Source organism: Coregonus clupeaformis, unplaced genomic scaffold, assembly GCF_020615455.1.
Source record: "Coregonus clupeaformis isolate EN_2021a unplaced genomic scaffold, ASM2061545v1 scaf0057, whole genome shotgun sequence".
Lineage (NCBI taxonomy): Eukaryota > Metazoa > Chordata > Actinopteri > Salmoniformes > Salmonidae > Coregonus > Coregonus clupeaformis.
This window is the reverse complement of record NW_025533512.1, coordinates 364964-437052: the sequence shown is the minus strand read 5'-3', so window position 1 is coordinate 437052 and position 72089 is coordinate 364964. Positions and strand designations below refer to the sequence as shown.

The following is a 72089-nucleotide window of genomic DNA, read 5'->3' as shown; positions in this document are numbered from 1 at the left end:
CAATTCCAGTGGGTCAGAAGTTTACTGTGCCTTTAAACAGCTTGGAAAATTCCAGAAAATGATGTCATGGCTTTAGAAGCTTCTGATAGGCTAATTGACATAATTTGAGTCAATTGGAGGTGTACCTGTGGATGTATTTCAAGGCCTACCTTCAAACTCAGTGCCTCTTTGCTTGATATCATGGGAAAATCAAAAGAAATCAGCCAAGACCTCAGAAAAAAAATGGTAGACCTCCACAAGTAATTTCCAAACGCCTGAAGGTACCACATTCATCTATACAAACAATAGTAGTCAAGTAGTCAAGTATAAACACCATGGGACCACGCAGCCGCCATACCGCTCAGGAAGGAGACGCGTTCTGTCTCCTAGAGATGAACGTACTTTGATGCGAAAAGTGCAAATCAATCCCAGAACAACAGCAAAGGACCTTGTGAAGTTGCTGGAGGAAACAGGTACAAAAGTATCTTTATCCACTTTAAAACGAGTCCTATATCGACATAACCTGAAAGGCCGCTCAGCAAGGAAGAAGCCACTGCTCTAAAACCACCATAAAAAAGCCAGACTACGGTTTGCAACTCCACATGGGGACAAAGATTGTACTTTTTGGAGAAATGTCCTCTGGTCTGATGAAACAAAAATAGAACTGTTTGGCCATAATGACCATCGTTATATTTGGAGGAAAAAGGGTGGTGCTTGCAAGCCGAAGAACACCATCCCAACCGTGAAGCACAGGGGTGGCAGCATCATGCTGTGGGGGTGCTTTGCTGCAGGAGGGACTGGTGCACTTCACAAAATAGATGGCATCATGAGGAAGGAAAATTATGTGGATATATTGAAGCAACATCTCAAGACATCAGTCAGGAAGTTAAAGCTTGGTCATAAATGGGTTTTCCAAATGGACAATGACCCCAAGCATACTTCCAAAGTTGTGGCAAAATGGCTTAAGGACAACAAAGTCAAGGTATTGGAGTGGCCATCACAAATCCCTGACCTCAATCCTATAGAACATTTGTGGGCAGAACTGAAAAAGCGTGTGCGAGCAAGGAGGCCTACAAATCTGACTCAGTTACACCAGCTCTGTCAGGAGGAATGGGCCAAAATTCACCCAACTTATTGTGGGAAGCTTGTGGAAGGCTACCCGAAACGTTTGACCTAAGTTAAACAATTTAAAGGCAATGCTACCAAATTGAGTGTATGTAGACTTCTGACCCACTGGGAATGTGATGAAAGAAATAAAAGCTGAAATAAATAATTCTCTCTACTATTATTCTGACATTTCACATTCTTAAAGTGAAGTGGTGATCCTAACTGACCTAAGACAGTGAATTTTTACTAGGATTAAATGTCAGGAATTGTGAAAAACTGAGTTTAAATGTATTTGGCTAAGGTGTATGTAAACTTCCGACTTCAACTGTACATACATATTATACGTGCATGCATATAACGCACATACTGTCAATACGTTACTCAAACACACACAGGGGAAAGAATGGCTCACTAGTGCAATGCCCTCCACAGGTGCAGAGAGTTCAAACTTTTTGGCTTACTCAGAATAAACCAATCAATATCGGTCCTGAGAATATATGACTAAATACAATGACGTGCAGTTTTACAAAAGAAATGGCCTTTTCATTATAAATGTTCTCTACTTCCTGTGTCAAAGGCGTCAGTGAATTGCGGTGGGCGAAGTCAAACGCAGGACACAGAGCTATTCCGAAACGTACTTTACTTGAAAGTAAACTGAGCATATACAATCTCCACACAGGGAGGAAATAACCTGCACACTAACGACAGCCGATAACGAAAACAATCACACACAACACACAGTGTACGACAGAGGGTTAAATAGGGAAGACAATACAACATAATGGGAAACAGGTGTACATAATCAAGACATAACAAGTCTAACACAGAAACATGGATCGGTAGCAGCTAGTACTCCGGTGACGACGAACGCCGAAGCCTGCTGAGCAAGGAGGAGGAGCAGCCTCGGCTGAATCCGTGACATCCTGTTGCGTAACATTGCTCCGGCATCTCTCTCTAGCAGAATATCCTTAAGCTTTAAGTTGAAGCGATGTGGATTGCGCAGGCTCCTTCCTGACCCCAGTGCTCTGAGTTTCTCAACACAACACGTGCATGAGAAAAGACCAGGAGATCCAGGGGGTCTCTCCACCCTGCTCTCCCATGGAAGTGCTGTTTCAACAGCTTGTTCCAATTCCTCCCTCTCCCCTTAGCCCTTCTCCCGTTGGACAAACACAGGAGGAAGTCTTGGAAGCCCAACAAGTCCACAATAAGAGCAGCCTCTGGCCTGGGGGCGCCAGCAGGAAGAGGGTCAATGCAATCACAGTGGGGCTCTGGGCAAGGGAGGGGAGGGAGGGGATCACAAATATGGGAACAGGATAGGGGGGTAGCCCACTACCCTATGCCCTCATATTGGGGAATTTCTCTTATTTCCAAGGGGTCCTTTGGTTTTTAGTGGTTTTACAAAGGCTGGTATAGTGTAGCCTAACACCGGCTGGCTCAGACTGTTTGAAGTCCCCCTCTGAAACCTGAGTCTGTGTTAAGGATTCTATCCCTCCTCACTACGTTTCTCCCTTAAACTTGAAAGGCCTCTCTCTGAAGGGAGAGGTGATCGCGCCACCACAGTATTCTAAGAGTGGTTGGTGGACTGGCTGGCCGAGGCAGTAAGAGTTACAGTGTAAACCCAGCTGGAGGGAAGGAGCGGGCCGCAGTGGAAACGGTGATCTGAGCTCCGGATCCTCTGGGATGAAACTTTGTAACAGAAAACACATCTCACACACCACAAGTATGTACAGGCGCTCGGACGGTCAGTGAAATCAAGGCTTAATAAATGGATGTGGGGTTCTGTGTAAATAATTATTGGTTCTGACACCGTGGAGGGAGAGAGAGAGGGAGGGGAGAGGAGAGGGAAAGAACAGTATTATAGTCTCCACCAGTTCTTTATTCACTTCACGTCATAAAGTGACTTTTTCAGACTGCTCTGGTTCAGGAAATATTAATGTAATGACAGAATTTCCCTCTCAGCACCGTTTCCTCAGACAGCACATTTCAATCAGCTCTTTTCTTGGAGAGGAGTGCGGAGTGGAAGGGTGAATGAGGGGGTGATTCTGAGTATATATATGGGGTGACTGACATCAGTCCGTCAGGCCCTCAGATCTCTCAGAATTTGTCCCTCCAGATTTCTCTGTTCTGAAAAGCTATTACAATTGAGTGTAGCCTTATGCATGACTGAAGAGAAGATGGTAGAACTGCCATTGCCATAAAGTGAGGTAAAGTTTGTCTGTGCTCTATTCAAGTCAAGGGCAGGTCTCTTTTGAAAAGATGAAAGCTGAGTAGTAGGATGTTGGAGTGGCTTTAGGTTGAGTGAAGCTTTAGAGCAGGTGAACTTTCGCTATGTCCCAAAACGTGACACGATATTTAGATATTTGTGGTGTTTTGTCTGTGTGTACCAGTCATTGGTCTGGAAACTCCCTTGGGACATGTGGTGGACATATTAACTCTTTCCTTTTAACTTGACTCATCAACCATCCTCACCCTTTTCTACAACCCTATTGCCTGATGGGTCCTTCAGTTTGCACACTCTGCCTCCTTCCAGAGGCATCAGCTAGCTCTTAAACTGGCCAGTGGCCACTCCAACCCAGAGAGGGAGCCTCTGCCAGGGCATCTGATCCTCCTGATGACAGAAACATATGGTCTGTTGTGAACACGGCTGGGCCGGCTGGCTTTACTACCCTGGCTAAACCCTAAACCCAGCCTGGCAACTAGTAGACCACACCACGCTGCTCTGCCCTGGCTGAAACAATCCTGCCCCTGTCTCCCTAGCTCAATAATATCCAGCTCCTCCATTCCAAATCCTCCCTGCTCTTCTCTTCTCAGGCGGCTGCATGGCCACTGATACCAGCCAGATGCCAGCACTCTGCTCCTTGTCTCATCTGCTTCCCCTACCACTCCTTCTGCCTCACCTCCATCACCGGACACCAAAGCCTTTTTCACACTATTGTTTCTAACTTGAATCATACTGTGCTTATTTTTTACATGGGCCTTTTCCAGCATGGCTCCAGCAACTATGGTGGATGCAGGATATACTGCTCCTGCTGCCAGCCTCCTGAAGTGCCCTGCCACCCTGCCACCCACCCTCCTGCCACCCAGTAGAGCTGCTCCTGGTGCTGAACACAGGGCAGTGAGCACCGAGCAGTATGTCTGTCCCAGACAGGGTCTCTCCCAGGCCAGACCTTCGGTCAGTGGAGTGTGAGCCGCAGTCGTCTGTTTGTTTACACTGCCGGCTGAAAGGGAGTGTGTGTGGGAACCGTGTGCTCCACAGTGGGGATCGATGTGGGAGAGATAAGGGCCGGTGGAGTGGCCTTGGTCAGGCATGGACTAGAACCGTTTTGCTGTGAGAACTTCCTCCTCCCCATGCTGTCATTTCAACATAACATGGAACAGCGGCAAGGTCGCCCTGAGAAATCTCTCTCTCACACGTTTTCTCTTTTTCCCTCTCTTTTTCATTTTTTTCTCTCTCTGTGTGACAGGGCAGGGGTAGTTTTTGTACACACCGCAAGCATTCTGGGACCTAATAGTGTGTGTGTCCCTCTATTCTGGAATGTTCCCATCAGACCTGTTGCTTTAGCTTTAGCGTGGGAATCAAGGGCAGAGATAGGATGTGGGAGAATAAGAACTGTCAGTCAGTCATGTGCACAGAGCATCCAGGGGACAGGGGCTCCGTGCGTTACGATGAGAAAAACGAAATATCGCTGGGGATCTATAACATTAGCCCCTGTAGGCATAACTATAGTCATAACTCTCCCATCCTCAGCCTGCTGTACTCTACATGTGTCTGCTAGGAGAGTGCTGCCAACAGGCCTGCCTGATGATGGGAACCAACCTGGAGATGGGAGGATAACAGAGACCTGTCTCTACCTGATCTCCTCCCATCTACGTTCTCCCATCAACATTATCAGTGCCATCATCATAATCTCCCCACATTTCACTCTCACTCTCTCCCAAACACAGATCAGAGTACGCACACTCTGACTCTCACTCCACACACACACACACACACACACACACTTGCTCAGAACTCATTGACTGCTGCTATCATGTTGTAGTAATATTTACCATCATTGGGTGCAGGATCAGCTACATGCGTCTCAGATCTCTCCTCTGTTTGCTGTGTGTGCCCCAGAGCCCAGTGTAAAGGCTGTTGAGTAAAGATAGAATGCCTTTGGGACTTCTTACTGAACTCTGTTTTCCCTGTATCTGTATCAGCCTGTAATGAAGTTCTCTCTGCCTGACGATGCATATATCACCTTTAACAAGAACACATTCCTATAGCGGCACCATGGGAAAAAGACACAGGGGCAACAGAGGCTGCAGGGCATTACTGCAGCAGTAAGAGTAAGTGATGTGGAGAGAGAGTGTGTGTCTGTGAGAGAGAGAGAGAGAGAGAGAGAGAGAGAGAGAGAGAGAGAGAGAGAGAGAGAGAGAGAGAGAGCGGAAAGCTATAACCCCTAAGCTAAGAGTGAAGTGGAGAGAGATACTAGAAAGCAATACAGAGAACGTGTGAGACTGACAGAAGAGAGAGTGGGAGAAAGAGAGGGCAAAGGGAGAATGGGAACACATGTACTGTGTGCCTATAAGCTGAGTGACAGTCCCCCTTTGTGGTGGTGTTGAACACCCTGTGTGGTCTCTCTGGTCCCAGTCTCCCCGAGTGTGTGTGTGAGTTTGTGCTCGCAGTGTGTGTGTGTGTGTGTGTGTGTGTGTGTGTGTGTGTGTGTGTGTGAGTTTGTGCTCGCAGTGTGTGGGTGTGTGCGTGAGAGAGAGAGAGAGTGGAGCTCTCAGACACTTCAGACTGCAGTCTGATACACAGCTCCTAGATGAGAGGGGAGAAAGGAAGGAGACGTCCAATAACCAGAGCCTGTTTGATCCAGCCGCAGCCCCAGCAGCCTGCCAAATTCCCCCTTTGTCTTTGTCTCAGCCATAGCCACAGTCACAGCCGTCACGCAGCCACTCAGCTGCTGTGAGGGGCATCATTCAGTCTGGGGTGGTCAATGGCTAAGGAGGGGGAGAGGGAGAGAGAGGGGGCAGGGAACGAGAGAGAGAACCAGGGGCGCAGGGCACAGCAAAGAGAACATGGCAATGAGCAATCATGTCAATCATAGATGGATCATTAAATCTAGAACATGACCTCACTCTGTCCTCATGTCTAAAATTAGCTTCTCTCTTTTCTTTCCCTGTTTGTTTACCCAATCATCTCCCCCCAAAACCACATCCCTTAACATTGCCACAACATTCCCTAATGAAGCTTTGAGGCCTTCACTCTGCAGGTGATTATAAGTGATGCCTCCAGAGAGCCCACATGCTACTCATCATTCCCTGGCTGACTGGTTGGGAAAGATTGGAAGATTGAGTTCACAATCCCTAAAAAATATCCAACGGGAACATGAAGCCAAACCCAGTAAAAGTGATATAGTAGATAAGTAGGAACAGATTAAAGGTTGTTATTACGTTCACAGGCAATGATTTGCTCCCAACTGTTGAGTTGCTTGAGTATGTCTTTACAACATACACAGTTAAAGAGAATTGTATCTAAACTGCTTAAGGAGGAATGGTGTATTGGAAAGGCTGTTTTTACAAGTGCTGCTCCACTTGTCGAAAGCTTATGGGAAAAGGAAGACAGGCATATTTTAGGAGCATTGGCTTGGCTGTAAGTGTGTGGTGTGCTCCAAAAGTAAAGATATGATTCCACATTAAAGTATACAACTTTCATGTTGATGTATAGTATAAATTATGTTCGAGCAGCGTATGAACTATAAAGTTATACAACTGTGTCCCAAGTACACAACCTGGCTCTTCTTTCCCCTTAAACGCAATTTAGAGACCCTATATGAACCTCTAATACATACTACCAGGTCTCCTCCAGTCTCTTCCACAGGCCGGGCTAGAGAATGTCCTATTGGTAGAGAATGGCCTGTTGGTAATAGGATTTGGCCGGTTGAGAGTGGAGGAGATCTGATCTGGGGAATGTTTTGTTCTTGGCCTCCTGGCACACAGAAGAGGGTTGGCCAAGCTCCAGCTGTCAGGGGAACTGTGATTATCCAAATCAGATGCCCTTTTAGTTTAGTTGTTATTCTACGTCAGGTTTAAGTCTCACTGTTCTTCCTCATGTGACGGGCCAGTTGAGGAGAAACTCTAAACTGAGCTCTGGATCAGGTGCAACCAGCACCGCCTATTTCCCACAGTCAGGCCCAGATATCTGACACTAATCAGTCATTAAAAGTGTACCCCTACCACTCCAGTATCCCTGCACATTGTAAATATGGTATTGGCACTGACCCAGGAACTGACCCTGTATATAGCAACTGACCCAGGAACTGACCCTGTATATAGCTACTGACCCAGGAACTGACCCTGTATATAGCTACTGACCCAGGAACTGACCCTGTATATAGCTATTGACCCAGGAACGGACCCTGTATATAGTTACTGACCCAGGAACTGACCCTATATATAGCTACTGACCCAGGAACTGACCCTGTATATAGCTACTGACCCAGGAACTGACCCTGTATATAGCAACTGACCCAGGAACTGACCCTGTATATAGCTACTGACCCAGGAACTGACCCTGTATATAGCTACTGACCCAGGAACTGACCCTGTATATAGCTACTGACCCAGGAACTGACCCTGTATATAGCTACTGACCCAGGAACGGACCCTGTATATAGCTACTGACCCAGAAAATGAATAGGTAAGTTAGAGACATTTTGGAGGGGTCAGATGTGAAGATGGTGGGTGATTTGAGTGAGGTAAATCATGTAGAGCCTGAGTAGGTCATTCAGAGAGGAGAGAGGAGAGACAGGGGAAAGGTGATTGACAGTGAAATCAAAGCTATTCACTAGGCTATTTGGTATTTTATTAGGATCCTCATTAGCTGTTGCAAAAGCAGCAGCTACTCTTCCTGGGGTCCACACAAAACATGAAACATGACATAATACAGAACATTAATAGAGAACGGCTCAAGAACAGAACTACATAACTTTTTTGGGTTGAAAAAACATATCAATACATACACACAAACTATCTAGGTCAAATAGGGGAGAGGCGTTGTGCCATGAGGTGTTGCTTTATCTGTTTTTTGAAACCAGGTTTGCTGTTCACTTGAGCTATAACCTAAATAAATACCTGCGCATTCTCTCTCTCTCTCTCTCTCTCTCTCTCTCTCTCTCTCTCTCTCTCTCTCTCTCTCTCTGTCTCTCTCCCTCTTTCTTCCTCCATCCTCTTCCTTGTCTTCCTCCTGACCTCTACTATTTCCCGCCCTTTCCCGTCTCTCTCTCTCTTTCTCTCTGTCCTCTCCCCCTCTTCCCCCTCTACAGTAATCCCCTCCAGAGGTCCAGCAGTGTTGTGATGTTCCAGGCTTTAGTCTTCATTGGTCTTTGGCCTGTGGTAGAACAGCGTGCATCATACCCAGGGTAAGAAAAGTACCGTTACCCTGGCGTCTGCATGTGGAGATCAGCTTTAATCCAGGGAGAGGGATTCGGAGGGGCGTCTTAAGCAGCACCTGTCATGGCTCAGCTCAGAGCCTCAGGCCCAGGACCCAGGGGTCTGGATCCAGTGTGGATGTATGCAGCTGTGCTGTGGTGGCTGAACGACCTGAAACACAGCCGTCAGCAGCACACTCAGGGCAGTTGGCCTCTGATCTGACACACCATTATAACAACGAGCCTTCACTGTGAGGGCCAGAATATAGGGAGGCTTGTAATCTTATGATCCAGAATTATGCTGGTGATCTAGTGGCTCCAGGAATGCAGTTTGCGTAGCGATGGTTAATTTCAACACTGAAGCGTGGAACGTTGAGACAATCAACAGCAGACAATCAACAGAGTCAGTTTACGGTGTCCAAAGCGTGCACAAACACACACACATACACACACATTCACACACACACACACACACACATACACACACACACACACACACAGACACACATACAGAGACACGCACACACACACACAGAGACACGCGCACACCCGCGCGCACACACACACACACAGAGACACGCGCGCACACACACACACACTCTCACACACAGTCCCCAGGACTTAATATTTCAGACGAACTTTCTCTCAGTCTAAACTGCTATTGTAAACATCAGGGGTTAAATGTCGACTCGAAACATGCCAGTGTTTTTTCTGTCTGTCTTGAATGGAAAAATGCGTGGCCCCCAGCACCTCTCCCTCAGAGCTCTGGCCTCTTGAGACAGCCAGGGATATAAAAGAGGCGGATCTGACTGGCTGACTGGCCCTGTGCTCTGGGGCCTGCAGGCCTCCAAGGGCTGTGAAAGTCCATTTATAAACCGACTGGTCCAAATAAGCAGAGGAAGCGGGAGGCCGGGAGCTGCACTTTCCCACAGTTCTCCAGGAGGCCGGCGTGACCGCACCTCCTGCTCCTCGGAGCTCTGCTCCATGACTGCATGGAAACTTTCAGCATTCCCACCATTACAGGCAGCAGGACCACTGGACCATGTCAACCCCAGGCAGGGCAGGCATGCAGACCAACCTGACCACTCCTGTTTACCTTGCACCAAATCACCACACACTCACTCATATAGTACAATGGGATGGCTATGGGGCATGGCTATGGAGAGGCTCTCACGGTGTTACATAGATCAGGATCTTATCATATGTACACATAAACATTGTAAGAATCCCTTACTGTCACAGTTCTGATTAGCTGTGGTTAAGGAAGCTATGGTCCTCTCCAGGGATAAAGAAGTAATATTACATTATTTTAGGTTAGGTTGGCGATGGTGGCTCTGCAAACACAATATCATATGGTAATTTATCCCTGCTCATTGTGTGGCAGCAAGAGTGACATTTTCAACCCCACTGGACTTTGGAATCATAAGCTCTCTTTATCTCTGTCAGGTAACTCCAGCCACCTGCTGCTGCCCAGTCCTACAGGTCAGATCCTAGCAGGTCCACTCTGAACAACAAAGCCTGCTTGACCAACATCAGTCCATTAGTCCAACCCAAAGCCCCTAGTCAACATGAAACCTCTGAAAATTCTCCACTACGTGCCTCTTTCCTCGAAAATGCACCCGCCATTTTTTTTATTCTGTTCCAGTCCATTGAGTGGATATCCAATTTCCCTGTGTAGCATCTTGAGGCTTCGGTGTGACATTCTGTGTTCTGGCTCTTTTAACTGGTTTCTCTGAGGCCTCTGGAGGTCGTTGACCCTGGACGTGTGAGTGACATGAAGGAACAGACTCCCTCTAAGAGGATTTACTGTGAATTAACACACTGATTTGATACTCTGTTTCATCTGCCATGTTCTGGCCTGGGCCAGCAGCACAAGCTGGACTGGATGGACCCAGAGCATGGTCCTGTCCTGTACAGATGGTGGATTGTAGATTGGATTTCAGTTGGCTTTCAAAGGCTGTGTGCTTGCAGGATATATTTCAGCGATGTCATTGGTCAACTGTCACATCTGCCAATGATGGGCTTTTGAAGTCTAAGCTTTTCAAGAATGTAGCTGAATCGGCCCCAACGTCATCTCACTGCATCACTTTGGTTTTTATACTTGACCTCTGTTCGGTTTATTAACCCATGGTTGTCATCCAACCTTCCAGGCAGCATTTACTCAACACTGTCTGGTAGATAGAAAATAAGATAGTTCTTTGAGTAAAAAATATCTTAAGATGAATGCCCTAACTGTAAGTTGCTCTGGATAAGAGCGTCTGCTAAATGACTCAACTGTAAATGTAAATAGAAAATAGCACAAAATGTCTTGATGTTCAGACTGAGTACTAGAACATGATGGTGACCAGTGCAGAGTGCCAGCTAGCTCTAATCAGTTAGGAGGGCAGCTGTGCTGCTAGGAGGCCTTATCCAGCTGGCCTGGGCTCTGGGAACCAGAGACGGAGCAAGACTCAACTTATGCAACAACACACTCACACAGGCACATGCACACACAGGCGTGCATGAGTACACACACATACGGTCGCATGCACTACCTCAAGCACACACACACTTGCACGTTTATACACACACACACACAAACACACACTGAATCTCTCAAACTCCCAACTAACTCTTACCCCCTGGTTAAACTGTAATCTGTAGTTCTGTACCAGGCCTTGCTCCAGTTTTACAGCGTCATGCGGTTCTGGATTCCCACATTACAGAGCTGCTGCATGTGGTGTGGCTTGCCTGTTCCGTTTCCTGGCGATTAACTCTGTGTGGCTCATTCTTTACTCTGACAGAATTAATCAATCTAATGTAAATAAGTGTTCCCTCCCAACTTTCAACAAACCTATGGCCTCCCCAAAACCATAGAGATCTAAACTTCCCCCTCTCTCTCTGAGTCTGTTCCACTGTCTCTCTTCCAACAGATGCCCCCGGCTCAAGGACTTTGACTTCCCACATAAGAGTGACTAAAAAAAGCATCTTCAAATTGCAACCATACGTGTTTCTGTTCTCCTCTCCTCCCCCTTCCCTCCCACACACACACACACACTTATAAGTCTAATGGGGGCCGTAAACTCTGAGAACTGGTACAAACCCTCCACAACCCCCTCTTTTCCCCTGGAACTCAGAGCCCTCTTGTGAAAGAGTAATTCCTACTCATTTCAGAGTTCACCTATCATTTACCTCTTATAACCATACAGTATCACTAGGAGAGTGAGCAGACATTTCTCTGTTTGAGAACGGGGAGGGGGTATGGGAGCCTGCACAGAGTTGGAGTTCTCAGTAAGAGAGAAAACAAACATTCTGGGCAGAGAGGAGAGGGGGGGAGAGAGAGGAAGAGAGTTGAGAGAGAGAGCAGAACTGGTCTGATGCAGTCACACTGAGGGAGAGCAGGACAGGCAGGTAGAGAGGAGACAGAGTCCTGGCTGGCAGTCCTGGCGGAGTCCACTACAGAGTTCAAGGGCCTCGTCCCTTAGGGCGTGTGAGCTTCACTTCAACCCCAGAATCAAATAGATCTGCTTAGTGAGATCACTTCCTGTGGAAGCTCTGAGTGGTGAGAACTCCAGGAACGATGTGGCGCAACACAGTTCAGGCAGCAGAGAATGGAGGGAAGTGGAATCAGTGTACTGTATAAAGAGGGGTTTTGTGTGTTGAGTAAAACTGGATGCTGCATTTAGTGGTAGCTGGGGGATAGACTGGCGAAATATGGGCTATTACTCTAAGTTGTGTAAGTCGTATTTGATTTGGGAGTGTGGCTGTGGTTAGGTTTTGTAATGTAATATATCACATGTAGTTTTACTATGTGCCGTTACTTGATGGATCAACAGTGCGCGTCCCATCTTGCCCCTAAGAGTTTTTTGGGGCCTCTAAGAGCTTTTTCTCATGTCTCCCTCCTTTCCCTCATCTAATAGTGCTCTGGGGGAACTTGATCTCTGTGAGACACACTAACAGATTCTCCCTCATACTCATCCCAGGCCCAGAGAGGGGAACGAGACGTGAGTTGTGTTATTGTTTCACTCCCACAGAAGCCATGCAGGCAGGCCCATTCACAGAGTCCTGTGAGATAAAAGCTTTAGACCAGGGAGAGGATGCTGCTCCAGTCTAACGACTCTTATCTCTACTAGCGTGTTCAGGACCCACATCAGGGGCCTGGAAGGCGTGTGGGCAGCTCCCTGCCTCCTGCTCTGGACTTTCATGTACAGAGGGAAAGCAGACGACACAGCTGCATGCCAAAAGGTTAGTTTCAGTTACACTACAGATCCACTGAAAGAGTAGGGCTCCATGGTCTTTTGACAACAACAAAGAGCAGTATGCAGCTGTTCAGTGTGTCTGTAAAGCTATGTACCTCTACAAACTTAGCCTAGTCAACAACGTAGCTCAATAGTACCCCAAATGACTAATGACTTAGGAAAGGAGTTTTTCCTGACAACGAAACCTACGTGATTATAGGGCCAGTGTGTGCCTACGACTCTGCAGGCCCAGTGTGTGCCTACCACTCAGTGTGTGTCTAGCAACATTGTTGTGTGGACTGACTAGAGTATTGGTAGTACTGCTAGACCTCAGAGTGAACCACAGAGAGAGGCCATCTAGTCACCAGCATCGGCCATGATGTCTGTCACACCCCAGCGCTGCTGAAAGCCCCTGTCCCGTTCGGCTGGACCTTAAAAGAACACACACTAGTTGAGCGTCGTGCTGAAACAGAAATATTTAATCATGTCTGTCATGGTCCATAACTCTAATTTTCGTCGTGCCCTCAGTGACCCATTCATCTGTCTGAGCCCAAGTTGTCCACGCACACTACAATAACACACGCTACATCATTGTGACATCTGAGTCCATAAGAGGAGAGAAATGATGGTGTATTCAAATATAAAAAAGGAGGTGAGCAGGGCTGTGGTGTTTTAGACGTCAAGTCCAGTCAGATAAGAATCAGAAGTATTTCCTTTAAAGAGCTTTCTGGGCATGGTTCTATTTGTTTTGAGAGGCACGGTGAATGTGACTGACATGTAGTATGGAATTGAACCGTACTGTTTTATTGTTGTACAGTTCAGTATCTAAGAGACAAGATTAGCTAATACTCATAAGTACCTTCGGTTTCCCCACTGGATAAGCCGCCTCGTCGGTTGACTTGTGCAATAGTCAGGACAGCCGACTAGGAAAACACTGACAGCACCATAGTGGTATAAAGACCAAACGTCTAGGGACCACAGATAAATACAACATCATACATTGTGAAACGTGGCTTGGAAGAAATAGAAGAACACTGGCTTTCACCAGACCAATGACAGAATGAATCACTGCGTTCATTGTATTTTTCATGGAGAGAAATATCAGCTACAGCATGTCAAGCCATTGAGCTTTTTCTCCAGTCTCCCAGTTCAAGGTTGTCCTCATAGCTGATTCATGTTAACAGACATCATTTACAGTAATACATGAAGTCAGTTCTCTCACCAAACACAAGAGCCAGTGTGATGCTGTGTGTGTGCGTGCGTGGCCGTACTGTTCTATGTGAGGGTGCGTGCCCATCATGTGCACGTATGTGAATGTGAGTGAGTAGAGGAGCCGGATAAAGAGTCAGACCACTTCCCCTCTGTTGGCCCTGCTGTGCTCCAGAGGCTGGGAGAGCGCTGGCTGTCTCTCTCCCAAGGGTCTCTCCCACGCTGCCTGGCCTGGCCTCCCATTCCCCTGCCTGTTATTCCCCTGCTATTCCTCTGCTCTGTCTGAACGCATGAACAGAGACATAAATCACACAGCCAGGGTAGAAGGGTGGGCCAGTCTGAACAGGCAGGGACAGGCCATGCTCCTATCAGACACCCTGCTGTCTCACTGAGAGAGGTAGGGCCGATACTGACACACCTTCCCCAGGAACAGCCGGGCACAGGGACATAGGGACGATTGGGGTGCAGTCATACCCAGGATGGTCACATTAGCAGAGGGCCTTGCAGTGATTGACGTATGCAGTGACTGTTCAGGCTGCAGTCATGCAGCACATACACACAAACACGCGCACACACACACACACACACACACACACACACACACACACACACACACACACACCCCCTCCCTCCCATTCTCCTCTGCCTGGAGGGCCAAGAACAACTCCACACGTCCCTCTGGGGCTTCATTAGACGGAAAAACATCAAAAGATAAATAAATGAACTAACCCCAACATTTTGGTGCCTGCGTGGGAGAGTTCAGAATGCCTCAAAAATAACCTTTAGTAAGGCTGGAGAAATGAGACGTCTTTGTCCTTTCACCATACAAGGCCTGTCCCTGCTACCCCCATCCCCTCCAAACCACACCCACCAAAGCGACCATTTCACTGTGGCTTCCGGACATTTTCTTTCTTGCTTTTGTGTTTCTTCTTAGTGCCGTCCTGTCACACACACACACACATACACACACACACACACACACACACACACACACACACACACACACACACACACACACACACACACACACACACACACACACACACACACACACACACTGAGAGGCAGTGCATTAGGGCTGTAGCATAGCAGAGACTGTGTGGTGATCATGCTTTGTCGGGCTCTTTGTTCTGGGTCTCTGTGGATGAAGTGGCTCCTGGTAGTCTGATCATCAGATGGAGCATGGCCCTGTTTCCACATGTTCACAACGTGTGACTAACACACACTTGCACGCACGCAGGGACACAGGCACACACACACACAGACAAAAATAGACCGACAGGCAGACAATCAGTCAGACAGATAGACAGTCACAGATTATAACAAACAATTATAACCAATTTGTCTTAATAGGAGGTTTATAGAATATTTTTTGCTCCTGGAAAGAAATTTGGAGCCATGACAGCATTATCCTCTTAGTAAAGCAGAATGACATCCATACTAACTAGTTAATGGCCAATGGTAAGGCAACACCTGACATTTCTCACTGACCCCCTTTAAACAAAAGAGAGACACAGACACGAAAACATGTACACAGACAGGGACAAACATCAGACAGCCTTGCTTTCATCAGTCAGTGCATAATGTACTTCACTGTAATCTGGTTAGCACACCCAACAATATTAAGCAATGTTTCAGTGCACACAGACACAACACAGAGACTAACAAGGCTGTCTGCTGCAGACCTAGCCCAGTGTGTGTGTGTGTGTGTGTGTGTGTGTGTGTGTGTGTGTGTGTGTGTGTGTGTGTGTGTGTGTGTGTGTGTGTGTGTGTGTGTGTACGTGTGTGTGTGTACGTGTGTGTGTACGTGTGTGGACAACGCCCACCCCAGTCGCCCGCCCTGCTCTCTGTGATTCATTCAAGACATGGTAGGCTGTGTGTCTGACGTCAGCACTGTCACAATCATTACCAGCCCCGCTTAATTGCTCTGTTTGTTTGTCACTGCCAAAGCCTGCTAGATACAGGAGACAATGTGAAGAAAAAGAAACCCAACGGAGAGAGAGAGAGTGTTGAGCGCCAACTGAATGAGTTCCCTGGCTGTTGTAGAGAGTCAGGAAGGATAATCCTGTGTTCCTGGCTTTGTGGACCACTGGACGTTTGGAAGTGCTGGCACCTAGCACCAGCTGTCAATCTGCAAATCTATGGGAGATCTGTGTTTAATTTGCGTGAGGCGACTCTGCCAGACCAGAAAGAGGGAGAGAAAAAGAGAGGGAAGTGAAGAGAAAGAGAGAAAGGGAGTTGAAGCCAGTACTTTTGTCTGTATGTTTGAGCAGCGCTGAGTGGGGCCTGTATTTCTGGCCTCTGGTGTGAATGAGGAGGTTGTTTTTGATGTCATGAGATCTCGATGATCCAGAGTGTCAAAGATTCTGTGTGAGCCAGCACTGTGACAGTACAGTGTGTATCTGTCTGTCTGTATGTCCCTCTGTCTGTCTGTCTGTCTGTCTGTCTGTCTGTCTGTCTGTGTGTGTGTGTCTGTGTATGTGAACGAGCATATAGTGCATCTAGATCTAATTTTTATTTCACATAGAAGCCTAGTAGACGTTACAGGGTGATGACATACAGTGCATTCGGAAAGTATTCAGAACCCTTGACTTTTTCCACATTTTGTTACATTACATCCTTATTCTAAAATTGATTTAAAAAATCCCTCATCAATCTACACACAATACCCCATATTGACAAAGCGAAACAGGTTTTTAGATATATTTGCAAATGTATTACAAATAAAAACAGAAATACCTTATTCACATAAGTATTCAGACCTTTTGCTATAAGACTCGAAATTGAGCTCAAGTGCATCCTGTTTCCATTGATCATCCTTGAGATGTTTCTACAACTTGATTGGAGTCCACCTGTGGTAAATTCAATTGATTGGACATGATTTGGAAAGGCACACACCTGTCTATATAAAGGTCGCACAGTTGACAGTGCATGTCAGAGCAAAACCAAGCCATGAGCCATTGTCCTTAGAGCTCCGAGAAAGGATTGTGTTGAGGCAAAGATCTGGGGAAGAGTACCAAAAAATAATTATGCAGCATTGAAGGTCCCCAAGAACACAGTGGCTTCCATAATTCTTAAATGGAAGAAGTTTGGAACCACCAAGACTCTTCCTAGAGCTGGCCGCCTGGCCAAACTGAACAATCAGGTGAGAAGGGCCTTGGTCAGGAAGGTGACCAAGAACCCAATGGTCACTCTGACAGAGCTCCAGAGTTTCTCTGTGGAGATAGGAGAACCTTCCAGAAGGACAACCATCTCTCAAGCACTCCACCAATCAGGCCTTTATGGCAGAGTGGGTGTGTTGCACAAAAAAGCATAGCTACATTACGCAAGACAGCCATACGACTACCTTATTAAAACTGAATGAAAGCTTTGTGTACGACTAAGGGTGGCAATTTGAAGAATCTCAAATATATTTTCATTTGTTTAACACTTTTTTTGTTACTACATGATTCCATTTGTGTTATTTTATAGTTTTGATGTCTTCACTATTATTCTGCAATGTAGAAAATAGTGAAAATAAAGAAAAACCCTTGAATGAGTGGGTGTTCTAAAACTTTTGACCGGTAGTGTGTACCTATTTGCATTTACAGCATACAACAGTACATCATAACGGGACAGCGGAGTGTGTGTGGGCTTGTCTTGCATATAGGGCGTGTATTTGTATGTGTGTATGAATGACAGGTAACGAACTGTGTGTGCCACAGGTTTTTCTGGTTCTGCTGTTGTGGGATTGACTGAGTGTGTGTAGAGTCAGGCTAGGGCTTGCCCTCTCTGCCTGCTCTTCCCATCCCAGAGAGAGGGAGCCTGGGAACCAGAACAGGGATGGTCGGTCTCTCTCTCTCTCTGCCTTGCTGCTGCTTCCTGACACTGGGGCTGGGAGCCGTTCCCATACCATCCAACCTCATCTGTTTATTATTTTCCTGTGTGGGCTTGTGTAGCAAGGGGAGAGGGAGAGAGAGGGAGAAGGGGGCTATGGAGGCCAAGATAGATGGATTATACCCTGAGAGACTCAAGATGATGTATTTTTTAACAAAGCCATAAATACTATGGGGGACTGGATTACTGTACATACAGTGTTTAGTCTTTGATTCATGCTGTAGGTTCTCATAAAAGGAAAGTGTTCTTGTCCATGTTGATTTTGAAATGGAATAAAGGCTAACATTATTTGTTTGATCTGCCCTGGTTGGTTCAGTGGGTTTTTGGCTTCATGCGAGGTACAAAATGCTGGAGTAACAGATACTAACCTCAGCCAATGAGAGACAGAACTATAAGAGAAAAGAAAAGGACATGAAAGAGAACATACATAATGTGCATAACAGGACAAGAAACATGATAGCTGCTTACATCACATCCTATGGCCATACATTATCACAGTATAGGCAGCATTGTTTTGTTTACATGTTCCTATAAATAGTGTCAGGTGACAGGAAATTGCCATTAGTCATCAGGTGTCATACTGTCCAGATGAATGAAAACATGTCTGAACAATAAAAGTGTGATGACAGATGTCACATGGACAGACAGAGGAGAGTCCTTGTCACAGCTCAGGATGGAATGCATAGGAACAGTGTTTGGTGGGGAAGGGGTCATGAGAGGCTTGTTTAGTAGTGGCCTACCATCTGTAGCTTCTGTGTCCAGGCCTCTCTTTCTGCTTCCATTAGCTGTGGGTTTTGTTAGACGTAGAGAGAAATAGAGAGTGGGCACTGTTGCAGCTCTGACCCTTGACCTTTGGCAGTCTCAGGATGAGAGCACTTCTGCTGAGAAAGCCAAGGCCCCCGTACCCGCCCCCCAGCCCCCTACGTCCCTGTCAAAGTCACATACCGAGGGAGGCTTTTCCCACTGTAGCAAAACTCCAAACACACAACTCGATCTATTCTCTCCCTGGCAGATGTCCAGGGAAGTGGGCTGGTCACATGAGTGGTGGGGTCCTGCCCAGTACTCAGGGCACTGCTGACTGCTGACCTCCCTCTCAGGGCACAGCCCAGTCTTTCTACTGCAGCCCAGGGAACAGACCAGGCACTGGGGGAAAGGCTCTCTCATAATACAGTACACACAGCAACAAGTGCCTCTGGCTCGCAGATTCCTCAGCACACATACAGTAGGGCTATTCTCACGGGCATTCAAACACAATCTGTGTCTCTTGTTTGCTTTTGTCTTTCTCTGTTTCTCTCTCTCTCTCTCTCTCTCTCTCTCTCTGTCTCTCTCTCTCTCTCTCTCTCTCTCTCTCTCTCTCTCTCTCTCTCTCTCTCCCACTCCCTCTCTCCCTCTCTCTCTCACACACACACACACACACACTCACCCTACTCACGACACACACCCTTCCACCAACATTCATACATGTTCCCTGGGTATTGTGCCCCTTTGTTTGTCAGAGGTGAGGGGATTGATGAGCAGGATGTGAACACCTCTTATTCAGAGAGGACTCAGTGCAACTCTGGTCCCATAGGGATTGGCTTTGCTTATTCCCAGCTATAGCTATTCCCTCCAGCAACTGAAATCAGCCAGCCTGCCTGCCCTGTGTGCACTACAGAGAGAGAGAGAAGCACAGCTAATGTATACCAGCCCTGAAGTTGCTACCCTGGGGAGAGCCAGAGACATTCTAAGACTAGATGAGATAGAGAAGGACAGAGGAAAGAAAGGGAAGCAAAAGAAGAAATGGGGAAAAGAGAAGAAGATAGGAACAGATTCCAAATAGAATGTTATGACATAATAGAGATGAATGGACGACAAGGAATGCTGAGGCAGACAGAGGAGAGAAGAAAGAGATAGAAGAGAGAATAAATGAGAGGAGAGGGGGAAAGGAAAATGTGGTAAAGAGAGGAGAGAAAGCTGTTCCCGTTATGTTTCGCTGTGTGTGTGTGTGTGTGTGTGTGTCAGAGATGGTGAGGGCTGGGAGCCAGATGACAGAGGCGTGTTTGTGTTCTGATTAGGCTGAGCCAAACGGAGGCGGCTCTCCAATGGAGATAATCAACAAAGACATCTCTCTCTCTCTTCACTGGGGACCAAATCTGCTCGCATCTTTTCATGGTCAATAGACGTAGGCATTATTTTTGTTTTGTGGAAAATGTCTGGGTGAATACATGAATACTGCGCATTATCTGGGGGGTGTTGCGTGTTGCAGTGTGTGTGTGTGTATGTTTGTCTTTGCATGTGTCTGTGTGCTTCTATTTATGCCAATGTCATGATTATGTATTTATGAAATAACATTGTGAATGTTATTCCTCGTCATCCGGCAGCCAATATGTGATTGCACCCAAGCTGAATAAACAATGCTGTGAGCTCTGTGGTCTGAGAGTGGCTCTGCTGGCAGCACCAGAGCAGTACCCCCACCCTCTCCATGGGGATAGGATCAGATGCATGGCAGCACTGAGAGAGGGGAAGTCGTGTGTGTGTCCAGTCGAGAGACTCATGGCAGATCCAGTGTATTGGAGGAGCTGGTACATGGCCAGCGTTGCCAGGCAATGACAGAGCTCAATGTTCATACTGATATACAGACTTAGCCATGAGGTCTCTGTCTCTTACACAAGGCCAGTCTCTCTCTTTGTCTCTGTATCTGTCTGTCTTTCTTTCTCTTTCTCCCCCTCCTTCCCTCTCCACTTTCTCTATCACCTCCCTCACCCCTCCTGCCTCTCCTACGCTCTCCCTCTCCTCTCCCTTCCTCCTCCTCCCTCTCTCTCCCTCTTCCTACCTTCCCTCTCTCTCTCCATGGTACTTGAGTCATCCTGTCTGTGTATGTGAGTGGTGACGTCATTGAGACTGGCTCATGCTAAGGTGGTGGTTAAATGGTCTTTAAGGATGACCTCGGACAGACAACAGACACACACAATCTTCTGACTCAATTAAAGACAAACACTGAGTAATCCTGGGAAATTAGCAAAGAGGATAATCATCACTGGGGGAGGGGGGGGGGGATAATTTTGACTAAAATCAAACAAAAAACCAAAGCATCCCATCGAATCTGTAAATTAGAAATATAATCTGTAAATTAGAAATATAAACACTTCCTATTTTGGAATTCTAGAAATGTAATTAAAACTGTATTCAGGACATCCAGGAAGGATAGAGGAAGCCTGTAGATAGCAGTGAAAACAAAGTGATGAGATGGAGAGTATGAGGCTGTGTGGATTACTGTTAGACAGGGAAAGGGTGGGTGTTAGGGTTGAATATTTTCCCGGTATTTTACAAATGTTCCATCCAAAGAATAAATCACTTTTCTCTAAGATAGATTTCAGTTTCCCTGCAATAAAATCACTGGCCACTAGGAGAGCCGGCCCTATACAGCTCGTTGAGTGCGGTCTTAGTGCCAGCATCGGTTTGTGGTGGTAAATAGACAGCAATGAAACTCTCTAGATGAAAACTCTCTTGGTAAATAGTATGGTCTGCAGTTTATCATGAAGTATTCTTGTCACGATCGTCGGATACAGAGGACCAAGGCGCAGCGTGGAAGGTGAACATATTTATTAAATAAAGATTACACGAACAAAAACAACAAATCGATACGGACCAGGCACCGGTGGAACAGGCACGGGCCGTGCCGGACTGACGACGCACACCACTGGCTTGGTGTGGGGAACAGGCACGGGCCGTGCCGGACTGACGACGCACACCACTGGCTTGGTGTGGGGAGCAGGAACGGACCGGACCGGGCTGGGCTGGCGACGCTCACCATTGGCTTGGTGCGGGGAGCAGGAACAGGCCGGGCCGGGCTGGCGACGCACACCATAGGCTTGGTGCGGGGAGCAGGAACAGGCCGGGCCGGGCTGGCGACGCGCACCATAGGCTTGGTGCGGGGAGCAGGAACAGGCCGGGCCGGGCTGACGACGCGCACCACAGGCTCGATGCGAGGAATAGGAACAGGCCGGACCGTACTGGGGACACACACCACTGGCCCTACGCAGGGATCAGGAACGGGCCGGACCGGACTGGTAACACACCCCAGTACCTCTCGCCGTGCCTCTACACTTTCCCTCTCCTCTGTGACCAGTGGCCCCCTTAACCTGGCGGCCTCCTCTGCAAACCCGCTGGACCGCTCTATCGCGGCCTCGTGCTGCCCCTTCGTCCACGGCGTGAGCCCCCCCCTAAAAAATTTCTGGGGGTCTCTCCTCGGTGTGGGCCAGGCCCAGTCGAGGTTGATGTCCTTTAGCGATACCTCTGGCGCTGGCTCCTGGACACGCTGCTTGGTCCAGTGTTGGTGGGATCTTCTGTCACGATCGTCGGATAAAGAGGACCAAGGCGCAGCGTGGAAGGTGAACATATTTAATAAATAAAGATTACACGAACAAAAACAACAAATCGATACGTGACGTCCAAAGGTGCAAAACACAAACCTACACAGGAACAAGATCCCACACCATACTGTGGGAAACAGGCTGACTAAGTATGGTTCCCAATCAGAGACAACAAGCAACAGCTGATTCACGTTGCCTCTGATTGAGAACCACACTGGCCAACATAGAAACACAATACTAGAACGAACACAAATGAAAACTCACACCCTGGCTCAACATACTAGAGTCCCCAGAGCCAGGGCGTGACAATTCTAACTCAGGCGAGCAAAACCTAGAGACTTCCTTAACATTAGAGATTGCGCACCAGCTAACATAGAGACACACACCTTCCCCCTTAACCTTACCCGAAGCTGAAGGGGTGGGAGTTAGGGAGTGGAGGAGAGAACTTCTAAAGAACTTTAGGAGAGTGATTAAGGAGAAGGGTGAAACTTGGCAGGTGAAATGGGTGTGTTTTTGGCTCTCAGTCAGAGAGCGTAAGGCAGGTAGTTTTTTATTTTATTTATTTTATTTCACCTTTATTTAACCAGGTAAGCCAGTTGAGAACAGGTTCTCATTTACAACTGCGACCTGGCCAAGATAAAGCAAAGTAGTGCAATAAAAACAACACAGAGTTACATATGGGGTAAAAAAAAAACATAAAGTCAGAAATACAACAGAAAATATATATACAGTGTGTGCAAATGTAGCAAGTTATGGAGGTAAGGCAATAAATAGGCTATAGTGCAGAATAATTACAATAGTATTAACACTGGAATGCTAGATGTGCAAGAGATTATGTGCAAATAGAGATACTGGGGTGCAAAAGAGCAAAATAAATAACAATATAGGGATGAGGTAGTTGGGTGGGCTAATTTCAGATGGGCTGTGTACAGGTGCAGTGATCGGTAAGGTGCTCTGACAACTGATGCTTAAAGTTATTGAGGGAGATAAGAGTCTCCAGCTTCAGAGATTTTTGCAATTCGTTCCAGTCATTGGCAGCAGAGAACTGGAAGGAATGGCGGCCAAAGGAGGTGTTGGCTTTGGGAATGACCAGAGAGATATACCTGCTGGAGCGCAGACTACGGGTGGGTGCTGCTATGGTGACCAATGAGCTAAGATAAGGCGGGGATTTGCCTAGCAGTGATTTATAGATGGCCTGGAGCCAGTGGGTTTGACGACGAACATGTAGTGAGGACCAGCCAACAAGAGCGTACAGGTCACAGTGGTGGGTAGTGTATGGGGCTTTGGAGACAAAACGGATGGCACTGTGATAGACTACATCCAATTTGCTGAGTAGAGTGTTGGAGGCTATTTTGTAAATGACATCGCCGAAGTCAAGGATCGGTAGGATAGTCAGTTTTACGAGGGCATGTTTGGCAGCATGAGTGAAGGAGGCTTTGTTGCGAAATAGGAAGCCGATTCTAGATTTAACTTTGGATTGGAGATTCTTTATGTGAGTCTGGAAGTTGAGTTTACAGTCTAACCAGACACCTAGATATTTGTAGTTGTCCACATACTCTAGGTCAGACCCGTCGAGAGTGGTGATTCTAGTCGGGTGGGCGGGTGCTAGCAGCGTTCGATTGAAAAGCATGCATTTAGTTTTACTAGTGTTTAAGAGCAGTTGAAGGCTACTGAAGGATTGTTGTATGGCATTGAAGCTCGTTTGGAGGTTTGTTAACACAGTGTCCAATGAAGGGCCAGATGTATACAAAATGGTGTCGTCTGCGTAGAGGTGGATCTGAGAGTCACCAGCAGCAAGAGCGACATCATTGATATACACGGAGAAAAGTGTCGGCCCAAGAATTGAACCCTGTGGCACCCCCATAGAGACTGCCATAGGTCCAGACAACAGGCCCTCCGATTTGACACACTGAACTCTATCTGAGAAGTAGTTGGTGAACCAGGCGAGGCAGTCATTTGAGAAACCAAGGCTATTTAGTCTGCCAATAAGAATGCGGTGGTTGACAGAGTCGAAAGCCTTGGCCAGGTCGATGAAGACGGCTGCACAGTACTGTCTATTATCAATCGCGGTTATAATATCGTTTAGGACCTTGAGCGTGGCTGAAGTGCACCCGTGACCAGCTCGGAAACCGGATTGCATAGCGGAGAAGGTACGGTGGTATTCGAAATGGTCGATGATCTGTTTGTTAACTTGGCTTTCGAATACTTTCGAAAGGCAGGGCAGGATGGATATAGGTCTGTAGCAGTTTGGATCTAGAGTGTCACCCCCTTTGAAGAGGGGGATGACCGCGGCAGCTTTCCAATCTCTGGGGATCTCAGACGTTATGAAAGAGAGGTTGAACAGACTAGTAATAGGGGTTGCGACAATTTCGGCGGCTAGTTTTAGAAAGAAAGGGTCCAGATTGTCTAGTCCAGCTGATTTGTAGGGGTCCAGATTTTGCAGCGCTTTCAAAACATCAGCTGTCTGAATTTGTGTGAAGGAGAAGCGGGGGGGGCATGGGCAAGTTGCAGCAGAGGGTGCAGAGTTGGTGGCCGGGTTAGTGGTAGCCAGATGGAAAGCATGTAGTAGTAGTATGCGTGTGTGTTGATTATCTACACCTGTCTCCGCTTGTTGGCAGTCTGCTTTTCACAGATATCTTAGTTTCGGTGTCTAGCAGCAAAACCCAATAACATGGGGAATGATTCAGTTCAGGGTAGGGGGAGGATCACTACAATTTAGCCCCAGTGTGTCCATAAGACAAACAAGTGGATCATGTGTCACCAATAGGGCGGCGCCAACAGGTCGGGTTACTCCCTCCCAGTCTAGTACAATAAGAAATCTGCCTCTCTCTCTATGAGCGGAGTTGAAGTTGTAGAAGAGAGACTGGGCCCTCTAATCACAATCACATGTTTCACAGTGACTGGTAATGGACATGGGGCTTTGGAGAAAGGGAAGTAGCGGAACAGAGCGATATGGTGGTTGGCTCAGTTTGTCCTCCGTCTGGAAATTCCTGCTAAATTGTTTATGTTCCCCGTGAGGAGAGAGAGGGGCAGAGCGGACAACAACCATGTTGTCATAATGACAATACCCGTTCTGTTTCTGTTAAACAACTTTTGTTTGTCGTCACATGTTGGACAGGCTGACCAGAATGGGCCAGAATTCATTTTGTGTTTCCTGGACCGGAATTGGATGATGATTCTGGCTTTGAACAGACCTCCTGCTCATTCAACGGTTTGGGGAACGAGGGATGACCTGTTCTCCATGTCTCATTGAATGGGTGACCCTCAAGAGTTTGTATGAGATCACAGCACAGTGGAGCGATGTAGATGGACAGAACTGCGTATACGTGCGTGTGTTTGTGTGTGATAGACAGTGGGCCTCAGAGCGACTCTGTGTGTTTGTCCTCATGGCCCAGTGGCCTCTCCTGTCCTACCATGACCAGAGGCAGCCGGGGAGAACTACAGGGCTCTCCAGGGCTTTATGTTGACTGTTAGGATTCATAGTTCCCATCTGACTCCAGAGCAACTCTCCAGGTGGATCTCTCTGTCTGCAGCCAGACTAGTCTGTACCAGTCATGACTTTATCCGTTTTACAATGCTGACCCCGACCTCTGTGCCAAGAATGGATTTTTTCCACATGTGTAATATCTTTATTGTTACAATTTTATAACATATCATGCTTGTGCTGAACTTGTGAGATGGTACTTGTGAATGGAGAAAATGTGGTCCTGTATCTATCAACCTGTTTTAATAATGGAAAATCCATTATGTCATAAAGGAGAGGTGATCATAGCATTAGAACTGATTGATTGTAATTCTATGGAACATGACTTGTTGGCAGTCTTCTGTGACTACCATGACAACTAGTGGAAAAAATCAATACAGTTACATATCGGGATATCATTTTTTACGATATATGGTATCGTATCGTTTTGACAATATCGCAATATTATTTTTGCGCTACTTGGCTGTACCTGCACCAAAACTCCAGTACTTTTCCTTCATAGCTTGTTCTCCATCTTCTTTTTTGAAATAGGGAGCCAATTTGTTTTCAGCACTTTTATTTCCATGACTGATCAAAACTAATTTTCTCATGACTCTGGCCCATGTTGACTCTAATGCTTCCCATGGTTGTGTCAAGTTGGCTGGATGTCCTTTGGGTGGTGGACCATTCTTGATACACACGGGAAACTTTTGAGCATGAAAAAAACGCAGCAGCGTTGCAGTTCTTGACACTAACCGGTGGGCCTGGCACCTACAACCATACCCCGTTCAAAGGCACATAAATATTTTGTCTTGCCCATTCACCCTCTGAATAGCACACATACACAATCCATGTCTCAATTGTCTCAATGCTTCCAAATCCTTCTTTAACCTGTCTCCTCCCCTTCATCTACACTGATTGAAGTGGATTTAATAAGTGACAATATCAATCAATAAGGGATCATAGCTTTCACCTGGATTCACCCGGTCAGTCTATGTCATGGTAAGAGCAGGTGTTCATAATGTTTTGTACACTCAGTGTATTGTGAGCAGTATGTTAGGAACATCAAATCGCAATAAAATCACTGTATCAAATCGCAATACATATAGAATTGGCACCTAAGTATCGTGATAATATTGTATCGTGAGGTCCCTGGCAATTCCCAGCCCTAATTCCAACAGTCACATCAAACATTCTGAACCTCATAACTCATCTTTCTTTCTAGAGAGTGGTTGATTTTGACATTTACTCCTTGTATTTGTGATGGCTTTAAAGTGTTGTACTGTTGTTTTGTTGGTGGCTCTTTACATGGCGGCATTACGTGCTGGACTCCCTGACAGACTCCCAGATGGCGAGGTGCTTCGGGACGCCCTGTTACCCCCCCATGATCCCTAAGGTGTGGTCCGCCACCCCTCGATTCTAGACTGACACTTACACCATTCTAAATATCCTGTACAAACGACACTTTACAACTGAAGTTATCACAACCACCACCAAGATCGGACAGATGTTTTATAGCTGGCGCTGTAGTCACACAAAACAATAATTAACTTTTTTTCAAACTCATTTGAATTGGAAAAGGTAGCTAAGGGTTGAGGCTTTACCATACATGCTAATTTAGACCAATTCATCCACTTATGGAAACACAACATCGCTATCAACAAAGATGATTGGAGATATGGACTATCCTGCTAGCATACAGTCACTGCTCTGCCTGTCTTATCCACCCGCCTTGCTCTGCTTGCTCCGCCCGCCTGCTTCTGGTGAGTTTTTCACTTTAGAGCCATGTTTATTTTTTTCCTCAGGCCATGGTTGCTTTGGAGCTTGATGTTGACCAGGACAAGATGAAGGGAGCTGGTCAGACAGACTCCTGTACTGATGCTGCAACTACTCAAGTGTTGACCTCTAAGAACAGTGGCTCTAGCAAGAAGACAGGTCGACTCTCCAAGAGGGGACACCACTGAATACCCTGCTGCAAATATGGGCCATTATTCTTTTTGCACTTGAAAGATTTTGCTTATTACTATACTTGCTGTTTCCATTTCATTATTTTGCTAAATTGGTTTTCAAATTGACCTCATTCAACAACCTGGGCACAAAAACATGAATGAAACGTTAGAATGAATGATGATGACTGATACAGAGACAGGAGGTTGTTTTACAGTGGAGAGTTAAGGAGAGTGGATCCCCAATATTAGAAACAGTTGGTAGGTGGGTCGTTTTACAGAAGTGGTGTAAATTGGGGTTGGAAAAAATTCACATTTGTATCCTATTTCTCCCAAACTTTCAGCATGTCTTCCAACATATGTCAGGTAGACATACAGTGCCAGTCAAAAGTTTGGACAAACCTACTCATTCAAGGGTTTTTCTTTATTTGTACTATTTTCTACATTGTAGAATAATAGTGAAGACATCAAAACTATGAAATAACACATTTGGAATCATGTTGTAACCAAAAAAGTGTTAAACAAATCAAAATATATTTTAATTTGAGATTCTTCAAAGTAGCCACCCTTTGCCTTGATAACAGCTTTGCACACTCTTGGCATTCTCTCAACCAGCTTCATGAGGAATGCTTTTCCAGCAGTCTTGAAGGAGTTCCCACATATGCTGAGCACTTGTTGGCTGCTTTTCCTCATCTTAAACCATCTCAATTGGGTTGAGGTCGGGTGATTGTGGAGGCCAGGTCATCTGATGCAGCACTCCATCACTCTCCTTCTTGGTCAAATAGCCCTTACACAGCCTGGAGGTGTGTTTTGGGTCATTGTCCTGTTGAAAAACAAATGATAGTCTACATCATGATTCCATGTGTTATTTCATAGTTTTGAAGTCTTCACTATTATTCTACAATTTAGAAAATAGTAAAAATAAAGAAAAACCCTTGAATGAGTAGGTGTGTCCAAACATTTGACTGGTACTGTACAGTGAGGGAAAAAATTATTTTATCCCCTGCTGATTTTGTACATTTGCCCACTGACAAAGAAATGATCAGTCTATACTTTTAATGGTAGGTTTATTTGAACAGTGAGAGACAGAATACCAACAAAAAAAAAACAGAAAAATGCATGTGAAAAATGTTATACATTTATTTGCATTTTAATGAGGGAAATAAGTATTTGACCCCCTCTCAATCAGAAAGATTTCTGGCTCCCAGGTGTCTTTTATACAGGTAACGAGCTGAGATTAGGAGCACACTCTTAAAGGGAGTGCTCCTAATCTCAGTTTGTTACCTGTATAAAAGACACCTGTCCACAGAAGCAATCAATCAATCAGATTCAAAACTCTCCACCATGGCCAAGACCAAAGAGCTCTCCAAGGATATCAGGGACAATATTGTAGACCTACACAAGGCTGGAATGGGCTACAAGACCATCGCCAAGCAGCTTGGTGAGAAGTTGGTGTGATTATTCGCAAATGGAAGAAACACAAAAGTACTGTCATTCTCCCTCGTCCCGGGGCTCCATGCAAGATCTCACCTCGTGGAGTTGCAATGATCATGAGAACGGTGAGGAATCAGCCCAGAACTACACGGGAGGATCTTGTCAATGATCTCAAGGCAGCTGGGACCATAGTCACCAAGAAAACAATTGGTAACACACTACGCCGTGAAGTACTGAAATCCTGCAGCGCCCGCAAGGTCCCCCTGCTCAAGAAAGCACATATACAGGGCTGTCTGAAGTTTGCCAATGAACATCTGAATGATTCAGAGGAGAACTGGGTGAAAGTGTTGTGGTCAGATGAGACCAAAATGGAGCACTTTGGCATCAACTCAACTCGCCGTGTTTGGAGGAGGAGGAATGCTGCCTATGACCCCAAGAACACCATCCCCACCGTCAAACATGGAGGTGGAAACATTATGCTTTGAGGGTGTTTTTCTGCTAAGGGGACAGGACAACTTCACCGCATCAAAGGGACGATGGACGGGGCCATGTACCGTCAAATCTTGGGTGAGAACCTCCTTCCCTCAGCCAGGGCATTGAAAATGGCTCGTGGATGGGTATTCCAGCATGACAATGACCCAAAACACACGGCCAAGGTAACAAAGGAGTGGCTGAAGAAGAAGCACATTAAAGTCCTGGAGTGGCCTAGCCAGTCTCCAGACCTGAACCCAATAGAAAATCTTTGGAGGGAGCTGAAAGTCCGTATTGCCCAGCGACAGCCCCAAAACCTGAAGGATCTGGAGAAGGTCAAATCAAATCAAATCAAATCAAATTTTATTGGTCACATGCGCCGAATACAACAGGTGCAGACATTACAGTGAAATGCTTACTTACAGCCCTTAACCAACAGTGCATTTATTTTAAACAAAAAAAGTAAAAATAAAACAACAACAACAAAAAAAAGTGTTGAGAAAAAAAAGAGCAGAAGTAAAATAAAGTGACAGTAGGGAGGCTATATATACAGGGGGGTACCGTTGCAGAGTCAATGTGCGGGGGCACCGGCTAGTTGAGGTAGTTGAGGTAATATGTACATGTGGGTAGAGTTAAAGTGACTATGCATAAATACTTAACAGAGTAGCAGCAGCGTAAAAGGATGGGGTGGGGGGCAGTGCAAATAGTCCGGGTAGCCATGATTAGCTGTTCAGGAGTCTTATGGCTTGGGGGTAGAAGCTGTTGAGAAGTCTTTTGGACCTAGACTTGGCACTCCGGTACCGCTTGCCGTGCGGTAGCAGAGAGAACAGTCTATGACTAGGGTGGCTGGAGTCTTTGACAATTTTGAGGGCCTTCCTCTGACACCGCCTGGTATAGAGGTCCTGGATGGCAGGAAGCTTTGCCCCAGTGATGTACTGGGCCGTACGCACTACCCTCTGTAGTGCCTTGCGGTCGGAGGCCAAGCAGTTGCCATACCAGGCGGTGATGCAACCAGTCAGGATGCTCTCGATGGTGCAGCTGTAGAATTTTTTTGAGGATCTGAGGACCCATGCCAAATCTTTTTAGTCTCCTGAGGGGGAATAGGCTTTGTCGTGCCCTCTTCACGACTGTCTTGGTGTGTTTGGACCATGATAGTTCGTTGGTGATGTGGACACCAAGGAACTTGAAGCTCTCAACCTGTTCCACTACAGCCCCGTCGATGAGAATGGGGGCGTGCTCAGTCCTCTTTTTTTCCTGTAGTCCACAATCATCTCCTTTGTCTTGGTCACGTTGAGGGAGAGGTTGTTGTCCTGGCACCACACGGCCAGATCTCTGACCTCCTCCCTATAGGCTGTCTCATCGTTGTCGGTGATCAGGCCTACCACTGTTGTGTCGTCGGCAAACTTAATGATGGTGTTGGAGTCGTGCCTGGCCATGCAGTCATGGGTGAACAGAGAGTACAGGAGGGGACTGAGCACGCACCCCTGAGGGGCCCCCCGTGTTGAGGATCAGTGTGGCAGATGTGTTGTTACCTACCCTTACCACCTGGGGCGGCCCGTCAGGAAGTCCAGGATCCAGTTGCAGAGGGAGGTGTTTAGTCCCAGGATCCTTAGCTTAGTGATGAGCTTAGAGGGCACTATGGTGTTGAATGCTGAGCTGTAGTCAATTAATAGCATTCTCACGTAGGTGTTCCTCTTGTCCAGGTGGGAAAGGGCAGTGTGGAGTGCAATAGAGTTGCATCATCTGTGGATCTGTTGGGGCGGTATGCAAATTGGAGTGGGTCTAGGGTTTCTGGGATAATGCTGTTGATGTGAGCCATGACCAGCCTTTCAAAGCACTTCATGGCTACAGACGTCAGTGCTACGGGTCGGTAGTCATTTAGGCAGGTTATCTTAGAGTCCTTGGGCACGGGGACTATGGTGGTCTGCTTGAAACATGTTGGTATTACAGACTCAGTCAGGGACATGTTGAAAATGTCAGTGAAGACACTTGCCAGTTGGTCAGCACATGCTCGGAGTACACGTCCTGGTAATCCGTCTGGCCCTGCGGCCTTGTGAATGTTGACCTGCTTAAAAGTCTTACTCACATCGGCTACGGAGAGCGTGATCACATAGTCATCCGGAACAGCTGGTGCTCTCATGCATGCTTCAGTGTTGCTTGCCTCGGGCGAGCATAGAAGTGGTTTAGCTCATCTGGTAGGCTTGTGTCACTGGGCAGCTCGCGGCTGTGCTTCCCTTTGTAGTCTGTAATAGTTTTCAAGCCCTGCCACATCCGACGAGCGTCAGAGCCAGTGTAGTACGATTCAATCTTAGACCTGTATTGACTCTTTGCCTGTTTGATGGTTCGTCGGAGGTCATAGCGGGATTTCTTATAAGCGTCCGGGTTAGAGTCCCGTTCCTTGAAAGCGGCAGCTCTACCCTTTAGCTCAGTGCGGATGTTTCCTGTAATCCATGGCTTCTGGTTGGGGTATGTACGTACGGTCACTGTGGGGACGACATCATCGGTGCACTTATTGATGAAGCCAGTGACTGATGTGGTGTACTCCTCAATGCTGTCTGAAGAATCCCGGAACATGTTCCAGTCTGTGCTAGCAAAACAGTCCTGTAGCTTAGCATCTGCGTCATCTGACCACTTTTTTATTAACCGAGTCACTGGTGCTTCCTGCTTTAGTTTTTGCTTATAAGCAGGAATCAGGAGGATAGAGTTATGGTCAGATTTGCCAAATGGAGGGCGAGGGAGAGCTTTGTATGCGTCTCTGTGTGTGGAGTAAAGGTGGTCTAGAGTTTTTTTCCCTCTGGTTGCACATTTAACATGCTGGTAGAAATTAGGTAGAACGGATTTAAGTTTCCCTGCATTAAAGTCCCCGGCCACTAGGAGCGCTGCATCTGGATGAGCGTTTTCCTGTTGATTAATGGCCTTGTACAACTCATTCAGTGCAATCTTAATGCCAGCATTGTTTTGTGGTGGTAAATAGACAGCTATGAAAAATATAGATGAAAACTCTCTTGGTAAATAGTGTGGTCTACAGCTTATCATAAGATACTCTACCTCAGGCGAGCAAAACCTCGAGACTTCCTTAGTATTTGATTTTGTGCACCAGCTGTTGTTTACAAATATACACAGACCGCCACCCCTTGTCTTACCGGAGTCAGCCGTTCTGTCCTGCCGATGTAGCGTATAGCCTGCTAGCTGAATGTTATCATTGTCGTTGTTCAGCCACGACTCGGTGAAACATAATATATTACAGTTTTTAATGTCCCGTTGGTAGGATAACCGTAATCTTAAGTCGTCCACTTTATTTTCAAAAGATTGAACGTTGGCTAATAGGATTGATGGAAGAGGCAGTTTACTCGCTCGCCGTCGGATCCTTACAAGGCACCCCGATCTCCGTCCACGATATCTCAGTCTCTTCCTCACGCGAATGACGGGGATTTGGGCCTTGTCGGGTGTCTGTATGATATCCTTCGCGGCCGCCTCGTTGAAGAAAAAATCTTCGTCCAATACGAGGTGAGTAATCGCTGTCCTGATATCCAGAAGCTCTTTTTGGTTATAAGAGACGATGGCAGAAACATTATGTACAAAATAAATTACAAATAACGCGGAAAAACACACATAATAGTACAATTGGTTAGAGGGCTGTAAAACGGCAGCCATCTTCTCCGGCGCTGTTCTGTTCAGAAGTGGGCCAAAATCCCTGCTGCAGTGTGTGCAAACCTGGTCAAGACCTACAGGAAACGTATGATCTCTGTAATTGCATACAAAGGTTTCTGTACCAAATATTAAGTTCTGCTTTTCTGATGTATCAAATACTTATGTCATGCAATAAAATGCAAATTAATTACTTAAAAATCATACAATGTGATTTTCTGGATTTTTGTTTTAGATTCCGTCTCTCACAGTTGAAGTGTACCTATGATAAAGATTACAGACCTCTACATGCTTTGTAAGTAGGAAAACCTGCAAAATCGGCAGTGTATCAAATACTTGTTCTCCCCACTGTATATAAAGTATCTGTCCAAAGAAAAGATAGACAGCAATATGTTAGCTATGGAGATTCTTTAAAATCCAAAATATGTAAAAATTGTCCAAACCAAAACATTCACAACCGAAACAATTGAAACCATAGAGATATATTGAGGTCTCATCTTTGTATCTGTGCCATTATGGAGTCTGTCACAGCACAGGCAGCACCATTGAGGATATCTCCAATTTAAAGTTGCATGCGCCATGCTCCACCAACTGAGCCACAGAGGACCACCATGTGGGTGGTGGACAAGTGCACACGTCAGGAGAAGTGTAGAGTATTGAGATGCATAGCCAGCAGGGGGGCTCCAACCCTCCAAGAGCCCAAACATTGAGATCTATTTGGGCAAATCATAGACGTGCAATCCCATCACCTGGTGATATTTGTAGGGTTGTGGCTTAAGGCACATTCATTCTACATTCTTTTAAAGTGTGTTTCAGTAGTGACATCAAAAGTGGGGACGGGATTTTTCAGAGAAAGATGTTTAAAAATAAACAAAATGAATAATTCGATCAGTATCTTTCAATGTAATAATTGAACAGCTTTGTACTACACTGAACAAAAATATAAACACAACATGTAAAGTGTTGGTCCCATGTTTCATGAGCTGAAATAAAATATCCCAGAAATGTTCCATAGGCACAAAAAGCGTATTTCTCTCAACATTTGTGCACAAATTTGTTTACATCCCTGTTAGTGAGCATTTCTTTTTTGCCAAGATTATCCATCCACGTGACCTGGGGCATATCAAGAAGCTGATTAAACAGCATTATCATTACACAGGTGCACCTTCTGCTGGGGACAATAAAAGGCCACTCCAAAATGTTCAATTTTGTCACACAACACAATGCCACAGATGTCTCAAGTGTTGCGGGAGCATGCAATCGGCATGCTGACTGCAGGAATGTCCACCAGACCTGTTGCCAGATAATTTAATGTTAATTTCTCTGCCATAAGCTGCCTCCAACATGGTTTTAGAGAATTTGGCAGTACGTCCAACCTGCCTCACAACCGCAGACCACGTGTATGGCGTTGTGTGGGCAAGCGGTTTGCTGATGTTTACGTTGTGAACAGAGTGCCCCATGGTGGCGGTGGGGTTATGGTATGGGCAGGCATAAGTTACGGACAACGAACACAATTGCATTTTATCGATGGCAATTTGAATGCACAAAAATATTGTGACGAGTTCCTGAGGCCCATTGTGAGGCCCAATTTATTTAAGGTATCTGTGACCAACAGATGCATATCTGTATTCCCAGTCATGTGAACTGTAACTGTAACTAAAATCAATTAAATTGTTGCATGTTGCGATTATATTTTTTTGTATATATTAATTTAACAGTATGTTTGTTATTGCATTGGATTGAATTAGAACATATCATGATGTAAATAAATGTCCTAAGTTTGGAGACTTAACAGTTTTTTTTAATCGTTTTTTGGGGGGGGGGACAGCAATTTACACAATTTCTGTAGAATCACCCAGGTAACATAAATCTAAACTTTTTTCACAAGTAATAACATATCACAGATGCGTACGTGAATCAAACACGGAAGTAGAAAGGTTGAAAGGAGTCCTGCACACTGTGCATCTCTCTCTTTAGCCAGACAGACTAGTCAATGTTAGCCATGACTTTATCAGTTTTATATTGATGACCTCAACCTCTGTGCCAAGAATAGATGTTTTCCAAATTTCTAATATCTTGATTGTTAAGTTTTTATAATATACAGTGAGGGAAAAAAGTATTTGATCCCCTGCTGATTTTGTACGTTTGCCCACTGACAAAGAAATTATCAGTCTATAATTTTAATGGTAGGTTTATTTGAACAGTGAGAGACAGAATAACAACAGAAAAATCCAGAAAAACGCATGTCAAAAATGTTATAAAATTATTTGCATTTTAATGAGGGAAATAAGTATTTGACCCCTCTGCAAAACATGACTTAGTACTTGGTGGCAAATCCCTTGTTGGCAATCACAGAGGTCAGACGTTTCTTGTAGTTGGCACACATCTCAGGAGGGATTTTGTCCCACTCCTCTTTGCAGATCTTCTCCAAGTCATTAAGGTTTCGAGGCTGACGTTTGGCAACTCGAACCTTCAGCTCCCTCCACAGATTTTCTATGGGATTAAGGTCTGGAGACTGGCTAGGCCACTCCAAGACCTTAATGTGCTTCTTCTTGAGCCACTCCTTTGTTGCCTTGGCCGTGTGTTTTGGGTCATTGTCATGCTGAAATACCCATCCACGACCCATTTTCAATGCCCTGGCTGAGGGAAGGAGGTTCTCACCCAATATTTGACGGTACATGGCCCCGTCCATCGTCCCTTTGATGCGGTGAAGTTGTCCTGTCCCCTTAGCAGAAAAACACCTCCAAAGCATAATGTTTCCACCTCCATGTTTGACGGTGTGGATGGTGTTCTTGGGGTCATAGGCAGCATTCCTCCTCCTCCAAACACGGCGAGTTGAGTTGATGCCAAAGAGCACCATTTTGGTCTCATCTGACCACAACACTTTCACCCAGTTCTCCTCTGAATTATTCAGATGTTCATTGGCAAACTTCAGACGGGCATGTATATGTGCTTTCTTGAGCAGGGGGACCTTGCAGGCGCTGCAGGATTTCAGTCCTTCACGGCGTAGTGTGTTACCAATTGTTTTCTTGGTGACTATGGTCCCAGCTGCCTTGAGATCATTGACAAGATCCTCCTGTGTAGTTCTGGGCTGATTCCTCACCGTTCTCATGATCATTGCAACTCCACGAGGTGAGATCTTGCATGGTGCCCCAGGCCGAGGGAGATTGACAGTTCTTTTGTGTTTCTTCCATTTGCGAATAATCGCACCAACTGTTGTCACCTTCTCACTAAGCTGCTTGGCGATGGTCTTGTAGCCCATTCCAGCCTTGTGTAGGTCTACAATCTTGTCCCTGACATCCTTGGAGAGCTCTTTGGTCTTGGCCATGGTGGAGAGCTTGGAATCTCATTGATTGATTACTTCTGTGGACAGGTGTCTTTTATACAGGTAACAAGCTGAGATTAGGAGCACTCCCTTTAAGAGTGTGCTCCTAATCTCAGCTTGTTACCTGTATAAAAGACACCTGGGAGCCAGAAATCTTTCTGATTGAGAGGGGGTCAAATACTTATTTCCCTCATTAAAATGCAAATCAATTTATAACATTTTTGACATGCGTTTTTCTGGATTTTTTTGTTGTTATTCTGTCTCTCACTGTTCAAATAAACCTTCCATTAAAATTATAGACTGATCATTTCTTTGTCAGTGGGCAAACGTACAAAATCAGCAGGGGATCAAATACTTTTTTCCCTCACTGTATTTAAAAAAATTTTTGCATCAGTTGGCAGCTAATGGATATTGAGTCCTCCTCTTAGCACCATTCTGTCCTGTCATGCTTTCACCTGAACTCACTATATTGAGATGATACTTGTGTACTGTGAATGGAGAAATGATCCCATATAGACATCTAAATCTATCATCAACTTGACCATATTAGTAGTGATGTCATAAAGGAGGGTTGACCATAGAATTATAAATAATTATATTCTATTGATTCTATGGGGCAGGACTTGTTGGCAGCCTTCTGTGACATCATAATCCACTGTATGGCACTACCATGACAACATACTGTAATTCCAACAGTCCAATCAAACATTCTGAACCTCATAACTCATCTTTCTTTCTAGAGAGTGGTTGATTTTGATATTTTCTCTGAGTTTACTCCTTGTACAGTATTTACAATGGCTTTGAAGTGTAGTACTGTTGTTTTGTTGGTGTCTCTTTACATGGTGGCGTTACACGCTGGACTCCCTGACTGGCTTCCAGATGGCGAGGTGCTTCGGGACACCCTGTTACCCCCCATGATCCCTAAGGAGTGGTCTGCCACCCCTCGACTCCAGACCGACACTTACACCGTTCTAAATATCCTGTACAAACGACACTTTACAACTGAAGAGAACATGACCCCCACCAAGACCGGACAGACTTTGACCCAGACAACCCAAGATGATGCTACACCTAGCTTTGAATTCCTGCGGACCCGTGTGGCTGACCTCGAGACTTTGGAGAATGCTGGAGTGAGTGAGATTGTATGGAGGAGGCTGGTTCGATTGATTAATGAGACTGAAGACCAAAAGCTGGAGACAGCAGGTTCTGTGATGTTGGGTCTCTCCTGTGTCTTGGGAGGACTGGGCCTGCTACTGAAGATCAGTTTGAAAGGCTTCCTACAGGTACAGTGATGTGAAGGGACAATGGGGCTAGGAGGGGGTCTGAGAAAGGCTTTGGGAAAACAACACAATGTTATATTTGCATTTGACCTGAATGAAAATATGATTCTGTTTTCCTACTGAGACTAACGGCCTAAACTCATCAAAGGCGAGTGTGCGAGGCGTGTGTGATTTATTTTAGAATGCATTGTTTTGAATTATAATGACCCAACCGAAGCCGGGCGGGTGGGTTGTCCGCTTTGATGCCTCGCTTAATTAGAACTCTATTTTTGCCTTTTATTGCTGCCGCTGTAGTCACACAAAACAAGAATTAACTTTTTTTCAAACTCATTTGAATTGGAAGAGGTAGCTAAGGGTTGAGGCTTTACCATCCACTTATGGAAACACAACATCACTATCAACAAAGATGATTGGAGATATGGACTATCCTGCTAGCATATAGTCACTGCTCTGCCTGTCTTATCCACCCGCCTTGCTCTGCTTGCTCCGCCCGCCTGCTTCTGGTGAGTTTTTCACTTAAGAGCCATGTTTATTTTTTTCCTCAGGCCATGGTTGCTTTGGAGCTTGATGTTGACCAGGACAAGATGAAGGGAGCTGGTCAGACAGACTCCTGTACTGATGCTGCAACTACTCAAGTGTTGACCTCTAAGAACAGTGGCTCTAGCAAGAAGACAGGTCGACTCTCCAAGACGGGACACCACTGAATACCCTGCTGCAAATATGGGCCATTATTCTTTTTGCACTTGAAAGATTTTGATAAAGATTTTGCTTATTACTATACTTGCTGTTTCCATTTCATTATTTCGTTCAATGGGTATTTTTTGTAGAAGTTTCAATCGTTTTCAATCAACTGGGCACAAAAACAAGACAGGAGGTTGCTTTACCTGGAGCGTTAAGGAGAGTGGACCCACATATTAAAAACAGTTGGTAGGTAACAAAAACTGACACTGTGTATCCACCCAAAAGGACATTTACTTTTAAAGTGCAACGTTTCAGTCACATAGACCTTGGTCAGGCATCATTTTAAGTGATATTGAAAATGAGGATGCAGCAGCCTGGCGTTGTGGTTATCTGTCATCATGCCCTGAGTTCCTAGTGAAGCACTCGACTAGACCACAACTCAGTCTCTCTCTCCCTCTTCCTTTTCTCTCGCTCTCCTCCTTCTCTTTCGCTCCTTCTCTCTGAGGACAGAGCATGATGTATTGGTCCTGATGGAACAGAGGAGAGGACTGAACTGAACCAGAATTGACCTGGCGACAACCAAGACTAAACACTTTAGGAATGTGTCTGACGATGAGAATGCCAAAGATAATGTTTTAGCTACTCCCTGTGTGTGTGTTTTTGTGCGCGTGTGCATGTGTGTGCGTGTGCATGCGGGCTCGTGTGTTCTTTCATAAGTGCAAGTGAAGGTTATATAAGTCTACACATTTGGAGCTTGCGTGCATGTGGAGGCTGTGCGTTTGTGCAAGAGAGTGTGAGTTACGTGTATTTAGTGGCTTAGTAATTGTGACAGGGTCAAGACCAAGCCACGTCATGTTCCCCTGATTATATCGCAATTGTGTTCTTGATTCTGAAACAAAAGTGCCCAACAATGATTTGATAAGAATAATACCTTTTGTTTAATGAGACTTGCTGTAACTCCTGTGTTCATTCAATTAGTAAACAGGTCTTCTATTCAGCCCGGGGCACCCCATCCCTAATTTTCCCAAATCAGACACACCCCCGCCCCTCACTGCCCCCCCACCCCACTCTGCAGCGTCCCACATCGGGGCCTCGGCAACATTCAGGACACAGAGGCTCCACCCCCCTCCCCCCGGACTGACCCCCCACCCATTTGATTGTGATTGACAGCGTCTTTGTTCCATTGTGCTGTCGCCTCTGATGAAGACACACACACACACACACACACACAGGCCTATGTAGCTCCCCTCACTGCGCAGTGCACAGAAAGACATGGCTACTACCGCTGTTGCAATACGTAGTGTACTGCTGATTAGCTCTACACAGCCAGGACCCTCTGGGTATCACGTCTACAGACAGGGACTACAGGCAGACCAGCGCTCCCTCTCTGTAGGTCTCTCTGTCGCTCTCTCCCTTTCTCTCCCTTTTTCTCCCTCTCTTGGTTTCTGTGTCTCTCTCTCAGTCTCTCTCTCTCTCGCTCTCTCTCTCAGTGGATTGGGGGTCCAGGGCTGAGGGTCCGAGGCTGAGGGTGTGAGGGAGACAGCTGGTGAGGGAGGCTCTGGGGTGCAGTGGGGACGTTTCTGAGGAGGAGGCCGTCATTAACAGAGCTCACCCCTCCTCAGGGATGGGAACCAGGTCATATTCTCTCACACGGCACAAAGCAGGGTGTGTGTGTGAGGGGCGGGGGGCGAGGCGAGAGGGCTGGATGGGGAACAGGCCATGACCTCTTTATATCCATCAACAGATCACTGGCTTGGTCCGCACACACACACACTGCACACAAGCAGATGCACGTGCACACACACACAAGCAGATGCAAAAGCACGCAGGCGCACACACACACTGGATACTTAACGGCATCCCTAGCCGCGTCCTCAGTGCATGCGCAGACCAGCTGGCTGGAGTGTTTACGGACATATTCAATCTCTCCCTATCCCAGTCTGCTGTCCCCACTTGCTTCAAGATGTCCACCATTGTTCCTGTACCCAAGAAAGCAAAGGTAACTGAACTAAATTACTATTGCCCCGTAGCACTCACTTCTGTCATCATGAAGTGCTTTGAGAGGCTTGTTAAGGATCACATCACCTCTACCTTACCTGACACCCTAAACCCACTTAAATTTGCTTACCGCCCCAATAGATCCACAGACGATGCAATCGCCATCGCACTGCATACTGCCCTATCCCATCTTGACAAGAGGAATACCTATGTAAGAATGCTGTTCATTGACTATAGCTCAGCCTTCAACACCATAGTACCCTCCAAGCTCATCATTAAGCTTGGGGCCCTGGGTCTGAACCCCGCCCTGTGCAACTGGGTCCTGGAATTCCTGACGGGCTGCCTCCAGGTGGTGAAGGTAGGAAACAACACCTCCACTTCTCTGATCCTCAACACGGGGGCCCCACAAGGGTGCGTGCTCAGCCCCCTCCTGTACTCCCTGTTCACCCATGATTGCGTGGCCACGCACGCCTCCAACTCAATCAAGTTTGCAGACGACACAACAGTAGTAGGCCAACAATGACGAGACAGCCTACAGGGAGGAGGTGAGGGCCCTGGCGGAGTGGTGCCAGGAAAATAACCTCTCCCTAAATGTCAACAAAATGAAGGAGCTGATCGTGGACTTCAGGAAACAGCAGAGGGAGTACGCCCCTATCCACATCGACGGTACCGCAGTGGAGAAGGTGGAAAGCTTCAAGTTCCTCGGCGTACACATTACTGACAATCTGAAATGGTCCACCCACACAGACAGTGTGGTGAAGAAGGTGCAACAGCGCCTCTTCAACCTCAGGAGGCTGAAGAAATTTGTCTTGGCCCCTAAGACCCTCACAAAGTTTTACAGATGCACAATTGAAAAAAATAAGCAAACACGTTTGGTGTTTGCCAAAAGGCATGTGGGAGACTCCCCAAACATATGGAAGAAGGTACTCTGGTCAGAGGAGACTAAAATTGAGCTTTTTGGCCATCAAGGAAAACGCTATGTCTGGCGCGAACCCAACACCTCTCATCACCCCGAGAACACCATCCCCACAGTGAAGCATGTTGGTGGCAGCATCATGCTGTGGGGATGTTTTTCATCGGCAGGGACTGGGAAACTGGTCAGAATTGAAGGAATGATGGATGGCGCTAAATACAGGGAAATTCTTGAGGGAAACCTGTTTCAGTCTTCCAGAGATTTGAGACTGGGAGGGAGGTACACCTTCCAGCAGGACAATGACCGTAAGCATACTGCTAAAGCAACACTCGAGTGGTTTAAGGTGAAACATTTAAATGTCTTGGAATGGCCTAGTCAAAACCCAGACCTCAATCCAATTGAGAATCTGTGGTATGACTTAAAGATTGCTGTACACCAGCGGAACCAATCCAACTTGAAGGAGCTGAAGCAGTTTTGCCTTGAAGAATGGGCAAAAATCCCAGTGGCTAGATGTGCCAAGCTTATAGAGACATACCCTAAGAGACCTGCAGCAGTAATTCCTGCAAAAGGTGGCTCAAGTTTTCTGTTTTTTTGTCTTATTTCTTGTTTGTTTCACAAAAAAAATTATTTTGCATCTTCAAAGTGGTAGGCATGTTGTGTAAATCAAATGTTACAAACTCCCAAAAAATCAATTTTAATTCCAGGTTGTAAGGCAACAAAATAGGAAAAATGCCAAGGGGGTTGAATACTTTCGCAAGCCACTGTATGGAATCACTGGCCACTTTAATAATGTTTACATACTGGCTTTACTCATCTCATATGTATATACTGTATTCTATTCTACTGTATTTTAGATTTGTGTATATTGTTGTGAATTGTTAGATACTACTGCACTGTTGGAGCTAGGAACACAAGCATTTCGCTACACTCGCAATAACATCTGCTAAATACACTGCTCAAAAAAAACTAAGGGAACACTTAAACAACACAATGTAACTCCAAGTTAATCACACTTCTGTGAAATCAAACTGTCCACTTAGGAAGCAACACTGATTGACAATACATTTCACATGCTGTTGTGCAAATGGAATAGACAACAGGTGGAAATTATAGGCAATTAGCAAGACACCCCCAATAAAGGACTGGTTTTGCAGGTGGTGACCACAGACCACTTCTCAGTTCCTATGCTTCCTGGCTGATGTTTTGGTCACTTTTGAATGCTGGCAGTGCTTTCACTCTAGTGGTAGCATGAGACAGAATCTACAACCCACACAAGTGGCTCAGGTAGTGCCGCTCATCCAGGATGGCACATCAATGCGAGCTGTGGCAAGAAGGTTTGCTGTGTCTGTCAGCGTAGTGTCCAGAGCATGGAGGCGCTACCAGGAGATAGGCCAGTACATCAGGAGACGTGGAGGAGGCCGTAGGAGGGCAACAACCCAGCAGCAGGACTGCTACCTCCGCCTTTGTGCAAGGAGGAGCAGGAGGAGCACTGCCAGAGCCCTGCAAAATGACCTCCAGCAGGCCACAAATGTGCATGTGTCTGCTCAAACGGTCAGAAACAGACTCCATGAGGGTGGTATGAGTTCCGACGTCCACAGGTGGGGGTTGTGCTTACAGCCCAACACCGTGCAGGACGTTTGGCATTTGCCAGAGAACACCAAGATTGGCAAATTCGCCACTGGCGCCCTGTGCTCTTCACAGATGAAAGCAGGTTCACACTGAGCACATGTGACAGACGTGACAGAGTCTGGAGACGCTGTGGAGAACGTTCTGCTGCCTGCAACATCCTCCAGCATGACCGGTTTGGCGGTGGGTCAGTCATGGTGTGGGGTGGCATTTCTTTGGGGGGCCGCACAGCCCTCCATGTGCTCGCCAGAGGTAGCCTGACTGCCATTAGGTACCGAGATGAGATCCTCAGACCCCTTGAGACCATATGCTGGTGCGGTTGGCCCTGGGTTCCTCCTAATGTAAGACAATGCTAGACCTCATGTGGCTGGAGTGTGTCAGCAGTTCCTGCAAGAGGAAGGCATTGATGCTATGGACTGGCCCGCCCGTTCCCCAGACCTGAATCCAATTGAGCATATCTGGGACATCATGTCTCGCTCCATCCACCAACGCCACGTTGCACCACAGACTGTCCAGGAGTTGGCGGATGCTTTAGTCCAGGTCTGGGAGGAGATCCCTCAGGAGACCATCCGCCACCTCATCAGGAGCATGCCCAGGCGTTGTAGGGAGGTCATACAGGCACGTGGAGGCCACACACACTACTGAGCCTCATTTTGACTTGTTTTAAGGACATTACATCAAAGTTGGATCAGCCTGTAGTGTGGTTTTCCACTTTAATTTTGAGGGTGACTCCAAATCCAGACCTCCATGGGTTGATAAATTTGATTTCCATTGATAATTTTTGTGTGATTTTGTTGTCAGCACATTCAACTATGTAAAGAAAAAAGTATTTAATAAGATTATTTCATTCATTCAGATCTAGGATGTGTTATTTTAGTGTTCCCTTTATTTTTTTGAGCAGTGTATGTTATTTTTTAATAGTAGGACTCATGCATCAATAGGCCTATTGGCTATGAGTGTAAGGAGACAGATCTCTGATTAGTTTACATTTCCATGGTCATTTGCAAACAAACATTCTCTCACACATTCACTGGTTCCCCAGCCAAACCAAACATAGAACAACTTTCAACACCAGTGATTGGAAACATTCCCTCAGACCCTAGAAAAACAATATCCAGTCCCAACCCACAGAGATCAGTAACTTAAAATAACAATAACCTTAATCAAGACTTACAACCCCACCAAAAACTAGCCAATATCATATGGCTACAATGATCTCCATCCCTAGACACCAGTCAAGTTGTCTCTTTGTAATACTGACAACAGGTCTCCTGCTCACTGAGCTGTGTGTGCTGTAGCGTCTGTAGTGGCACTTAACTTAGTGGTAAAGAGTGTTGTGCCAGTAACCGAAAGGTCGCTGGTTCTAATCCACGAGCTGACTAGGTGAAAAATCTGTCGATGTGCCCTTGAGCAAGGCACTTAACCCTATTTGCTCCTGTAAGTCGCTCTGGATAAGAGCGTCTGCTAAATGACTAAAATGTAAATGTAGTGGAATCCCACCCCAGCTGATGGTACAGCTAGAGAGAACACAGTGATCTACTGCCCCCCACTGGTTCACAAAGAGTCCTGCAGGCACAATGGAAACAATGCTCTTGTGAAACCCCACCAGACATTGAGCTAAATGCCTTATCATTACAATGCCATTATTTCAACACTTTCAGAGTGAATCAAGAAGTTTATTTCTAAATCAATTAATTACTTAAAAAATAAGATATCAACAATCTATCCATTCACAAACTTTTAAAAACCACACATTCAGCTTGGCCTGAGTCTTAAGTTCATTGGGTGCTATGTTACGCTTTCACTGTGATTGTAAAGCTGTTGTTTTTTGTTATTCTTTGTAACTGGTTAAGTTTTGTGTGCTTTGTTTTTCCGTCCACAGACAGACAGATAGACGGATGAACTGACAGAAAGATGGACGGATGGATGGACAGACAGTGTCATTGCCCCGCAGCATCTCAAAAGACTGGGACTGAGGAGATGCATGGCTGTGTTTGTGGGTAAGTTGTTTGTGTGTAACCATGTGTTTTTCCTGATCACATGATCTGACCAGAAAAAACTCCTAGCCCCATGTATGAGGTCACACTGTACTGTCTGTGTTTGTGCAATTGTGTGGGTTGCTTGGCCAAAGCTTATCCTGGTTCTCCCATGGCCTCTCTCTCTGAGAACTACCTGGCCCCTTCTTCCCCCAGGTGGTCCAGTCTAGTCTACCTGGTTAGCCATTACTCCTGGGAGATGGGAGGTTTGGGTGTCAGTAATGCAGCTACGCCACTGTATATTTCTCACAGGCTGCGTCCAAAATGGTACCCTATCCCTATATAATGCACTACTTCTCACCCTGGTAGTGCACAATATAGGGAATTGGGTGCCATTTCAGACCCAGACACAGTCTCTCCTCTCTCAGTTCGGTGAGATGGTGCGTCTGCGCAGGCAGCTGCAGGTCAGGCACTTAAGGATGCTCATGGTGATGTGCATGATGGGGCCAAAGTTGAACAGCAGGTTGTAGAAGGTGTTGACCGACAGGCCACCTGTCTCGTCGGCGTACTTCATGGCTATGATGGGCGTGTACAGGCTGTTGGTTAAGTTCCTGAAGCGAGGGTTACTTGACTCGATCACCTTCTTAGTGCACTACATGGGACAGAGAGAGAGGGAGATAGAGACAGGGAGGACATCATTGGGTGTTAATAGTACACCTGAGTTTCTTTCAAATGCTTTCAATGTTTGTTTGTCTGGAGTGCCAGATGGGATAGGATTTGCACTTTCGGGACTATTCCATTGGTTCCATTACACTAGGCAAGCTCAAATTCCCATGAACCAAAGGGTGACACAGGGAGGGGAGAGTGTTCACTAACCTTGGCGATGTCCTCTGGGGTCTGGCCCATGGCCTCAAAGATATCCTTGGAGGAGGGCAGGTAAACATCTTTAAAGTAGCGCACAGTGTCTGCATCAGCTCCTGGGTACTCCATCTTGGCCACGTCCTCCATCATCTTCGTCTCAAACTCCGTGTGCACCGGCCCTGGTTCAATCATAGACAAACTGACCGGAGAGAATAGAATAGATCTTTATTCATCTATTACACAGTAACACCAATTCTTTATTTTTGCTGACACAGTAACCAGGTATTGAGTCACTGGATACCAGAAGTACAAGACAGACTGAGAGAAACTCACTGGATGTTGAACTTCAGCAGTTGGACTGCCATACTCTCACAGAAGCCCTCCATGGCGAACTTGGAGGCAGTGTAGACATCGTTGAACACTACACCTACAGGCAGAGCAGACTCAGGGTCAGGATAAATGGTAGTCAGAGAGCAGGACCAGAATCTACAGCTTTTACAGTTAGCCTGCAGGTCTAGATCTGTATGTGCGTTAGCCAACCCATCTATCATTGTCATGCCAGTCTTACCCTGTAGACCCATAACACTGCTCATGACCACGATGTGTCCCGCCCGCCTCTTCTTCATGTCAGGCATGACCTCTTTAATCATCCTCACCACGCCAAAGAAGTTGGTCTCAAACACCCTCTTCATCTCCTCCATACTGATGCTCTCCACTGGTCCCAACAAGCCCACACCTGCATTGTTGACTGAGGGGAGACACACATATAGAGGCAAGGGTTATAGACCTGTAGTTACTCTACCGATACAATACAGTTACTATACTGTAGCCTTCTATACAGACACCTATAGTTAAGGTTTAGAGCTGAGGCTCTAAAGCTTTAGTCACAACTGATGTTTTGTAGGCCGTCATTGTAAATAAGAATGTGTTCTTAATTGACTTGTCTAGCTATATAAAGGTTACATCAACTTTTAAAAATTGTATGAACACTAGTTTTGTGTCTTGATATACTTTAGGGAAGAATGCATGATTTTTTTCTGTGCGACATGAACTCCATTGGTCAGATAGTGATTGCACTATTCACTGTCACCACTAGGTGTCAGCACATGACTGATATAAATAGAGAGGTGTGATGTAACAGTCTGCTGGGCTGTTTTTGTTGTATTAAGGGTAGAGGGGGTAGTGTCGGGGAGTGGAGGGTCAGGAGTGAACCTATGAATAGAAACATGATTCCGTTTTCCTGGAAGATCAGAGTCCACCAGTTTAAACAGATGTTAGAGTTATAAGGCGCACATATACACATAGGCCTAGACCCTTCAAACTCAACTCTGGACCTCAAAGCCAGTTCCACTGCATTTTTTCATTGTTCCTCTCTAATCAGGGACTGATTTAGACCTGGGACACCAGGTATGTGCAATTAATAATCAGGTAGAAAAGAAAACCAGCAGGCTTTGGACCTTGTAGGGTAAGAGTTGAATCCCCCTGGCCTAGATGAATGCAGGATGAACGCATGCCCTGCCACATTCAAACACACACAAAAAACGCAAGGCTATTTGTCCCAAGGCTAGAGATCAGGTCATTGCCACACAAAAGGCCAGGGCAGGAGGTTTAGCTCGTTAGTTCCAGCCCTGTTAACTCACTGAGGATATCAATATGGCGGTCCTTGACACTGTTGATGCAGTGCTTGACTGACTCATCACTGCACACGTCCAGAGGCAGCAGCATGAGGCTCTTCCCATACACATCACCTGCTGCCTCCACCAGTTTATCCTTCTTCTTCAGGTTACGCATGGTGGCAATGACTGGGAGAGAGACAAAGAGAGAGAGAGGGGAGAGGGGAGGGAGAGAGAGAGAGGCAGAGAGAGAGGATTGAGAGAGAGATTCAGAGAGAGAGAGAGACACTGTTGATGCACTGCTTGACTGACTCATCGCTGCACACATCCAGAGGCAGCAGCATGGGGGTCTTCCAATACGCATCAACTGCTGTGACCTGTTGCCACAAGGGCAACCAGTGAAGAACAAACACCATTGTAAATACAACACATATTACTTTAACTATTTGCACATCCTTACAACACTGTACATAGCCATAATATGACATTTGAAATGTCTATAATCCTTTGAAACTTGTGAGTGTAATGTTTACTGTTCATTTTTGATATTTTATTTCACTTTTGTTTATTATCTATTTCACTTGCTTTGGCAATGTAAACGTACACTACATGGACAAAAGTATGTGGACAATCCTTCAAATTAGTGGATTCGGCTATTTCAGCCACACCCGTTGCTGACAGGTGTATAAAATCGAGCACACCGCCATGCAATCTCCATAGACAAACATTGGCAGTAGAATGGCCCGTACTGAAGAGCTCAGTGAATTTCAAAGTGGCACCGTTATAGGATGATACCTTTCCAACAAGTCAGTTTGTCAAATTTCCGCCCTGCTAGACCTGCCCCGGTCAACTTTAAGTGCTATTATCGTGAAGTGGAAACGTCTAGGAGCAAAAGCAGCTCAGCCATGAAGTGGTAGGCCACACAAGCTCACAGAATGGGACCGCCGAGTGCTGAAGTGCATAGCGCGTAAAAATTTACTGTCCTCGGTTGCACCACTCACTACCGAGTTCCAAACTGCCTCTGGAAGCAACGTCAGCACAAGAACTGTTCGTCAGGAGCTTCATGAAATGGGTTTCCAAGACCAAGCAGCCGCACACAAGCCTAAGATCACCATGCACAATGCCAAGCATCGGCTGGAGGGGTGTAAAGCTCACCGCCATCGGACTCTGGAGCAGTGGAAATGCGTTCTCTGGAGTGATGAATCACGCTGCACCATCTGGTAGTCCGACGGACGAATCTGGGTTTGGCAGATGCCAAGAGAACGCTACCTGCCCGAATGCATAGTGCCAACTGGAAAGTTTGGTGGAGGAGGAATAATGGTCTGGGGTTGTTTTTCATGGTTCGGGCTAGGCCCCTTAGTTCCAGTGAAGGGAAATCTTAACGCTACAGCATACAATTACATTCTAGATGATGCTGTGCTTCCAACTTTGTGGCAACAGTTTGGGGAAGGTCCTGTTTCAGCAGGACAATGCCTCCGTGCACAAAGCAAGGTCCATACAAAAATAGTTTGTTGAGATCGGTGTGGAAGAACTTGACTGGCCTGCACAGAGCCCTGACCTCAACCTCATCGAACACCTTTGGGATGAATTGGAACGCCGACTGCAAGCCAGGCCTAATCGCCCAACATCAGTGCCCGACCTCACTAATGCTCTTGTGGCTGAATGGAAGCAAGTCCCCGCAGCAATGTTCCAACATCTAGTGGAAAGCTTCCCAGAAGAGTGGCTGTTATAGAAGCAAAGGGGGGACCCATGATTTTGGAATTAGATGTTCGACAAGCAGGTGTCCACATACACTACACGGCTAAAAGTATGTTTCCCATGCCATATAAAGCCCTTTGAATTGAATTGAATTGAATTGAGAGACAGAGGCAGAGGGAGAGAGACAGAGGAAGAGAGACGCAGAGAGAGAGCAATATACAGTTGAAGTCGGAAGTTTACATACACCTAAGCGAAATACATTTCAACTCAGTTTTTCACAATTCCTGACATTTAATCCTAGTAAAAATTCCCTGTCTTTGGTCAGTTAGGATCACCACTTTATTTTAAGAATGTGAAATGTCAGAATAATAGTAGAGAGAATGATTTATTTCAGCTTTTATTTCTTTCATCACACTCCCAGTGGGTCAGAAGTTTACATACACTCAATTAGTATTTGGTAACATTGCCTTTAAATTTTTTAACTTGGGTCAAACATTTTGGGTAGCCTTCCACAAGCTTCCCACAATAAGTTGGGTGAATTTTGGCCCATTCCTCCTGACAGAGCTGGTGTAACTGAGTCAGGTTTGTAGGCCTCCTTGCTCGCACACGCTTTTTCAGTCTGCCCACAAATGTTCTATAGGATTGAGGTCAGGGCTTTGTGATGGCCACTCCAATACCTTGACTTTGTTGTCCTTAAGCCATTTTGCCACAACTTTGGAAGTGTGCTTGGGGTCATTGTCCATTTGGAAGACCCATTTGCAACCAATATTTAACTTCCTGACTGATGTCTTGAGATGTTGCTTCAATATATCCACATAATTTTCCTTCCTCATGATGCCATCTATTTTGTGAAGTGCACCAGTCCCTCCTGCAGCAAAGCACCACCACAGCATGATGCTGCCACCCCCGTGCTTCACGGTTGGGATGGTGTTCTTCGGCTTGCAAGCGACCCCCTTTTTCCTCCAAACATAACGATGGTCATTATGGCCAAGCAGTTTTATTTTTGTTTCATCAGACCAGAGGACATTTCTCCAAAAAGTACGATCTTTGTCCCCATGTGCAGTTGCAAACTGTAGTCTGGCTTTTTTATGGCGGTTTTAGAGCAGTGGCTTCTTCCTTGCTGAGCGGCCTTTCAGGTTATGTCGATATAGGACTAGTTTTACTGTGGATATAGATACTTTTGTACCTGTTTCCTCCAGCATCTTCACAAGGTCCTTTGCTGTTGTTCTGGGATTTATTTGCACTTTTCGCACCAAAGTACGTTCATCTCTAGGAGACAGAACGCGTCTCCTTCCTGAGTGGTATGACGGCTGCGTGGTCCCATGGTGTTTATACTTGTGTATTATTGTTTGTACAGATGAACGTGGTACCTTCAGGCGTTTGGAAATTGCTCCCAAGGATGAACCAGACTTGTGGAGGTCTACAATTTATTTTCTGAGATCTTGGTTGATTTCTTTTGATTTTCCCATGATGTTAAGCAAAGAGGCACTACATTTGAAGGTAGGCCTTGAAATACATCCACAGGTCCACCTCCAATTGACTTAAATGATGTCAATTAGCCTATCAGAAGCTTCTAAAGCCATGACATAATTTTCTGGAATTTTCTAAGCTGTTTAAAGGCACAGTCAACTTAGTGTATGTAAACTTCTGACCCACTGGAATTGGGATACAGTGAATTATAAGTGAAATAATCTGTCTGTAAACAATTGTTGGAAAAGATTACTTGTGTCATGCACAAAGTAGATGTCCTAACCGACTTGCCAAAACTATAGTTTGTTAACAAGAAATGTGTGGAGTGGTTGAAAAACAAGTTTTAATGACTCCAACCTAAGTGTATGTAAACTTCCGACTTCAACTGTATCTGAGATATATGAGACTACATGGAACAGACTGATGACTGACCCACTGACACATAGATAAGCAGTTATAGTAGACTTGCACACAGGTATATACGTACACAGACAGACAGACAGACAGACACACAGACAGACACACAGACAGACACACAGACAGATAGAGACACACAACAGCCATGCAGGTCAGTGGGTCTATTCCACATCCATCCGCTTGTGTAACGCACTATTGATTCCCTTTAAACTCTGGACCTGGGAGACATTAACCTACATAGAGTAACACATAGTATCTACCATCTACAGTATGTACAGAAAGGTTATCAACATGTTTGCATCTTGTGACTTGACATTCTCCATTCCAAGTTTACAGTGAGGTCAATAACCTCTGTGTTTATTGATGTGATCTAACAGAGAAATAGAGAGACAGCAGTATTACACAATGGAGATCAATGGTGAAAATCAACAGTTCTAATCAGGCACTGATCTGAAGACCTGCTGTCCTTGATGAATGAAGACATCCTCTTATCTCATCTGGTTCTGTAACCTCTGACCCAAACCCCCACTGACAATCCAGTATCTATGGAGTGAGTGGAAGAGCATGGAATAATGTGTGAATAGAATAAGCACTGCTCATATCCGCTTTACAAGTGAGGGTGTGGAATTGCTAGTAGAGAACTATGACAGATAGTGCCAGCTTCAACTGTATACTGTCTATAGAGGGTACGTGTTGTACACCTATGAGTGACATCTTCATGATGACAGAATTGGGTGTCTGTAAAGCAACAGAGAGATTTATGAGTTTCAACAGAACAACAGTTGCATTGTTCTTTCAGTTGTTGTTGGAATTATTCTTGGGCAACAGCTGAGTAAACATTATTGAATGGAACCACTGTCCTGAACTGGGATTGTTGAGGTTTCTCTGTAGTTGGCAAATGTCACTGCTACCAATTAATACTCAGAATAACAGCGCAATATTTAATCTGGATTTTCCTGATCCTCCAGAGAGAACAGATCAAGTTATTTTCTGCAATGTGGTCACTCTCTTGGATGCAGGTCACAGTTCAACGAGAATGATTCAACCCTGAGTACTGTTGAGGGAGCTGTTAATCGCTTCTGTTGCGCTCCTCTACTTCACGGCAATACATCCCAAGACCCCACTACCCTCAAAGAAATAACAATTCTACGTAACCCTAGACTGACATTAATGATGGGATGTCTGTAGCTGGAAAGTGGAACAATGTCCGCGACGAGCCCCTAGCTCCGCTGAGCCCCGATGAAGACTTAAAACAAGCCTTGCTAGTGAACCCTCGCTTGTACAGGTCTCAAACTTTGTCCCTCTTTCAACACTCGCTCCAGAGAGGGGACTATAGGCGCATTCGACACGGCACTAAACCGGGCCAGCGGTCTACAATTCAGTGCGATAAAGGGGGCTTTGTACGAGAGAAGTCACTTGAAAGAGAACTGGCAGTCTCTTTTATGATCCCCGCCTGGCAAGCGGCATCCTCACAGAGCCATACCCTGAAACTCTGCTTTCAGATGATTATAGGTGAATCAAGGGGGATAGAGAACCAGAGGGCTCACAATAGGATTATTTTTTTTTAAACACTAGCAATATGAGATTTTGTCTAAAAGTAAAACGCGTAGGCTATAATTTTTTGGTGCAAAGGTCAAACCTGCGCGTAAAAGTTGTTTTGGATAGATAGACTACTGATGACCCTATTTGTACACAAAACATATTCCATAAGGATTCAAAGAAAGATCAGAGGGATTTTAGCAGCATGTCGGATCAAGTTTTTGAAGTTAAAGGCAGATAAACAATGTAAAGAAAGCGCATTTACCATGGTAACGCTTCTTTTCATCTTTGGCTAGCAGGACGGCGATTCGTAACCCGATGCCGGAGGAGCAACCGGTGATCAGGACTACTTTTTGTCCACTGCTCGCCATGGCTTGTCCGGTTAGGTCGTGTGTTTTAGTGGTCTTCTGCTCCTGATGGTTGTTGCAGAGCGAACCCGAGCACCGGACTTTAAAAACTAAAGCGGATCATGCAAACACAGAGGCCATTTGAGCGGGTAATTTAGTCACATGTTCTATAAAATCGTTTACTAAAAAAGACGTGGCACCTCGCAAACTCTACTGCCAGCAGAATTTTAAATCTGATAAATGCTGCTTGCCCTGAATTGATTTTTTAAAAATTAGCCTAATTTAATCCCTGTTTTACAGTGTGTGGCAGCCTAACATATGGGTAGGGGTTAAATTGACAAGCATTTTTCATGCAATTTTGAACAACAGCCTCAATAAATATTTATTTCCCAGTAGGGCCTATGTTTAATGTTGCTGTGTTTAGCTGCTTTCACATCTGTCACACATAGGCCTACATATTGCTGCAACCTGGTCTCAGTGCATTTCGTATTATTCTGTAGGCTACGTAAATCTGAGATAACTTATTTAGTCCGATATTACGTTTTGTATGGTATTAATTTTTGGATGTCCATCATCTATTTCGTATGATAGGCTATGTTACGAATTACAATTCGTATGATATGTTACGAATTGCATTACGTACAATATGTTACGGATTTGAAAAAAGTATGTTATTCTACGCATTTTCTAAATGTATGATATGTTACAAATTCAAATTTGTTGTGGCTAACTTTAGCTAGGTGTCTAGCTGGCTAAAGCTAAAGTTATGTAACCATACCAAACTTAACATATCATACTAATTTGACCAAACCCGGATTTACATTTACTATGTTATGTCTAGTCTATGAGACCTGGCTGATTTTATATATAGGCCTTGTCATAAAACCCCGATTTATAGGCCTACTTTTGGCTTAAATAAACAAATATTTTATAGGGGATTATTCTTACTAAAATAAATAAATATTAAGAAAAACAACTTTAGCTGAAACCAGGTGAATGTAGAAATCTATATCAGAATTGTGTGATGCTATTAGACTTTTTAATTTCAATTTGACCATACAATGTTAAAATAAAGAGTACCCTATAGATTAAAGTGTGAAAACAATTGAATGTCAAGCGCAAAGTTCAATATTATGGTGTCTATTTTCGTCGACCATTGAGTCCTACATCACGTCACCATATTCAAATTTCACACTTGTGTGGCTTCAGCTCTCCTTCAGTAATGTTGTATAATCTAGATACGGTAGATACGGGAGCTCTCCTGCCATCTGCTGGCGAAATGAACCATTACACACATACAGTATGAATGGGTTTGGAACAGACAAGGCTTCTCCAATGTAGTTATTATTCCTATGACTGTGTTGCATCCAATGCTGAAGAAAAGTAATTGATGGTAATTCAGTCACGCTGTTTTAAGGGCAGAATTTTAAGTCTATATAGGTAGAAGAAGCAGCATGTGTTTGTAGTCAGTGCAGTAGTGGTCTGTCAGTTTTGAGTAATGGTTATGTGTTGCTTTGGCTTGGAGACAGAGAGACATTGCCTTGTTTGAACATGGGAATTCTGCTCAAGGTGGGCTTAGCAAGGTGTCAAGGTGCATATGATAAGATTGTAAAACCAGGCTGGTGATTGGGTCGGAGTACAAAGGTCACACCCTTGTTACGGCTTGTTGGACACTCAATATGTTATTGCCACAGCTGCATGGCCAGAGAGGTGAGCTGAAACCATCTCTCTTCCTGTCTCTTCCTGTCTCTCTCTCAGAATATCCATCCATCTCCTATGCTTTGTGCATTTAACCTCAAACAAACCTGTGATGTACAGTATTCATGAACACCCCCCAGTCTTTACAGTCCACACATAGGAATTACGTAACATAGGCTACAGAGATCACAGGATAGGTATAGAGGACAAGCACACATGGACACACACACACACACACACACACAATCACACACACACCTGTTGAGACAGTGTATGAGTACAGGACGATCCAGTCAAACATAGAAGAAGTTAGATAGGTTAGCTAGACTGTTTGTCTCTTCTTTCAAGTTATTTATGGACAGGCCTCTATGGCCAAGAGCCTCCCTCTCCTCCTTCTCAGGCGGTTATTAATTTCCATCATAACTTCGAAAGGAGGTATTCTTCCTGAGGGGAGGCATATGTCAACTATGACTGTAATCCTGGATGGATGCACAAACGGTCAGTCTTCAGCCAACAGCCTGATAGAGTGGACACCAGTTTAGCCTTGCTGTGAAAAATGTTACCGCAAGCACATGACACATACAAGACACATGGGAGAAAATAGACAGCAGTAGACCAGTACAGAGAAGCACTTTTCTACTACCATCGACACAGAGCATTACGTAATGTAATCCCTACCCCCTAAAAAGCGAATTTCCCAACTTTTACTCTCTGAAAAACCGGGAGGAAACCAGAGAACAACTTTTATTAGATGTTGACTGATAATGGTTAGGGTAACAATTGTTTTAAAGGGTTTATATGATAATAATGAACCGTTTACAAACTATTGATAGACTCTTTATAATATCCCCATGTGCTCCCCATCTTCTCAATGGATAAAGAATACATACATTTCTAAGAATTGTTCCAGTACTGTAGATCTACTATAGATCTACTGTTGAAGTCGGAAATGTACATACACTTAGGTTGGAGTCATTAAAACTAGTTTTTCAACCACTCCACAAATTTCTTGTTAACAAACTATAGTTTTGGCAAGTCGGTTAGGACATCTACTTTGTGCATGACACAAGTAATTTTTTCCAACAATTGTTTACAGACAGATTATTTCACTTATAATTCACTGTATCCCAATTCCAGTGGGTCAGAAGTTTACATACACTAAGTTGACTGTGCCTTTAAACAGCTTAGAAAATTCCAGAAAATTATGTCATGGCTTTAGAAGCTTCTGATAGGCTAATTGACATCATTTAAGTCAATTGGAGGTGGACCTGTGGATGTATTTCAAGGCCTACCTTCAAACTCAGTGCCTCTTTGCTTGACATCATGGGAAAATCTAAAGAAATCAGCCAAGACCTCAGAAAAGAAATTGTAGACCACCACAAGTCTGGTTCATCCTTGGGAGCAATTTCCAAATGCCTGAAGGTACCACGTTCATCAGTACAAACAATAGTATGCAAGTATAAACACCATGGGACCATGCAGCCGTCATACCGCTCAGGAAGGAGACGCGTTCTGTCTCCTAGAGATGAACGTACTTTGGTGCGAAAAGTGCAAATCAATCCCAGAACAACAGCAAAGGACCTTGTGAAGATGCTGGAGGAAACAAGTACAAAAGTATCTATATCCACTTTAAAACGAGTCCTATATCGACATAACCTGAAAGGCCGCTCAGCAAGGAAGAAGCCACTGCTCCAAAACCGCCATAAAAAAGCCAGACTACGGTTTGCAACTGCACATGGGGACAAAGATTGTACTTTTTGGAGAAATGTCCTCTGGTCTGATGAAACAAAAATATAACTGTTTGGCCATAATGACCATCGTTATGTTTGGAGGAAAAAGGGGGTCGCTTGCAAGCCGAAGAACACCATCCCAAACATGAAGCATGGGGGTGGCAGCATCATGCTGTGGGGGTGCTTTGCTGCAGGAGGGACTGGTGCACTTCACAAAATAGATGGCATCATGAGGAAGGAAAATTATGTGGATATATTGAAGCAACATCTCAAGACATCAGTCAGGAAGTTAAAGCTTGGTCGCAAATGGGTCTTCCAAATGGACAATGACCCCAAGCATACTTCCAAAGTTGTGGCAAAATGGCTTAAGGACAACAAAGTCAAGGTATTGGAGTGGCCATCCCAAAGCCCTGACCTCATTCCTATAGAACATTTGTGGGCAGACTGAAAAAGTGTGTGCGAGCAAGGAGGCCTACAAACCTGACTCAGTTACACCAGCTTAGTCAGGAGGAATGGGCCAAAATTCACCCAACTTATTGTGGGAAGCTTGTGGAAGGCTACCCGAAACGTTTGACCCTGTGATGCGTGATTTGAAGGAGTCATGCGCAGGAGGGTAAATCACAGTATACAGAGTTTATTCCGTAATCCAACGTAAGCAGTCCAGTGCGCAAAACAGGCGCACTGGAACTAACATGCACACAGGGAAAATACCCCGGCAATACAAAATACTGAGCTCAACCGAGCTACTAATCCTCACAATGAACAATCACCCACAAGGACAAGGGGGCAGAGGGAACACTTATACAGGTACTGATGAGGGGATATGAACCAGGTGGGTGTAATTGACAAGACAAAACAAATGGAATGATGAGATGAGGAGCGGCAGTGGCTAGAAGGCCGGTGACGACGAATGCCGAAGCCTGCCCAAACAAGGAGAGGAGGCAGCCTCGGAGGAAGTCGTGACAGACCCAAGTTAAACAATTTAAAGGCAATGCTATCAAATACTAATTGAGTGTATGTAAACTTCTGACCCACTGGAAATGTGATGAAAGAAATAAAAGCTTAAATAAATAATTCTCTCTACTATTATTCTGACATTTCACATTCTTAAAATAAAGTGGTGATCCTAACTGACCTAAAACAGAGCATTTTTACTAGGATTAAATGTCAGGAATTGTGAAAAACTGAGTTTAAATGTATTTGGCTAAAGTGTATGTAAACTTTCGACTTCAACTGTACTTTTCAGACTCAGGACAAGAAAACACAAACCATCAATGACACTTTACAGCCATCCTGTAACATTTGGGTGTGGGAATGTCTGATGTGTGTTTGTGTTGCTCCAGAGACTGTCTGTCCGTAGAGGTGGGCTGAGGCTGAGCAGCCAGTTGAGGTGAAAAGGGGGCAGGAGCAGGGGGGAGTTCCTGGCGTGCCTTTCCCCCTGCCTGGGGAGACACAGGTGTGTGTGTGTGGAGGTAGACACATTAGGAGAGCTGCTGGGGAGGGAATGTTGTCAGCAGCCTTCTAGCTATCACTCTTGTATTTTAAGACAGCAGACAGAGAGAGCGAGAGAGAGAGAGAGGTAGAAAAGGAGAGAGAGAGGATCAGAGGGAATGGTGCAGGCCCGTACACGTTGTTTTCCCCTGCCACGCGCACTCCTCCCTCAGAGCCATGTATAAATCCTCCTCTTTTCTCACTCTCCACTTTCTCCTACTCCACCTCCTTCAGCTCCAATTTGCCTCCATCTTTCAGTCCTCCTTTACCTTCCTACCACGTCTCCCCTGTCACTTTCCTCCCCTCCCGACGCAGACAGGTGAGATAAAGTACCGTAAGGAAACGTGTTGCCAAAAGACCGCTCCCCAATCTTCTATTTGACCTCTGCCCTTTTCTCTCTGACATCTCACTGTACCCCAGCTGGGCCCTGCACCACATCATACTCTCATCCTCTTCATGGGAGTTCAGTCACAGTTCTGACAGGAGACTAGAGAGAGGCAACACATGTTCTCTCTTTTCCATAAGAGGCTAATAGTCCATTTCCTGTATACTGAGTTGAAGGATACCTAAACGTATGCCTTTTGGATGGAACCATCAGTTCTATTTATCCCTCAGTTCAGATCTATCTCTGACTCACTGTCAATGCTGTTTCTACTAATTTCACTGAAAATGATAGATCATTTGGTATTTGAAGTGGAATCAATATATGATTGAGTTTTTTAAAGTTTTTGTTGGGTATAATTATTTTGTTAAGTGAATAAATCCAAACAAGTATCAATGTTTGACTGAATACTCATACTATTTTTGTGCACAAATTGTGATAATGCATGTGAGAAAAGTACTTCTCCATGTAATCTTAACTTTGCAATGAAACATAGCATTGCTTGTCCATGTCTAAATGTGTTAGTCCAGCCTGCTGTATCCCCTTGCCTGTAACAGTGCTGGCCACCAGACTGGCTGAGCTGAATGAATTTGGAGGGGACAAATGGGACTGGCTCTGAAAGCACAAACAGTGGCTGTGTGAAAGAGCCCAGTGGACTGGAATGTTTGCTACAGGTCAGGAGTGGTGCTTTCTGCTCTTTTGTGTGCAGTCTACTGAGGAGGTGTGGAATGCAAACTTCCCAGAGGAGAACAGAGGAGGGGGAAAATAAATGAAAGGAAAAAGGGAAAGAGAGTGGTAGGGGGAGTGGGAGAGAGAACAAAAGCTTTAAGTAACAGAGTTGACCTAAAGAGTGAGAAGGGAGAGAGAGACAGGGATGAGAAATTTGATAGGGTTCTGAGGCTGACAGAACCAAAGAGAATGAGAGAGAGAAGGGACAGAGAGAGAAAGAGAGAGGATGAGGAAGAGAGAGGAGGAGGGACATAGAGAGTGAGAGAGCGGAGAGTGAGAGTAGTGGCGATTGTTTGAGCAGCTTATTTATGAGACTTGATCCTATATGTTAATCAGCTGGATCATCCCCCATCAGTAATTATCATCATTAACACCTCCTACATACCCCAATCTGACCTGGGACCTGCTGGGGGAACAGGGAACATTTTCCACTTTCACATGTGGTGTTTTATATGAGGTATCAGAATAGGTTTAATAGTCCAGTAACTCTTCTCTTTCTCTCATTTCTCTCCTGCTCATTTGTACTGTGTCATTTCATTACATCTGTTACAATGGACCTAAAGTGAACTATGAAAAAGTCATAATTAGTCACCCCCCCTGTTGAGACAGTATGTGAGTCACCTCCTGACCTGATCTCATTTAGGGAGGCACAGAAGTCTTATCTATTTTCCCATGATATACAGTGCTGCTTGAAAGTATGTGAACCCTACAGGGCTGGACATTATTTTGCTATAAAATATTAAAATAAACATAAAATCCTTATCTAAACCGCAATTCGTAAAATAGAGACATTCCAAGTAAATGACAGAAACAAAAAAATATGATATATTTTCATTGTTTATTTAACAAAAGTGGTTTATTTAACAGAAACTCAGATTTGATGTGTGCAAAAATATGTGAACCCCTTCAGTCAATAGCTTGTGGCACCACCATTAGCAGCGATAACTTGGACTACACGTCTCCTATAGCCAGTAATCAGTCTCTGACATCAGTTTTGAAGGATTTTTGCCCACTCCTCCTTCCTTACAGAACTCAGCCAATTGAATGAGGTTTGAGGGGTGTCTGGCATGAACTGCCCGCTTCAGGTCCTGCCACAGCATCTCGATTGGATTTAGGTCAGGACTTTGACTTGGCCAAACCAAAACACAAATCTTCTTTCTCCTGAGCCATTCTTTGGTAGATTTGCTTGAATGCTTTGGGCCCAGCTTTAGCTCCTTGACTGATGGCCTGACGTTCTGTTCAAGAATCTCCTGGTATACCTCAGAATTCATGGTTCCCTTAATGATGTGGAGTCGTCCAGGACCAGAGGAGGAAAAGCAGCCCCAGATCTTGACATTCTCACCACCATGCTAGACTGTTGGGATAAGGTTATTTTGGTGGTAGGCAGTGTTGGGTTTTCGCCAAACATAGCGGTGTTGACCAAAAATGTCAATTCTGGACTCATTGGTCCAGAAAATAGACTTCCAGAAACCTTCAGGCTTGTCCAGGTGGTCTCTGGAAAAGTTCAGATGGGCAGTTTGGTTCTTTTTTGACAGCAGAGGCTTCTTCCTAGCAACCCTCCCATGAAGGGCATTTCGATTCAATATTCTTCTTACAGTGGGGAAAAAAAGTATTTAGTCAGCCACCAATTGTGCAAGTTCTCCCACTTAAAAAGATGAGAGAGGCCTGTAATTTTCATCATAGGTACACGTCAACTATGACAGACAAATTGAGAAGAAAAAAAATCCAGAAAATCACATTGTAGGATTTTTAATGAATTTATTGGCTAATTATGGTGGAAAATAAGTATTTGGTCACCTACAAACAAACAAGATTTCTGGCTCTCACAGACCTGTAACTTCTTCTTTAAGAGGCTCCTCTGTCCTCCACTCGTTACCTGTATTAATGGCACCGGTTTGAACTTGTTATCAGTATAAAAGACACCTGTCCACAACCTCAAACAGTCACACTCCAAACTCCACTATGGCCAAGACCAAAGAGCTGTCAAAGGACACCAGAAACACAATTGTAGACCTGCACCAGGCTGGGAAGACTGAATCTGCAATAGGTAAGCAGCTTGGTTTGAAGAAATCAACTGTGGGAGCAATTATTAGGAAATGGAAGACATACAAGACCACTGATAATCTCCCTCGATCTGGGGCTCCACACAAGATCTCACTCCGTGGGGCCAAAATGATCACAAGAACGGTGAGCAAAAATCCCAGAACCACACGGGGGGACCTAGTGAATGACCTGCAGAGAGCTGGGACCAAAGTAACAAAGCCTACCATCAGTAACACACTACGCCGCCAGGGATTCAAATCCTGCAGTGCCAGACGTGTCCCCCTGCTTAAGCCAGTACATGTCCAGGCCTGTCTGAAGTTTGCTAGAGTGCATTTGGATGATCCAGAAGAGGATTGGGAGAATGTCATATGGTCAGATGAAACCACAATATAACTTTTTGGTAAAAACTCAACTCGTCGTGTTTGGAGGACAAAGAATGCTGAGTTGCATCCAAAGAACACCATACCCACTGTGAAGCATGGGGGTGGAAACATCATGCTTTGGGGCTGTTTTTCTGCAAAGGGACCAGGACGACTGATCCGTGTAAAGGAAAGAATGAATGGGGCCATGTATCGTGAGATTTTGAGTGAAAACCTCCTTCCATCAGCAAGGGCATTGAAGATGAAACGTGGCTGGGTCTTTCAGCATGACAATGATCCCAAACACACCGCCCGGGCAACGAAGGAGTGGCTTCGTAAGAAGCATTTCAATGTCCTGGAGTGGCCTAGCCAGTCTCCAGATCTCAACCCCATAGAAAATCTTTGGATGGAGTTGAAAGTCCGTGTTGCCCAGCGACAGCCCCAAAACATCATTGCTCTAGAGGAGATCTGCATGGAGGAATGGGCCAAAATACCAGCAACAGTGTGTGAAAACCTTGTGAAGACTTACAGAAAACGTTTGACCTGTGTCATTGCCAACAAAGGGTATATAACAAAGTATTGAGAAACTTTTGTTATTGACCAAATACTTATTTTCCACCATAATTTGCAAATAAATTCATAAAAAATCCTACAATGTGAATTTCTAGATTTTTTTTCTCTCATTTTGTCTGTCATAGTTGACGTGTACCTATGATGAAAATTACAGGCCTCTCTCATCTTTTTAAGTGGGAGAACTTGCACAATTGGTGGCTGACTAAATACTTTTTTTCCCCACTGTATTGTTGAAGCATGCACAGTTACCTGAGATGCAGCAAGGGAGGTCTGCAAATTTCTAGATGTTATGTTTGGGTTGGCATTTACCTGATTTATTGTTTTTGTGGCTCTTGGGGATATTTTGGAAGGGCGTCCACTTCTAGGCCGAGTTGAATGCCATTCATGTTAAATGCTCTCCATTTGTACATTATTTGCCTCACAGTGGACTGATGGAGCTCAAATCTTTTTTAGATGATTTTATAGCCTTCCCCAGACAGATGTGCTCTCACTACACTCGTCCTGATGTCCCCTGAGATCTCCTTTCCTCTCGGCATGGTGTGCTTTGCATTCAACTGGATGGGTAACACCAAACTGACCAGGTTTCTTATCTCTATTTATCAGAGTCCCGCCCAAACTCTCCTTTGATTGGTTCATTTGGTAGCTACTTATTTACCCACCTGATTCTACTTACCTACTTGATTTAACCAATACAACTTGAGGTTCACTTATTTTTGCACCTGCACTAATTCCTTTTTAATTTTGTTTTTTCTACTACATGCATGATTTCCTCTACACCAACATATGATATTGGTAAATATAAACCTGTTATGTCAGCTCAAAAAGACTGGTTCTGATTAAATTAAGATTTCATGGTAAAAACTGAAAACATCTGTAATTGCACAAGAGGTTCACATACTTTCAAGCAGCACTGTACATACAGTTACAGTATCCAGTCACTGGTCCCACTAACCTCTCTACACAGACCTCCATCCTCCATAGTTTGATTTACACAGTGATGTGTTCACTAGGCGTGGACTTTCTAATTGCATGTTATATGGATGTGACCAGGATGGATGCAGTCAAAGGCAAAGACCGGCAACAGATCTGATATATAGTCTCAGATGGCAAGGGTTATTTTACATTTACATTTACGTCATTTAGCAGACGCTCTTTTCCAGAGCGACTTACAAATTGGTGCATTCACCTTATGATAGCCAGTGGGACAACCACTTTACAATTATTATTTTACTTTTTTTTACATTTGTTATAAAGGAAGCTTGTTGGAAGGGATTTGGTCAATGAAATGTCCACATTGACCACATGACCAAGAGTACACACTTTGACCAAAGTTGTACCCAGTCATCTTTTAGCCATCTTCAAGACTCTGGAATGGAGTAAAAACGTGACAGAACCACCCAGATGTGTGTAGGTGCCTGAGATGGAACGAGGCAATGATATATTATGATATTGGTGGTGGAACGTGATGAGTTCATTCATTGTGCCCCCGGCCAGGTACTTTAGATACGAGGTTCTTTGATTTACAGTGGGGGAAAAAAGTATTTAGTCAGCCACCAATTGTGCAAGTTCTCCCACTTAAAAAGATGAGAGAGGCCTGTAATTTTCATAATAGGTACACGTGAGCTATGACAGACAAATTGAGAAAAGAAAATCCAGAAAACCACATTGTAGGATTTTTTATGAATTTATTTGCAAATTATGGTGGAAAATAAGTATTTGGTCAATAACAAAAGTTTCTCAATACTTTGTTATATACCCTTTGTTGGCAATGACATAGGTCAAACGTTTTCTGTAAGTCTTCACAAGGTTTTCACACACTGTTGCTGGTATTTTGGCCCATTCCTCCATGCAGATCTCCTCTAGAGCAATGATGTTTTGGGGCTGTCGCTGGGCAACACGGACTTTCAACTCCATCCAAAGATTTTCTATGGGGTTGAGATCTGGAGACTGGCTAGGCCACTCCAGGACATTGAAATGCTTCTTACGAAGCCACTCCTTCGTTGCCCGGGCGGTGTGTTTGGGATCATTGTCATGCTGAAAGACCCAGCCACGTTTCATCTTCAATGCCCTTGCTGATGGAAGGAGGTTTTCACTCAAAATCTCACGATACATGGCCCCATTCATTCTTTCCTTTACATGGATCAGTCGTCCTGGTCCCTTTGCAGAAAAACAGCCCCAAAGCATGATGTTTCCACCCCCATGCTTCACAGTAGGTATGGTGTTCTTTGGTTGCAACTCAGCATTCTTTGTCCTCCAAACACGACGAGTTGAGTTTTTACCAAAAAGTTATATTTTGGTTTCATCTGACCATATGACATTCTCCCAATCCTCTTCTGGATCATCCAAATGCACTCTAGCAAACTTCAGATGGGCCTGGACATGTACTGGCTTAAGCAGGGGGACACGTCTGGCACTGCAGGATTTGAGTCCCTGGCGGCGTAGTGTGTTACTGATGGTAGGCTTTGTTACTTTGGTCCCAGCTCTCTGCAGGTCATTCACTAGGTCCCCCCCGTGTGGTTCTGGGATTTTTGCTCACCGTTCTTGTGATCATTTTGACCCCACGGGGTGAGATCTTGCGTGGAGCCCCAGATCGAGGGAGATTATCAGTGGTCTTGTATGTCTTCCATTTCCTAATAATTGCTCCCACAGTTGATTTCTTCAAACCAAGCTGCTTACCTATTGCAGATTCAGTCTTCCCAGCCTGGTGCAGGTCTACAATTTTGTTTCTGGTGTCCTTTGACAGCTCTTTGGTCTTGGCCATAGTGGAGTTTGGAGTGTGACTGTTTGAGGTTGTGGACAGGTGTCTTTTATACTGATAACAAGTTCAAACAGGTGCCATTAATACAGGTAACGAGTGGAGGACAGAGGAGCCTCTTAAAGAAGAAGTTACAGGTCTGTGAGAGCCAGAAATCTTGCTTGTTTGTAGGTGACCAAATACTTATTTTCCATCATAATTTGCAAATAAATTCATTAAAAATCCTACAATGTGATTTTCTGGAAAAAAAATTCTCAATTTGCCTGTCATAGTTGACGTGTACCTATGATGAAAATTACAGGCCTCTCTCATCTTTTTAAGTGGGAGAACTTGCACAATTGGTGGCTGACTAAATACTTTTTTCCCCACTGTATATCAGCAGGTGTGGTGTGAAGATTGTGTAGCACTGAGATCATATATAAACCTCAGCTTCCACTGTGACAGCTTCCTCTACTTCATCTGGTCTGTATCGCCAGCAGTCAGAGAGCTCTGTACCAAGATGGAAGCCCCATCATCTAACTCCCCCACTGTGAGACATATGTAGAACCGACGGTGTGTGTGTGTGGCAGTGGGGGGGTTAAAATATATAGAATGATATTTGAGGTTGGACCACATATTAGCTTTGGTCTCATCCGTCTCATGTATTGTCTACAGATGTTAGTAATGCTCTCCTTATGGAGGGAAGACTCTCTTAGTTGTTCCTGACATCTCCATTTATAACCCACTTTATTTGAACCATCATATATCAACCAATTTTCATATATCAACCAATCTGTTACACCTTCAAAATATTTCAAATATACAATAATAACCATCATCATGAACCACATAATCATCATCATCAGCATCATCATCATCACTACACATCCTCCACATTACTGTACGTCTCAAAGGGCCTTCAGTGTAAGCAGATGATAACAGGGTCTGGATGCCTTAGCTTTAGTGTATCATACTGTAGAAGTATATAGTAATGAAATGCAAACCGATGACATTATAGGCGTATCACAGCTTGCACTGATGAGATAATATAAGTGCTATGTAAGATATTTAGTCTACTTGGAAAGAAGAAAAAAAGTCTAACAAATTGTTTGAAATGCATATTCCCCTTCAAATGTCTATAAATCAAGAGTCTGGCAAGCAGAGAGACTCAATGGCATCCTAACTCTGAGATTTCACATGCATAATTCCTTCAACCGGACGGCTTGATGTCCTGTCCTGTCCTGGCATGTTCTGCTACTGAGGAGAGAAAGGGAGGCAGTCAGTTTTAAAGCCCTTTCTAGGGTTTATACATATGTAGGATATTAATTTGATCCAGGTTACTACAGCAGGAAAATAATTCTACAGCAACAGGAAATGTAAATGATTATGTATATTATAATTAATGGACATTTTTGTAGGGGTTAATGCATGTTTTGTTAGGGCAAATCAAGTCTGAAATTTCTAAGCTGAAATTAATAACTGTAGAATACTTTTTAAAATTCAAATACACTACAAGTTTGCATTTCCTGCTCTACTGGAAAATTCTCAGCAACAAAAGAGTGATCAAATTAAGATCCTACTTCTGTAGTTCCAAACTCTCAAAAAAACACAGACTTTACGATGAATGTAAAGATAAAATGTCACCACATTGCTGTTATCTCTGCTATGGGATGATCACAGACTACAGCTCTTCTCACATTCTCCTCTTACACCTTCCATCGCCTCAATGATTCAACGATAAGATGTCTCCATCATCACTGACTTACAGGAGTGAGAGGGAGAAAGATGATTCATACCAATTAGCTTACATACTACTTAAGTACCACTGTCGTAGTGCATCAGTGAGAAACTTCCAACTGATATTACTTACAACTTAAATAAATCACTAAGTATATAACTCCTGTCAGATTATTATTGAGAAAAAGGCCAACTAGATCCCATTACCCATCTCTCTGTACGTGGGACAGATCTCTTGTTTCCTTTAACATTCAGTAAAGTCTGGGATAGATTCATCCCATGCCAGGCTTGATCTCTGGTGGGTTTTTTCTCTCCTCACCACACCATAAATACTTTGTCAAAACACAGATAGGCTTTAATGTAGTGTCTTGGTACTCCACATGTTTAGTAAAGGCTGCCAGAGTGTTGAGAACATAAAGACTCTGCTGTCACATTCTGGTGATTTGTTAACAGTTCAAACAGAAAAATTAATATCTGCACTAATTCATGTTTGTTGTTGAACAATGTTCTTACACCAGTGTTTATGTTCTCTTTTCAACAATTAAAATTATTAAATCACGATCAGCCTATTTTCATAACACTATTGAATGAATGAATGAATGAATGTTGTCACACCGCTGGCCTACGACAACAGGGTAGAAGTTCCTCTTAATACATAATACATTTTCCCACCATATACAGTATACAGTTGAAGTCGGAAGTTTACGTACACTTAGGTTGGAGTCATTAAAACTCATTTTTCAACCACTCCACAACTTTCTTGTTAACAAACTATAGTTTTGTGCATGACACAAGTAATTTTTCCAACAATTGTTTACAGACAGATTATTTCACTTATAATTCACTGTATCACAATTCCAGTGGGTCAGAAGTTTACATACACTAAGTTGACTGTGCCTTTAAACAGCTTGGAAAACTCAGTGCCTCTTTGCTTGACATCATGGGAAAATCAAAAGAAATCAGCCAAGACCTCAGATAAAAAATTGTAGACCTCCACAAGTCTGGTTCATCCTTGGGAGCAATTTCCAAACGCCTGAAGGTACCACGTTCATCAGTACAAACAATAGTACGCAAGTAAAAACACCATGGGACCACGCAGCCGTCATACCGCTCAGGAAGGAGACGCGTTCTGTCTCCTAGAGATGAACTTACTTTGGTACGAAAAGTGCAAATCAATCCCAGAACAACAGCAAAGGACCTTGTGAAGATGCTGGAGGAAACAGGTACAAAAGTATCTATATCCACAGTAAAACGAGTCCTATATCAACATAACCTGAAAGGCCGCTCAGCAAGGAAGAAGCCACTGCTCCACAACCGCCATAAAAAAGCCAGACTACGGTTTGCAACTGCACATGGGGACAAAGATCGTACTTTTTGGAGAAATGTCCTCTGGTCTGATGAAACAAAATATAACTGTTTGGCCATAATGACCATCGTTATGTTTGGAGGAAAAAGGGGGTCGCTTGCGAGCTGAAGAACACCATCCCAACCGTGAGGCACGGGGGTGGCAGCATCATGCTGTGGGGGTGCTTTGCTGCAGGAGGGACTGGTGCACCACAAAATAGATGGCATCATGAGGAAGGAAAATTATGTGGATATATTGAAGGAACGTAGTCCTCTGTAGCTCAGCTGGTAGAGCACGGCGCTTGTAACGCCAAGGTAGTGGGTTCGATCCCCGGGACCACCCATACACAAAAATGTATGCACGCATGACTGTAAGTCGCTTTGGATAAAAGCGTCTGCTAAATGGCATATTATTATTATTATTATTATTATTATCTCAAGACATCAGTCAGGAAGTTAAAGCTTGGTCGCAAATGGGTCTTCCAAATGGACAATGACCCCAAGCATACTTCCAGTTGTTGTGGCAAAATGGCTTAAGGACAACAAAGACAAGGTGTTGGAGTGGCCATCACAAAGCCCTGACCTCAAGCCTATAGAAAATGTGTGGGCAGGACTGAAAAAGCGTGTGCGAGCAAGGAGGCCTACAAACCTGACTCAGTTTCACCAGCTCTGTCAGGACGAATGGGCCAAAATTCACCCAACTTATTGTGGGAAGCTTGTGGAAGGCTACCCGAAACGTTTGACCCAAGTTAAACAATTTAAAGGCAATGCTACCAAATACTAATTGAGTGTATGTAAACTTCTGACCCACTGGGAATGTGATGAAAGAAATAAAAGCTTAAATAAATCATTCTCTCTACTATTATTCTGACATTTCACATTCTTCCTAACTGTCCTAAAACAGGGAAGTTTTATAAGGATTAAATGTCAGGAATTGTGAAAAACTGAGTTTAAATATATTTGGCTAAGGTGTATGTAAACTTCCGACTTCAACTGTATGTGGCATGAACTATAACTATAGGTATGCGTTATAGTCCCTTTGAGGGTCGGTATGGCTGAAATTTGAGGCTGAAATTTCAACAACAGGATTATTTCATCATAGTATCCAAATTTAAATATAGACAAACCTTGTATTAAATATGTTGAATCTGTACCTTTAAAACAAAGTAATACAGTTGAAGTCGGAAGCTTACAGACACCTTAGCCAAATACATTTAAACTCAGTTTTCACAATTCCTGACCTTTAATCCTAGTAAAAATTCCCTGTCTTAGGTCCGTTAGGATCACCACTTTATTTATTTATTTATTTATTTAAACATGGGCAGAACTCATAGATATCATCCTGACAAATGTACCCTCTAAATACACCTCCGCTGTCTTCAACCAGGATCTCAGCGATCACTGCCTTATTGCCTGCGTCCGTAATGGGTCCGCGGTCAAACGACCACCCCTCATCACTGTCAAACGCTCCCCAAAACACTTTAGCGAGCAGGCCTTTCTAATTGACCTGGTATCCTGGATGGATATTGACCTCATTCCGTCAGTAGAGGATGCCTGGTTGTTCTTTAAAAGTGCTTTCCTCTCAATCTTAAATAAGCATGCCCCATTCAAAAAATTCAGAACTAAGAACAGATATAGCCCCTGGTTCTCCTCAGACTTGACTGCCCTTGACCAGCACAAAAACATCCTGTGGCGTATGCATTAGCATCGAACAGCCCCCGCGATATGCAACTTTTCAGGGAAGTCAGGAACCAATATATACAATCAGTTAGGAAAGCAAAGGCTAGTTATTTTTTTTTGCATCCTGTAGCACTAACTCCAAAAAGTTTTGGGACACTGTAAAGTCCATGGAGAATAAGAGCACCTCCTCCCTACTGCCCACTGCACTGAGGCTAGGAAACACTGTCACCACCGATAAATCTACAATAATTGAGAATGTCAACAAGCTACGGCTGGCCATGCTTTCCACCTGGCTACCACTACCCCGGCCACCAGCTCTGCACCCTCCTCTGCAACTTGCCCATGCCCCCCCGCTTCTCCTTCACACAGATTCAGACAGCTGATGTTCTGAAAGAGCTGAAAAATCTGGACACCTACAAATCAGCTGGGCTATACAATCTGAACCCTTTCTTTCTAAAATTAGCTGCCGAAATTTGTCGCAACCCCTATTACTAGCCTGTTCAACCTCTCTTTCGTAACGTCTGAGATACCCAGAGATTGGAAATCTGCTGTGGTCATCCCCCTCTTCAAAGGGGGTGACACTCTTGATCCAAACTGTTACAGATCCATCCTGCCCTGCCTTTTGAAAGTATTTGAAAGCCAAGTTAACAAACAGATCACCGACCATTTCCAATCCCACCGTACCTTCTCCGCTATGCAATCCGGTTTCCGAGCTGGTCATGGGTGCACCTCAGCCACGCTCAAGGTCCTAAACGATATTATAACCGCGATCGATAAAAGACAGTACTGCGCAGCCGTCTTCATCGACCTGGCCAAGGCTTTCGACTCTGTCAACCACCGCATTCTTATTGGCAGACTAAATAGCCTTGGTTTCTCAAATGACTGCCTCGCCTGCTTCACCAACTACTTCTCAGATAGAGTTCAATGTGTCAAATCGGAGGGCCTGTTGTCTGGACCTCTGGCAGTCTCTATGGGGGTGTCACAGGGTTCAATTCTTGGGCCGACTCTATTCTCTGTGTATATCAATGATGTCGCTTTTGCTGCTGGTGACGCTCGGATCCACCTCTATGCGGACGACACCATTTTGTATACATCTGGCCCTTCATTGGACACTGTGTTAACAAACCTCCAAACGAGCTTCAACGCCATACAACACTCCATCCATAGCCTCCAACTGCTCTTAAACACTAGTAAAACTAAATGCATGGTCTTCAACTGAACGCTGCTTGCACCCGCCCACCCGACTAGAATCACTACTCCCGGCGGGTCTGACCTAGAGTATGTGGACAACTACAAATACCTAGGTGTCTGGTTAGACTGTAAACTCTCCTTCCAGACTCACATTAAGCATCTCCAATCAAAAGTTAGATCTAGAATCGGCGTCCTATTTCGCAACAAAGCCTCCTTCACTCATGCTGCCAAACATGCCCTCGTAAAACAGACTATCCTACCGATCCTTGACTTCGGCGATGTCATTTACAAAATAGCCTCCAACACTCTACTCAGCAAATTGGATGTAGTCTATCACAGTGCCATCCGTTTTGTCACCAAAGCCCCATATACTACCCACCATTGTGACCTGTACGCTTTTGTTGGCTGGCCCTCACTACATATTCGTCGCCAAACCCACTGGCTCCAGGTCATCTATAAATCACTGCTAGGCAAATCCCTGTCTTATCTTAGCTCACTGGTCACCATAGCAACACCCACCCGTAGTCTGCGCTCCTGCAGGTATATCTCACTGGTCATCCCCAAAGCCAACACCTCCTTTGGCCGCCATTCCTTCCAGTTCTCTGCTGCCAATGACTGGAACGAACTGCAAAAATGTCTGAAGCTGGAGACTCTTATCTCCCTCACTAACTTTAAGCGTCAGTTGTCAGAGCAGCTTACCGATCACTGCACCTGTACAAAGCCATTCTGAAATTAGCCCACCCAACTATCTCATCCCCATATTGTTATTTATTTTGCTAATTTGCACCCCAGTATCTCTATTTGCACATCATCTTTTGCACATCTATCATTCCAGTGTTAATACGAAATTGTAACTATTTTGCACTATGGCCTATTTATTGCCTTACCTCCATAACTTACTACATTCGAACACACTGTATATATATTTTCTGTAGTATTTTTGACTTTATGTTTTGTTTACCCCATATGTAACTCTGTGTTGTTGTTTTTATCGCACTGCTTTGCTTTATCTTGGCCAGGTCGCAGTTGTAACCTGGTTAAATAAAGGTGAAACAAATAAAATAAAATAATATTTTAAGAATGTGAAATGTCAGAATAATAGTAGAGAGAATTATTTATTTCAGCTTTTATTTCTTTCATCACATTCCCAGTGGGTCAGAAGTTTACATACACTCAATTAGTATTTGGTAGCATTGCCTTTAAATTGTTTAACTTGGGTCAAACGTTTCGGGTAGCCTTCTACAAGCTTCCCACAATAAGTTGGGTGAAATTTGGCCCATTCCTCCTGACAGAGCTGGTGTAACTGTCAGGTTTGTAGGCCTCTTTGCTCGCACACGCTTTTTCAGTTCTGCCCGCACATTTTCTATAGGATTGGGGTCAGGGCTTTGTGATGGCCACTCCAGTACCTTGACTTTGTTGTCCTTAAGCCATTTTGCCACAACTTCGGAAGTATGCTTGGGGTCATTGTCCATTTGGAAGACCCATTTGCGACCAAGCTTTAACTTCCTGACTGATGTCTTGAGATGTTGCTTCAATA

General features: G+C 44.9%; 2 protein-coding genes across 2 annotated transcripts; one reads left to right on the top strand and one right to left on the bottom strand.

Moving 5' to 3' along the window:
* Window positions 1–36778: 36778 nt before the first annotated feature.
* On the top strand, window positions 36779–38502 carry LOC121570425. Its single transcript, XM_041881885.1, has 2 exons — window positions 36779–37725; window positions 38268–38502. The coding sequence occupies exons 1-2, from the start codon at window positions 37237–37239 to the stop codon at window positions 38424–38426; spliced, it is 648 nt and encodes a 215-aa protein (XP_041737819.1). The 5' UTR covers window positions 36779–37236; the 3' UTR covers window positions 38427–38502.
* Window positions 38503–44595: 6093 nt separating this feature from the next.
* LOC121569062 (retinol dehydrogenase 8-like) lies at window positions 44596–53029 on the bottom strand. The gene is made up of 6 exons (XM_041879681.2): window positions 52780–53029; window positions 47418–47579; window positions 46346–46525; window positions 46111–46204; window positions 45793–45976; window positions 44596–45568 (listed from the first exon to the last, which is right to left on the bottom strand). Exons 1-6 carry the CDS (start codon window positions 52883–52885, stop codon window positions 45341–45343), a joined length of 954 nt encoding a protein of 317 aa, XP_041735615.1. The 5' UTR covers window positions 52886–53029; the 3' UTR covers window positions 44596–45340.
* Between the last annotated feature and the right edge of the window lie 19060 nt (window positions 53030–72089).

Bases quoted from the DNA above. Each gene is read 5' to 3' on its own strand.
- LOC121569062 (XM_041879681.2), bottom strand. From the start codon at position 52,885: ATGGCGAGCAGTGGACAAAAAGTAGTCCTGATCACCGGTTGCTCCTCC. The intron at 45,977-46,110 runs GTGAGTTTCTCT...CTCTCCGGTCAG, and splicing joins CTGCTGAAGTTCAACATCCA to TTTGTCTATGATTGAACCAG. The intron at 45,569-45,792 runs GTTAGTGAACAC...TGTCCCATGTAG, and splicing joins CCCCAGAGGACATCGCCAAG to TGCACTAAGAAGGTGATCGA.
- LOC121570425 (XM_041881885.1), top strand. From the start codon at position 37,237: ATGGCTTTGAAGTGTAGTACTGTTGTTTTGTTGGTGTCTCTTTACATG. The intron at 37,726-38,267 runs GTACAGTGATGT...TTTTTTCCTCAG, and splicing joins GTTTGAAAGGCTTCCTACAG to GCCATGGTTGCTTTGGAGCT.